This window comes from Chanodichthys erythropterus, chromosome 4, assembly GCF_024489055.1.
Source record: "Chanodichthys erythropterus isolate Z2021 chromosome 4, ASM2448905v1, whole genome shotgun sequence".
In the NCBI taxonomy this organism is placed as follows: domain Eukaryota; kingdom Metazoa; phylum Chordata; class Actinopteri; order Cypriniformes; family Xenocyprididae; genus Chanodichthys; species Chanodichthys erythropterus.
In genome coordinates, this window is record NC_090224.1 from 34406546 (window position 1) to 34478634 (window position 72089).

Sequence of the window (72089 nt, forward strand, 5' to 3'; positions counted from 1 at the left end):
AACTATAACTATAAAAATGGGATTTCATGTCAAAAAGCTTCCCTAAAGTTGATAAATTTGATAATCACAGAACAACAGACGACATTATAAAAGCTACAACAGAATAAAATGAAAATGTAAAACACATTTTGATCCTGAAATCTCTTTAAACTAAAGAATTAGGGTTGTGAATTTGTGGTTAGACAGTGAATCAACCTGATTAATTTACATTTAAGCATTTTGGCAGATGCATTTATCCAAAATTTATCCAGAAGGAATTTTTTTGTTTAATGGTTACACTTTGCATTCGGGTCCAATTCTCACTATTAACTAACTATTAACTACGACTTTTGCCTCAATAAATTCCTAATTACTGCTTATTAATAGTTAGTAAGGTAGTTAAGTTGTTAAGTTTAGGTATTGGGTAGGATTGTGGGATGTAGAATATGGTCATTAAGAATAAGGCATTAATATTTGCTTTGTCATATGACTAGTAATATGCATGCTAATAAAAAACTACTTAATAGTGAGAATTGGACCCCAATCTAAAGTGTTGGCTCTTATAGACCAAAACAAATGATTCATGATTCAAAAATAATATTTTAAGATAGATGCATAATAATTTGCAATCAGTTTGAGAAAACAAATGAATCATAACACCCTTAGAAAACCCCAAAATAAACAAAAAAAGCAATGCCAGAGACCAACTGAATTTAAAAAAGAGCATCCTTCAAAGCCAAATATGGCAATTGCAAAGACATAGAACAGAGAGAGAGAGACATGTGGCGGCCTGTCTTTCTTGATGTGTGGAGTTGAGCTGTTTTCAGAGGGCCTTTGGGAAGAGGAGGGTGTCTTGTGGCGGTGGGCCAGTGAGCCTGAGGAGCGAGAGCCAGAGGAAGCTATGCCTGCAGAGCTCATAAATTACAGCCCTGCCTTCCTGGCTTTACATTAATGGATCAACAGCTCTGTGCTTCTTACTGAGACTCTTCTCACTTGTTCTCGTGCTGTGCGTGTCTTCAAGGACGAGGGTAGGACGGATTGATGCCGGGCGGACGACAGTTCACTTGTTTTCCTATGGGGAATTGTATTCATATTCTGAAATGTTAAGGGGTAAGTTCTCCCAAAAATGAAAATTCTCTCATTAATTACTCACCCTTGTGTCGTTCCACATTTGTAAGACTTTCATTCATCTTCGGAACACAAATTAAGATATTTTTAATGAAATCTGAGAGATTTCTCTCTCTCCATATGGATCCAATGCAACTACCACTTTAAATGTCCAGAAAGGTTGTAAAGACATCATTAAAGTACTCCATGTGGCTCCATTGGTTTAACCTCAATTTTATGAAGCAAAGCGAGTGCTTGCGAATTTTATTTTATTTTTTTTTATTTTTTTAGATTTATTTTTTGGGGTTTTTGCCTTGTTATTGAGATAGGAAAGTTAGTTGACAGGAAGGGAATTGGGAGAGAGAGAGGGAAAGTCCACGAGCCAGAACTCAAACTCGGATCTCCCGAAGCGCATCCGCGCTATGTGTCCACATGCTGCCCACTAGGCTATCGGCGCTAACTGCGAATGAGTTTCTGGTTGATCGACAACTTCAGGTGTTTCATCGTCGGACTCGGGCTGGAATTGATAAGGTAAAATCAATGCCATCTTGTTTGTCCATACATTGTACAGAATCTCTTGAGAAATGATAAGCCTCTGGAGCTGTTATTCAGTTATGGCAATAGGCTGGACCATTTGACCAATCAGAGCAGAGTAGGCTCATGGAAAGGAAGGGTTTAGAGAGACTGAATCTTCAGACTGCTTCAAATGAATCATTTTAAGAATCTTTGAGAAATTAGGTGATATTAAATGTATATTATGAGAAAACAAAAGTGTTTTTTTTTTTTTTTTTTTACTTTTCATGCATGTATACCTGTTGTAGAAGACTCCCAAAACAATATTAGGATCCTTAGAAATGGCATAATAGGGGCACTTTACAATCATTCAATCAATATAATAAACCAGCGTTTACTGCACTCCCCCACTGTCGAATCTGAATTTACATTCCAGTAACAAAAGTCATATTTTACTTGGTTCTGCAGTCCAAATTGAATATAATGCGATAAAAATGGCATAAATGAGGCAAGAAAGTCTTCCTATTGAGTTTTCTTCACAGACTAAACACGTTGACATCTAACGTGTCTGTTTCACAGACAAACTAAACAAATCTATTTAAAGGTGCAATATGTAGGATTTCTGTCCGCTAGAGGCCTATTCAAAACAAAGGCGTAGCTTGATGACGCCAAGTTTGAGTGTGGAATCTTGGGACTTGTGGTCTTCTCATCACAGCCGGTGGACACAATCGGGATACGACTCAGGAAAAAAATCTTGTTCATGGATGTGATTATTAATGTTACTGTAGTATGAAGCAGAGCAGGACCGAGTGTTGTGGGAGCTGAACGAGGCCTCACGAGCAGCGGGACTTTTATTATGACACCGGCACCGCTTCCGCTTTTCCGGTCATGAGTATGAGGTAACACACCTATGTTTATCATATTAGATACATCTGAGTGTGTTGAAAATGATGTTATAACGTTACTCTGTGCGTTTGCTCGGTGGCTGCTTAAATTTTAACCAAGGCTGGCCCGGAGCCTTGGTTAAAATTGCAATTTTCTCACGATTTACAAATAGTTGGAAACATTTGGGATGCTATAAGTACTCAAGTGAACAAAATATATAACACTGGCCTAGTGGTCTTTGGATATTTTACTTACATATTGCACCTTTAACCGGTTCTTTTTAGGTAATTAAAAAACATACAGCAAAACCCTGTAATTCGATTCACGAACAAATGACTCTTATGAACTGGTTCTTTCAGCCAGTAGTGTGAATTTGGGGATGTGAATAGGCTGTTTAGCAAGGAAATTGACTGGTTTTGTGCGAAGGAGAGAAAGTTCTGGAACATCATCATTATTTTTTGGAGGTGCGTTTGGTGAAGCTAGTAGCTCAGAAATGACACACTTCAGCATTAATGGCCAATATATGCAGTACCTGCTGCAGATCAACATTAATTCTTGATGAAGCGTAACTCTCGTCTGTGAGAAGTTTTAGCCAGTGTACCATGAGTATTTGAATCTCTCTGTGTCAGGCGCTGAGCGGTGTCAAGTCTCACTGAAGGCCCTGATTATGCAGTTAGGCTATATGCTAATAGTGCTCTGGTGGGCCTCTCTGAAGACCTCTGACTTTAAATGCATGAACGTGGACAGGTCACGCTAAGGTCATTGTGCTTTCTTTCTGCTTAACTAATTAAAGGGGAAAAGTTGGTGGATTCAGGCACTTTCTTTGTGAATATGCAAATTATAGGACAATTATAGACAATTGTTTAAGTTTAAATCCTCTGAAATAATAAAAAAGCAATTTGTCTGCACCTACTTAGCCTCTAAATGAAATTGCTGGCTCTGTTAAATGCGATTAAATGGAGCTTCCTCACAAAACTATTACTAATTTAACAAAACAACTGACAAAAATAAATAAAGCTTTCTTAAAAAGTGCAACACTCAGCTGGCTGCAATCATAACAATTTATTACGGCAGTTAAATGGCAAATTTGTTGTTGTGTTTTATGAATCCTGGAGGCACCAATAGTTTTATTCAGAGATACGGCTTCATCTGAAAAAGATTTTATTCGAATTCTGTTGCAACGCTACAAGGCCACGTGTCACCAGTCTCCTGCCAGTCTTTTTGAGCTAATTAGCTGCAATTATTTCAATTAGATATCAAAGGCAAGCACAGACAAATAATCATTACTTTGTAATCAGTTTGTGCCGTAACAGTCCTGGAAACTGCTTCACACTGTCAGGCATCATGAAAGTTTTAGTACATTTTCTCTCTCTCTTTCTGTCTTTCTCTCTATCCCTCCACCCTGGCCCTTTTTTCCCTTGGCCGGCATCCAGTGTCAAAGCAATCCTGAGAGTTGCTGTTCTCCAAAGCGTTCTAAGTAATCCCTTTAACAAACTGTATTCACGTATGTGAATGTTTTTGGCTCTGAGCAGATTTTTCAAGAGATAAGAACTCGGATAAAATCCGCCCCTGGCAAAGACTCAGGACATATGGGATTTCAAGTATGAGGGAAATATGGATAATAGAATTTCCTCTCATCTCTGTAGTTGCGCTAGCTGCGGATGCAGCGCTATAACTGCTCTGACTTTACGGTTGCTGTGGCTTCAGAGATTAAAAACTCCTCTACTGGATCAGTTAGCCTTTTTAATTCTCAAATAGGGCTGGAGCAAATACAGATTTTCTAAAATAGCGATATGTTTTTGAAAGACCACAATATCGATTCTTAAAGTCATTTGATCAATACAATATGCCAGTGTTTACTGCACACCACCACTGTTGAATCTACACGGTCGCTACTGAATCTGATTCTGCCCCACCGTAAAAGAGTTTGTAGTCCCAATTCAATGCAATGACATAAAAATAGTGTGTACCATGATATACATACAAGAAAAATATTTTTTTTTTCCATTGTGTTTTTAGCATCCGAAATGAATCTTGTTCTTGGTAGTTAATCATAAACTTACAGTGTAACCAGTGAAGTATGATTGACAAACAAATGACTTTTATGAACCATTTATTTTTAATGAATCCAAAACATAAAGCACAACCACTGCAGTCTGACTCAGAAACAAATGACTCTCTTTAGTAAATCAAAAACATTCAGCACAAGCAGTGTAGTCTATTTCAGGAACAAATGACTCTTGGGTCATTCTGTGTCAACTCAACCAGAGGTCCCAGGCTCAGATTTTTTATTTTGTTGATATATTTTTCTCTAGAAAGATGATGAAAAAGTGATGAAAGCCATAATATTGAATGTCACAGATGCATATTTACTGAGTAATCCACTATTTTGTAGCGGGGGATCAAAATGACCATTGTCACCTGAGATTTGGAGCCAAATTACAGGGCTGTAAAAATGACTTTAGAAAGATGGCAGAATCGTTATTTTATTTTTACACAGAGATTGGCAGGTCTATTAGCAAAATCTGTTGACTTTAGCAATCATTGTTTCATTATATGCCTATGTTAACAGTTCAAAAAATGTCAAAAAGCACTTCTGTTTTTTTGCCTCAAGTTTGTATGCCTGTAACTCAAGAAGTAGAAAGATATCTTAATATCCTTCTAGATTTTCATTCTTAATAAACCTTCTTTTTGGAATCATTTTAAGACCCTATATAGTACAGTCCCATAGATAGTGGGACCCCAATGTTACTCCATATCCAAATTGTTGAATTTTTGAAGAACAGCTTTTTAACAGCTGATAGTTATTGTGTTTGAAGAACTATTAACACTGAAATTAGAAATGTATCTTGTTTCCCTCACTCAAAACAATTGAATACAAAACACCTCTCTGAGTGCCAAGTGTTGAAGATATCTTAATGTCATTTTAGATTATTGTTCTTATGAAACTTTTCTTTTGGAATCTTCATTTTTAAACATTATTTATTCTTCAGTCATTCCTCTTTAAATGCAATAAGTGTCAGCTGTGTGCAACGTGAACAACATTTGGTTTTCGATCACTGAAAATGGGTAAAATTCAACAATTTGAACATGGAGCTGTTTTGAGATCCCCATATCTATAGTATATATGGCCTTAAAAATGAAGATTTCAAAAGGAAAGTTTATTAAGAATGAATATCTAGAAAGATATCCTGAATACTTTTAGAATTACAGGCATGCAAACTTTGGAAAAGGAGTATTAATGGCACTCAGGTATATTCTATGCAATTGAGCTGGTACAAAAACACAAGATACATTTCTAGTTTCAACATTATTTGTTCTTCAGATATTCCTCTTTAAAAGAAAAAAAGTATCAGCTGTATGCAAAGTAACCTACATTTGGTTTTTCACCACTGAATATGTGTACAATTTACTCATGGAGCAGCATTAATATCTCCATATCTCTGGGACTGAACCATTGATGGCCTTTAAAATGAAGATACCAAAAGGAAAGTTTGTTAAGAACCAGAATCTAAAAGTATATTAAGATATATTTAATACTTCTTCAGTTACAGGCATGCTAACACAAGAAGTGCTTCTTGCCATTTCTGAACTGTCACCGTTGGCATTTAATTAAACAAAAATTGCTAAAGTCAACAGAACTTACTAAAAGACCTACCAATTTCTGTGTAAAAATAAAATAATGAGGCTGCCATCTTTCTAAAGTAATGTGTACACCCCTGTAAATTGGCTCCAAATCTCAAGTGAAAATTGCAATTTTGACCCCCTTCTACTCAGTAAATATACATCTGTGACATTTAATATCTTGGCTTTCATCACTATTCATGTTTGTTTTTGTACAGAAAAAAAATATTAAGAAAATCAAAAAATCTGAGCCAGGGAAAGTTTCAGAAATTTGGTTGATTTGACACGGAATTATCCTCTTATTATCTGGTTCTTTTTAATGATTCAAAAACATTCAGCGTGATCCATTTCATGAACAAATTACTCATAAAGTATGAACCAGTTCTCTAGTGAATCAACAACATTCAGTACAACCAGCGTAGTCCGTTTCATAAACCAATGGCTCTTATGAGTTGGTCCTTTTAATTGATCATTCAAAAAGACTCACGAAAGCTCATTGCACAGATGAATAAAATTGCTTTTGAATCAGAATAGGAACCCCTACTTGACATTAATGCTTTCTGTCCATATTTTTATCGATGTTCACACTCTATTAACACAAAGACTTTGTTTTTATTCATGTCTGTCACTAATTGAAGGCTTTTAGGCCCATCTAACCTCAGTGTTGTGTCTGTGGCTTTTTTATGTGTATGTGAGAAAAGCATGTGTGCACACTGTATCTCATTGTGTGTGAAATGGGGACAGGTGAAGGTGAGACGAGACATCGGATGAGGTGTGAGAACGGGCAAAGACCCGGACCAGCCTAAGTGTGTGTGTGTGTGTGTGTGTGAGAGAGAGAGAGAGGCCCCTGGCATGGTCCCTGTCAGCAGGAGTCTGATGTCTGTCTACTCATGTGTGGAGCACTCATCATGGGCAATTAAGGCTGAGCAGGGGGCCTGGCCTTCCCACTCATGTCCTTGAAGAAAGAAAGTAAAAGGGGGCAGGAAGAGTGATGGGGTGGAGCGACGCAGAAGAAGGGGCGGGAATTCTATCAGTAGTTTTTTGTAGAAGAGTAAGTTGAGCGATAAGCTTCCAACTTTACGGTAGGGTGACAAAAGCCTGTCCAGGATCTGTAATGTCTTTGTTTTTCTCCCCTCTGGTGCTTAAATAGATTCTCTCCACAGGGTGATAATCACCATTCATTATTCACACTTCAGATGGCCATTAAAAGTCAATCTCGAAAACCCTGGAAAATGGCCCCAACTATGGGACCACTTGGTGTCGTCTTTGATATTGTGTTGTAATTTTGCACAAATTGATATTCCTCTTCAGTGCTACTCGTATAAGATAAGAGGGTTTCGTAAAGACACAATCCCTGTGGCTTGTAATTGATGATTTATTAATTTCATGTTCTGTCAGAGCTGGAATGAAGAATCTCTTAATATTTAATTTGTCATGCATGTGCACATGCCAGGAACATGGAGAAGATGGATTTGTGCAGTAGGAAGATGATTATGACCCTTCTCATGCGGATGTTTTAATAATAGTTAAGTTTACTGCAGATTTTTTAAATGATGATTAGTTTGTGTTTTCCTAGTGTCAGTGTTCTTGTTGGGTGATAACAAGACCTACTTTTTGGGTTCACTTTAATGCACTGCTCTAAAAACATATCTAGAATAGAGGGTGTTTTCGTTATTTTCTATTTACATGCGAGAAGACTTGAGATGGTGCATACTTCCCCTGAAAAAAAAAAAAAAAAGAAAAAAAAAAAAAGAGTGAGACTGCTTAGCAGAATCAAAACACAACAAAAAAATTAGAATAACACATGAAAGCAAAAGAAGTTATGTTCAAGATCAGGCTTGGGGCCATTCTCTCATGCTTAATTGAAACACTTATTTTGTGCCTGTTTAGATTTTTTAACCAGCATTCAAACTGAGGGAACACGTGATGTCTCATGTATTTCATTATTTATACACTACCTTTCAAAAGTTTGGGGCAAGTACGATTTTTTTTTTTTTTTTTTCTCTTTTATTCATCAAGGATGCTTTAAATAGATCAAAAGTAACAGTAAAGATTTTTTAAAAATAATGTTACAAAAAATCCATTTCAAATAAATGCTGTTCTTTTGATTTTTCTGTTCATCACAGAATGCAGAAAAAAAAAAAATGTATCACAAATATTAAGCAGCACAACTATATTCACCATTCATATTAATAAGGAATGTTTCATTAGCAGCAAATCAGCATATCATAATGATTTCTGAAGGACCATGTGACGTTGAAGACTGGAGTAATGATGCTGAAAATTCAGCTTTGTCATCACTTATTTCAAAAACATTTACTATTCTTACCAACCCAAAACTTTTTAATGGTAGCATATATTTAAAAAATCGAACATATACAATTTTACGTATTATTTCCTCTTAATTCAACTTTAGTTCTCAAAATATAGCAGAAAGAAGATCATTCATTTGGTCATTCATTTCATTCATTCATTCATTCATTCAATCATTAATTTTTTCATTTGTTATTCATTCATTCGGTCATTGATTTGGTCATTCATTCATTCATTCATTCATTAATAGGGTCATTCAGTAATTTGTTCATTTGTTCCTTGCTTCCTTCCTCCTTTTGGTCATTCATTCACTCATTCATTTGACCATTCATTTACTCATTCACTCATTGGGTTATTCATTCATTCACTCATTCATTCATTGGGCCATTCATTCATTCACTCGCTCATTCATTCATTGGATCATTCATTCACTCATTCATTCATTGGGTCATTCATTCACTCATTCATTCATTGGGTCATTCATTCACTCACTCATTGGGTCTTTCATTCATTCATTCACTCATTCATTCACTCATTGGGTCATTCATTCATTCATTCATTCATTCATTCACTCATTCATTGGGTCATTCATTCATTTGTTTGTTTGTTCCTTTGTCCGTTCATTCCTCCCTTGCTTGATTCCTTCCTTCCTTTCATTCATTCGTTCATTCATTCACTCACTCACTCACTCAATGGGTCATTAATTCATTCATTCACTTATTGGGTCATTCATTCATTCACTCATTAATTGGGTCATTCATTCATACATTCATTCACTCATTGGGTCATTCATTCATTCACTCATTCATTCATTGGGTCATTCATTCACTCATTGGTCATTCATTCATTCACTCATTCATTCATTCATTCATTCATTCATTCATTCATTCATTCATTTATCCATTCATTCGTTCATTCATTCATTCACTCAGTCATTCATTGGGTCATTCATTAATTTGTTTGTTTGTTCCTTCTGCTTATTCCTTCCTTGCTTGATTTCTTCCTTTCATTAATTTGTTCATTCATTAACTCATTGGGTCATTAATTCGTTCATTCACTTATTGGGACATGCATTCATTCATTCACTCATTCATTCATTGGGTCATTCATTCATTCACTCATTAATTCATTTATCCATTCGTTCGTTCATTCATTCATTGGGTCATTCGTTAATTTGTTTGTTTGTTCCTTCGTCTGTTCATTCCTTCCTTGCTTGATTCTTTTCTTTTTCTTTCATTCGTTCATTCATTCATTCACGCATTGGGTCATTAATTCATTCATTCACTTATTGGGTCATTCATTCACTCACTCATTCATTCATTCACTCATTCATTCATTTATCCATTCATTCATTGGGTCATTCTCACCTATAGGGCATTAAAATGTGAGTCCCGACTGCTTCTTGTAACCCACTTTTTAAATATCTTCTTAAAATCCACGGAAGGCATCAGAGTTTTTTCACGTCATATCACACGTGGTGTCAAGTGCCATTTGGAGCCGGAGCCTCCTGCTGTCTGTAGGTTTCACCCAGCTGATAGCTGTGGCCCGGGGAGATTAACCTATATCTGTTAGCACTAACCCTCATGCTCCTCATCGTTGCAATTGTATTTACTCATTAGGCGTCATAGAAACAATGCTGAAGAGTTAATTAGAGAGCGAGCAGCTTGCATTCTGCCTTCTCTGACCCAGTTCTCTTTCCTTCTCTCTCCTCCGCCCTCCCTCTTTTTCTTCCTCTTCCTTGTCTGTATCCTGGTTAATGAGCGCACTTCATGGTATGAAATGGTTGCATGATTATTTTCACATGATTCTGACTGAGTCGTGATGAAAAGGCAATTTCTTCCTTTTGTGTGCTCGTTCATTCGGTAAACGTCAGGACTCGGGTTTGATTTCTCTACTTTTCATCCAGAGAAATGTGAGAATGTGTTTATAATAAGGCTTTGCTGTACCAAATGGAGGTCGTAATGCAGTGTGAATGATAATAGTGGTCAACCTAGGTCATAACATTCTTCTTGGATGGCTAAAAAACTCCCTGTGATCTGTCAAGAAGTGTTTGGCAGACCAATGAGGTGATGTCCACACCAGTCTTTTCATCCTTAATGACTCATCTACTTTGCTATACCTTCTTCCTGTCCCATGACTCCTGGCTTTGCCTTAATAATGATCTCACACCAACATGAGTGTGATCAGGGCTGATATGGCATTCTAATGAAAGGCCAGGAGAATTTCTCAAAGGTTGGAGTAATGGGGGACTTGACAGGCTCTTTATGTAACAATCATAGGTGGATAATGGGAGGTAGGGGGAATCTTATTCCTGTGATATAATGTGATATGAATATAGTATATACAGAGACTCGAACATGTAAGCTCACATGTAGTCATTTTTAAAGCTTTATCCATGTTTTCTCCAACATGTTTTCTCTCTATTTCTTGCAGGTATTTTACCCACCACTTCTGAGCTTTATTATGGAAACCAGATGTGGAGAAGCAGTGGTGAGTATCATTGAATACCCTCATGTGTTTAGTATCCGACCATTTACTTTACCACGCTGGCACTGAGAATCCATTTTAAGTATGCTTCTTGCATCCCTGAATATAAATTCAACAAAGATAATCTTTCTTTGAACTAATGCATTTTGATACTGTCCACTGATGTGACATTTTGTTTGCATTTGCTCAGATTGTGTTTGTTCTATATTACACATGCCAAATAAAACTGAATTTCATTCAGAGCTGGATGACACCTCACACCTTTGTGTGTGTTGAGATCTCAGTTAAAATATTGGATCAGTTTTAGTTGTCTTAGGGGGTATTTCTGTTTGTGACCTCAGACTGCGGCTCATAAGGTCAAGTGAGCTAAACGTTTGTTTTCTCACACAGAGAGCGCTTTGACCCCTGACTTACAGTACATGTCACTGCACTTATAGTGTAATAGTTGGCATCACTGTGTGAAAAAGGATCTTGGCATCATTGAGTGCAGAAATGACAGGGTAACTGCGCTCATTGAATTGAGTGGACTCGTTTGAGACATTTTTGGTGGTACTGGAAATTATCAAATATCAAATATACAGTGGAGTCCACAAGTCTGAGACTACCAGAGAAAATGCTTCTTTTTTGCACTCTTTTCTGTTCAAACAGTGGTTTTTAGTATACCAGTTTAACACTTAAATGCATAAATGTTTCACCAATCGTTATTACATATTCATGTCTTTAGTGACCCAGATGCACATATGGGACTCCTTTGAGATGTTTTTGGTGGTACTGCAAATCATACCTCATATATACAGTGAAGCCTTAAAAACCCTTAAATGCATGAATGTTCCACCGGTCATTATTACATATTTGGGTCTTTAGTGACCCGGATCTATATCTAACACTCATGGCTCTCTAACTACCGCAATGGTATAAAACCCTTCTAATATTTTAATAACAATTACAAAATAATAAAATAAAGCATATTTTGTTCCCTTTTGGAACTTGGAAGGGTTCAGTTTTAAGCATCATCACTGTCATCGTCAGAGCCCATTTCCCCATTTCATTTAGCACCTGGCTCAGGATCTGACAGCTTCTTCAGCAGATCCACCTTCAAGTGACGGTGAGACTAATGTTTGATTTTGTGCAGTATTTGCTCTGCAATAAATCACAGAGTCATTTCAAGTTTTGCTGATGATACTTGTTTATTCTTTTGTTTTCTGCCTGCGGTAACTATGAGTGAAACATCACTTGTGTATCAGACAACTCTAGGAATAAAGGTGAATTGCAATTATAAAGTAATCAGAGATTAAATTATTGTTGCATAAAAAAAATATACTTACACTATTACATACCTTTATACCTGTACACTTTATACAAATATTAAAATAATTAGAAAACAGACATTCTTTTAGATATTTTTTTTCTCGATATATTGTTTATAATACGTTAAGCAATGCTAAGAAGGTTGATATCTAACTTTAAAATAATGAATGATGGGGAGGGTTGTGAATGACGTCTCGGGTCAATAAAAACCTTTGGTATTTGTTTATGGGTTAAGGTTGAACTGAAAAAATGTTCACATGGTCAGCGTCGCAAATTAGGTTACATTTTTGTGAACATTTAGAATCAAGAGAGGATGAACAGCAAAGACATATTCCCACAGCCTGTTTAACTTATTACAGTATATTATTAGAGTGTATTATTATTATTATTATTATTATAATACAGTATTTATCAAGAGTGCCAGTGCTAATAAGAATGCTATTAGTGTCTTCACAAGTTTGTTCTTTGGTTGAACCAAATACTGAGGAAAAAGTCTACCAATAACTGGCAGCTGTATGAGTTTTAATAAAGTCATTTGAACTTTAAGTTGAAGGAAGGAGGAAATGCATCTTGTAGGCCGCTAGATGTAAAGGCTGTAAACTTTGATTTTGTGCATTTCTCTGATACATTACTTTTCCTGCATCATACTTTTCCTACATTTTACAGTTTTCTTCTCACCCACTCACTCCTGTGGCATATGACATGCTTGTTAGATTTATGTGTCTCCAGTGGGTGTCATGAACCCATAACACAAAGTTTGTGCTGTTTATTATAGAACCTGGAGCTACCAAATGTTAGAATTATTTAGATTTTTTACTATTATTTATTCATGTATTTATTTTTGCTCTGGATACATTATGGAACAATCACTTCAATCACATTGCATAACTTGATATGAAATAACTTATTCAGTACTGACATTTTTGTTCAGTGCTATCACTTGGCAAAGTGAGACTTGATTTAAGACACATTTTCTTTGAGGAGTTTAAGAAAAAAAATATGTGTCTCATGGTCTATTCATCATACTGTCAACGAATGTAGACATGGAAATTTAGAACTAGTTGACAGTATCATAAAAGAGGAGAAGTCATGTGAAGCAGTGAGTTAAGGTGCACTTTGTAGCTGAGACAATGCAACATGTCTGACTGTCGTAGGAAACGTCTATATATTGTAAAACCAGATTCTGTTAAACCAGATTCTTCTCCTCCCCTACATACAGAGCAACCTGTCTGCTGCCATGTAGTGCTGAGCAGCTTTACTATGATTTTTCTTGTCGCTGAAGTGATTAAACTTCATGCTGGATGGAATTAGAATTTATTCCCCATGTGTACTGATGCAATTCTGTGAATGTACAGTTGTGTATGTTCATGTGAGAGGCTTGTTTCATATGTGTCTCAGTTTGTTTGTACACAATTTCTAAATGATGTGGCACAATTTTTCTTAGATTTATTTATTTTTAAAAAGCACTAAAATACATATATTCACAAAAAAAAAAACATACAATGATTGACTATACCACTTATATGATAGAATCTTTAAAATGCATTTATATACACATAGTTTGGGCAAAGAATTTTTTTTTTTTTTTTGTAGTTTTATTCAGCAAAGATCCATAAATTAATTTAAAAAATAGCAGTAAAAACACTCAAACTTTGTGATTTTATTTTAAAACTTTAGATGGGGTATAATGTCAGGGTGGTACAACTGTCCTGATAATGAAATGAAATGAAATTAAATGAAATGAAAAAAATAAAATAAAAAAGCCTCATTAAAAGAATAGAATTCTTGAAAAGGGTGGTACAACTGTCCTGATAATAAAATAAAATAAAATATTAAAATTAAAAAAAAACCTCATTAAAAGAATGGAATGAAAAGAGTTATATTTAATATATTTACATATTTTTATTTCCTATTATTTCTTATAATATTAATTACATATAATTTATCTTATTTTAAGTATTATATATAATCAGTGTGTGCAAACTAAAATTGCCTTGTCATAAAACTGTTATATACACACACACACACACACTTGTAACATGTTGTAGACTACATTTTAAAATGTACAACCTTTTCCTACAACCTTTTCCTTTTCTTTACCATAGACACATTTATATACCATTGACCAATGTATCACTGACACTTTTCAGTGCGTGTGTGTCCAGCGTTGTACTCCTGTGCTGGGAGTTGCTGATAGGTTTGTCCTCTCTTTCATCTCTCTTCAGTAAGGCAGAGAGCCCCTTAGCTGTCAGCCAACTCTCCATTATATCATCCCTATAGTTCCGCCACCCTGCACACATACAGCCTGTAAACAAGTAAAAAGTAGACCAGGCATCACAACTGATCAGTGCATAACACATGTAACCTTCAGCATCCCAACCCGAGCTAAAAACAGACCAAGAGTGGCATAAAAAGTGAAGCGTAGGAGTGGTAGTGTGTGCCATCCCGCTTCCTGTTGTTCAATTCATCCATCCATCATAGAGAAGCCTCTGAACTCCTCCTTGACCACTGTTCAAAGCTCTCCACGCCTTCACAGACTGATTTACTATGACAAATGAGCTTTCCACCCCAGGAAGGTTAGCTCATATGTGCATGCACACGCATTTAAACAAGCTGCTAGCTGGTCAGGGGTAAAATAATCCGCTTTGCTCAGAAAAGAATGGGCGCACCGAAAAAATTCACCTCCAGATGCCGAATCGATACGTGTCCGTTGGTGCGTTGCACTGTAATAAAGCTCAGGGGAGGGGAGCGGGAAGGTTAAGACGTCGTTTGGCTTCACTCGTCCCTCTCATATCACGTCTGACGGGAATGCGCCACCAAAGATGCATGCGTTGGAATGTGCTCATTGACACGCCATACCGAAAATGGATTTTTAAGGGTTCAAGCATGTAGCTCTGAAACCCTATTATAATTGTTGAAATGTCCAAAGATCAGCATTCTCCCCTAAAAGTGATCAGACAGACCAAACCGTAAGTCGTAGAGACTTGAAATTTTGAGGGCTGGTAGTACTCACACCATCTATAACGTCACTAAGGCTCGCACTGATCGGCCTGATGGGGGCGCTACAGAGGTGAAAGGTACGAAATCGCTCATAACTCCTAAACCGTTAGGTGTGGGCTCAAGTGTCTTATATCGTTGGAATCATTGGCTCAAGACGGATTTGATTGTCTGCATTTTTTGAAAAACCTATTTTTGTGAACTAGTTCTAGGTTTTTGGGGCAATCAGCACCAAACTAGTGGAGCGAGATTCTCTGGAGTCTGATTGTCGATAATTATCAAAAAAATTATTCGGTTGCATGAAAAAGCACATGGCAACTGGCCACTTGGTGGCACTATAACATGGAAAAAACTTTGGCTATAACTAAGCAACCCTAATGGGGCGTTCACACCAGAGGCGACTAAATAAATCATGCTATTCGCGTATAGTTGGACGCTTGAACATTTTGAGTTTACTCGCTTCATTCGCGCCTGAAATTCGCTGAAATTTGTGCGTGAAATTCACTTCACAACAGACGCGAATTCGCGTCATGAGAGGGGCTTCTGCCAGGCGGCTCCAGTCTTGTTTCTGCACACTTCCTCTGAATAAACACATCAACTCATCAGCAGGAAAGTAGTTGTAAAATACGGCGAATAAGCTCAATTTGCCGGCTAACTAGCTTGTAGTCTCAATATGTATATATGTAGCTCAAATTGAGTTAAAAGCGTTTTTTACAACTTACCAGATTGTCCGACCTCCTCACTCACTTTCTTCCATGCAAGATCCTTTTTATTCTTGTTTCTATAAAAGTATGAATACGTATCGTACAGTGATGATAATTTTGTCCTCCATTGTTGTTTCGGATTTCTGCCTCCGCTTGCTACTTCGTAATCACGCCACTACTAGAGCACACTCCTGATTGGTTAACGTGCCGCAAATATTCCGCAAAGTTCAGATTTTTCAACTTGCGCGATTCGCGCGAATCATGCTTTACGTGTGTCAAACGCTCAATTTGCGCCGCAGGATGTCTATTCGCGTCTTTGCATTGACTAAATCACTCGCGCTTAACGCTTCATTCTCGTCTGGTGTGAATGCACCATAAGTCTGATTGACTTGAAAATTGGCATGATGTGTCTTTGTCCAAGGTGCCAAGACTGCCTTTGATGATATTTGCATATCTCGAAAAACGCGGCCGGCGGCGGCCAATGAAGTTTGAGCAGCTATCAGACAAGGTTAACAGAGGCCAATTGGAACAAAACTCACTGGGCCTGTTCGAATCATGGCCCTAGAGGCCTGTGAGCAATTCAAAAGAAATCAGCCACCGGGGGGCGCCTTCACATTGTTTTGTTTTTTTGTTTTTTTCACGTGATTTTTCGCACACGTCCATGACATTCATATCATATGGTAGAATTCATATCATTCATATCATTCATATCATATCATTCATATCATATGGTAGAATTCTTAACATAATTGAATCATGCCATTTGTGTAGACTAATGTAGACTAAGAGCACAAGTTGAGTCTTCTGGAACAACATTCATATTTGTCTTGAGTATGAAGGTGCCAAATAAAATCATTAACCTTGAGAACAAATCCTGTTTGTTTATTCCTGCCAAGTTTTTTAGCTCAAGAAGAGTTGACAGGTCAGCATCACATGAAGTGCACTGCAGGGAGTGATGAGTATTGCCTTGGTGTTCGAATTTTAGGATTGTGCTTATATTGATTCTTTTACTGCCTTTTCTGTTTTCTTGAATCTGGTCTGGCTGGTGTATATCTGTCACAGCCTATAGAACCTTCTCTGGTCCTTTTAATATATGATGGCCTGGTTTTATTCCTTATCTCTTATACATTTAGGGAGGGATGGCAGGAAGAAAGTGGGAGGATGGGCTGCTATATGCTTGGATGGTGGAGAGGGGGAGGGGTGCGCTGGATTAAAATCTTGGTCGAAAACATCCGCATTAAAAAACAGAGGCAATGAAATAAACATCCCACCACCGAATGAGAAGTCAAGTGGAGATAGCAGAGAGAGAAAATGCTCTGTAAAAGATGAGCAGAAATGGGGAAAATGAGAAAAGTGAGTCAGAGTGAAGTGAAATGAACTGAAAACAGGACATGGATTCTGTGGCGGGAAAAGTGGTGATGAAATTCTGGCAGCAAAATGAGTTTAGAACAGCAAAACCCTTCACCAAACCACAAAGAGAGAGATAAAGAGAAAAAGGGTAATGGTAATGTAGTACATATTATGTATTGAGACACATATCTGCATATAAAACAAACAGATGAACAACAACAAAAAAATAATAATAATATCAGCACACAGGCTTTTCCAGCTGTCTGTGATTACTGGGTTAGATTAAAAAAAAAATCATTTTAAAGGGATTGCGCTCACAAAATACAACCTTTCTGATATTCAGAGCTTGGCATAATGAGAAAAATTTTACTCACTGTGGTAATATCCATGATTTTACCCTGACTTTTAAAGATTTTATTCATTTCGTCCAACCCGCAAATTACATGTTTCCGTGATTTTTCCAGGCTTGGAAAAGAGATTTTTTTTTTTTTTTTAAATTCCCTGATGTTTTCAGGTTTTCTACACTGCAAAAATGCATAGAGTATTCTTGATGTGTATCTTTTGCCATTAAAAATATCTAAACACCCTTGAAAACAATATAAATTTGCCTGGTCTGGATGAAATCATGAGATGTTAAGAATGATTTCCAGGTAAAGTTTTTTTTTAAATTAATTTTAATTTAAATGTAATATATTGCTGTAATGCAAAGCTGAATTTTCAGCATCATTACTCCAGTCTTCAGTTGTCACATGATCCTTCAGAAATCATTAAAATATGCTGATTTGCTGCTAAAGTAACATTTCTTATTATTATCAATGTTGAAAATGGATGTGATGTTTAATATTTTTGTGTAAACCTTTACTTTTTTTCAGGAGTCTTTGATGAAAGTTCAAAAGAATAGCATTTATTTGAAAGATAATTTTTTTTTTTTTTTTTTTTAAATTATTGACTCCAATCTTTTGGGTAGTGTGTATATATATATATATATATATATATATATATATATATATATATATATATATATATATATATATATATATATATATATATATATATATATATTACATTTTTATCATTATTATTAATACAGTTATCCAAATTACTCACAGAAATCTGAAAAACATTTTCTTCTCATAGAGAACAGACAGACCTAGATGTGCTTCACCTGCAACACATGACCCAAGATCACATCTCTCTGCTGGTATGATCTACTTTTGACATTTACTTCAGAACACCAGCAAATCATGGCAAATGTTAAAACAGATTTAATAAAAGATTATAAAATAGTCCAGTCGACAATAAAATGCTCCAGCTTCCAGAGTAGAGGGAGAAAAACATAGAAAGAGAAAGACAGAGGGGAGTGAGAGCCTATTTTTAATGATAACACTACATTTTTTATTGTACTTTCAGCTTAGCTGTTGACAGTTAATAACCAACATTAGCACATGTGGGTCCGACTACAATAGAAAGTAGAAAAGAGTAGAGTAATTCAATTTAAACAAGTGCATGTCTTTATTTTCACATTTCAAATTATATATTACACACCCATAATCTGTGTTGCAGTGAGCTGCCAAATGGTGCTTGGTGCATTGTTCCACTGCAGTAAGGCGTCATCCTAAACAGTGCTGGGAATATTTCTTAAAGCTGCCTTGGAATGATCATGAGGCCATGTTTGAGTCCACATGCGGATGTTTTGAATCAGTTTGGAGCCAGATGCTGCCTGGTCCCGTTTACAATGATTGAGAGTGAAAAGGGCGTAGTGCACTTGGCAGCCCCTAACTGAGAAGAGGATGGAATTAAAATCAATACTCTGCATGATGAGGTGACTCAGAAGGTTAAAATAGAACTCGCAACTCTCCAATGGCCTCTGCATAGCTGCTTTAAGATTATTAGCTGTCATAAACAGAAGATCTAGTCGTGGGCATCGGTTTAAGTGTAGGGATGGTGTTACCAGCTTTCAGAAAATTAGAAATGTCCTGGCCAACAATTAGGCAGTTTTCTTCAAACAACCAACTGGGATGCCAACACAGAGATCTGAGGGAGAGTTTGATGGATAGGAATACAAGCGAATCAAGCCAGGGATACAGGAAATCTGACTTTATATCACTCAATTCTGACTTTATATCACACAATTCTGACTTTATATCACTCAATTCTGACTTTATATCACACAATTCTGACTTTATATCACACAATTCTGACTTTATATCACTCAATTCTGACTTTATATCACTTAATTCTGACTTTATATCACACAATTCTGACTTTATATCACACAATTCTGACTTTATATCACACAATTCTGACTTTATATCACACAATTCTGACTTTATATCACACAATTCTGACTTTATATCACTCAATTCTGACTTTATATCACACAATTCTGACTTTATATCTCACAATTCTGACTTTATATCACTCAATTCTGACTTTATATCACTCAATTCTGACTTTATATCACGCAATTCTGACTTAATATCACATAATTCTGACTTTATATCACTCAATTCTGACTTTATATCACTCAATTCTGATTTTATATCACTCAATTCTGACTTTATATCACTCAATTCTGACTTTATATCACTCAATTCTGACTTTATATCACACAATTCTGACTGTCACACAATTCTGACTTTATATCACTCAATTCTGACTTTATATCACACAATTCTGACTGTCACACAATTCTGACTTTATATCACTCAATTCTGATTTTATATCACTCAATTCTGACTTTATATCACACAATTCTGACTTTATATCTCACAATTCTGACTTTATATCACTCAATTCTGACTTTATATCACTCAATTCTGACTTTATATCACGCAATTCTGACTTTATATCACATAATTCTGACTGTCACACAATTCTGACTTTATATCACTCAATTCTGACTTTATATCACACAATTCTGACTTTATATCACTCAATTCTGACTTTATATCACGCAATTCTGACTTTATATCACACAATTCTGACTGTCACACAATTCTGACTTTATATCACACAATTCTGACTTTATATCACGCAATTCTGACTGTCACACAATTCTGACTTTATATCACACAATTCTGACTTTATATCACGCAATTCTGACTTTATATCACACAATTCTGACTGTCACACAATTCTGACTTTATATCACTCAATTCTGACTTTATATCACTCAATTCTGACTTTATATCACGCAATTCTGACTTTATATCACACAATTCTGACTGTCACACAATTCTGACTTTATATCACACAATTCTGACTGTCACACAATTCTGACTTTATATCACTCAATTCTGACTTTATATCACGCAATTCTGACTTTATATCACACAATTCTGACTGTCACACAATTCTGACTTTATATCACTCAATTCTGACTTTATATCACACAATTCTGACTTTATATCACTCAATTCTGACTTTATATCACACAATTCTGACTTTATATCACTAAATTCTGACTTTATATCACTCAATTCTGACTTTATATCACACAATTCTGACTTTATATCACTCAATTCTGACTTTGTATCACACAATTCTGACTTTGTCATGCAATTCTGACTTTATTTCACACAATTCTGACTTTATATCACGCAATTCTTACTTTGTCATTCAATTCTGACTGTCACGCAATTCTGACTTTATATCACACAATTCTGACTTTATATCACGCAATTCTAACTTTGTATCACACAATTCTGACTTTGTCATGCAATTCTGACTTTATTTCACACAATTCTGACTTTATATCACACAATTCTGACTTTATATCACGCAATTCTGACTGTCACACAATTCTGTCACACAATTCTGACTTTATATCACACAATTCTGACTTTATATCACACAATTCTGACTTTATATCACTCAATTCTGACTTTATATCACTCAATTCTGACTTTATATCACACAATTCTGACTTTATATCACACAATTCTGACTGTCACACAATTCTGACTTTATATCACACAATTCTGACTTTATATCACACAATTCTGACTTTATATCACACAATTCTGACTTTATATCACACAATTCTGACTGTCACACAATTCTGACTTTATATCACTCAATTCTGACTTTATATCACTCAATTCTGACTTTATATCACTCAATTCTGACTTTATATCACACAATTATGACTTTATATCACACAATTATGACTTTATATCACTCAATTCTGACTTTATATCACTCAATTCTGACTTTATATCACACAATTCTGACTTTATCACACAATTCTGACTTTATATCACTCAATTCTAACTTTATATCACTCAATTCTGACTTTATATCACTCAATTCTGACTTTATATCACTCAATTCTGACTTTATATCACGCAATTCTGACTTTGTCATGCAATTCTGACTTTATTTCACACAATTCTGACTTTATATCACACAATTCTGACTTTATCACGCAATTCTGACTGTCACACAATTCTGTCACACAATTCTGACTTTATATCACACAATTCTGACTTTATATCATGCAATTCTGACTTTGTCATGCAATTCAGACTTTATTTCACACAATTCTGACTTTATATGCAATTCTGACTTTCTATCATGCAATTATGACTATATCATGCAATTCTGGGTCAGCAGTCATAGTAGGCATCACTAAATCCTTTTAGGGACTAATTGTCCCTGATAATATGTGTGCAATTGTGTCGCGTGTTTTCTATTAGAATGAAAACCAGCGATCCCGAATTCGCAAACGAATCAATGTTGATCAAATCGGTCAAAAGGGTTTGCAAATTGTTCGCGATTCAGTTTGATTAATTTGCACTGAATCGTTTGCATCGTCAAAATATCATCAACATATATACGAATACTTTAAAAGGCGCAAAACAAAAAGGGGTGTGTTCAAATTATTTAGCCACCTTATAATGTCAGACTTACTTCCATCCATGCAGACCAATTTTCTTTATAAAAATATTTTGAATGAGATTAAGATTTCTGAGTCATTGCTTTAATAGTAGTTTGTTTAAAAATATATATATAATCCCTGTTTTGTCACATGCATTACTGCCATGTATTCTTATAAACTTTCAAACCAAACCCACGCTGTTGTTTTTCGTGCCCCCTGTGCACATGTTCTGCACTCTCTTACTGATGCACTGTTAAAGATCGTGTATTTTCAGTCTCAGCAAATAAGCTGATGTTCATTTCTCCGCCATCATCAGTCCCCCAACGCATCGCTTTCTGTCTTTATATTCTTTTGCACATCTTAGCTTTTTGGCATTGAAAACTCTCGCTCGCCCCTCCCACTCCTTGCGTTTTCCCCTGAAACCAAGAAACCAGGACAGCTCGGCGCTCGACGGGTTAACGCGCACTCGTGCTCGTGATTGGCTGCGGGAGCAGCGCTTTTAGAGAGAGGTAACCAGGCAACTTCAGCTGGAACAGCGGAGAGAAAGAACGGGGTAAAGGGGAAAAGAAGCGAAAAAATCCCATCAGTTTTGGTGTGCGATAGAAAGGATGTAGTCCAGGTCTGTGGCTGTATGTCCCCGGCATGGGAAAGTGGATTACTGCTCTTCTACAGACGGTAGAGACTGGATACGGAGTGATTGCGCGTGGATTTTTATCATGAGAAGTATGGGATCTGAACGCACCAGTTTAAAGGTAAGAGGGGTTGTGTTAAGGATGTGATTCGCGATGACATATGGAAAGAAAAACGGCGTCGATGTTGTAGCGATGAAACTTGTCCATGTGGAACGTGAGGACATCTTCCTGCGCTTCGGTGATGGAGTTGTGTCGGTTGACTGAATTCACGCATCTAAAGCAATTGAAGAGATATTATTAAACAGTTATCCCACATTTCATATGCGAGGAAATGAGCCGAACCAACTGCCACCAGTTGACGATGATCATGCGTCCACGCGCGTATGGAGAGGAGCGGCGTTTGCTGCATTGACATCCATGTTCTGCCCTGCGCGAGAGCGATTGATCAGCTGAGATTTACTACAGCGCTCCGTATTTAACACCTTTTCCATTCATCGCGGAGCAGAGGTCTTTTATACGCTAAATTAGTGCTATATGCGCGCATTCCTTTGAAACTGCAGTGAAAGATGTGTTCGCTATTCCCGCTCGAGTTAAAACGCACGAGTACCAGTTCAAGACACGGTAGCGTGAACTTTCTATGTATTACGAGTAAAGAAACGTGTAGATATTGTTTCTTTGGTTTAGACAGGATGATCGGTCCGCAGGGGCTCCGCGGCAGCAGAAGCCCGCATTAATCGCACTGCTCGTGTGTGTGTGTGTGTGTGTGTGTGAGTGCGCGCGGCGCGCGCTCCTGCGTGAGTGACAGGGAACCACCGTCCGGGCGCCGAGAATTCCGTTACTCGCACTCTAAGAATCTGACAACTGACTTGGGGCACCGGCGACCGCGTTAAACGCTTCTGTATGTGGCGTTTTCTGAACGGAATATGTTCCCACAGTTTGAAGCAGTAGAGACGGAGCGCGTGAGGATGATTTGCTTTGACAGAGAACATCCTCTTCTGACTGCCTGTGGACCGCTGGTTGTGGTCGCACAGAGAGGTGTAGTTTTTAAACGAAAAACGGACCCCTCGACGGTTTACTAAGTATAAAACGCTTGAAAAGACACCGAATATCGTCGTGCTACCTTGTGGTGTCGTTCCACTAAGCGGAGCTCGGTCTGAAGGATAAAAGCGCCGGTGACTGGAGTGTCCGGTGAGGGAGACTTTACGATAGTAAAACCTAACCTACATTGTGGTGAATAGCCGGTCTCCGCGGCGGGAAAAAAATCAGTTTAATAAACGTATAGGCTACTAAGTAATGTCTTGACGAACATATAAACATGTGGAATGGTGTGTGTGAGGGTTAGCTTTGGGGTTAAGGGATAGCAAACACCATTACCTCGCAACCTTTTTACCTCGTAAAAAACAACGCAAGTCAATGGAAAGTCCTCGTTATGATAGAAAACAAACATATATGTGACAGTTTCATCATTTATCAAGGACTCGTGACACAATTCCTGTGTGGAAAATATAGGGAACCTCACAAATGTACAAAGCAGAGCATCCATCAAACTGTTGTCATCCCTAACCCATTTAACCAATTCAAAAGCAGCACTCTTCAATCTGTTTTTCTGACACTAATTCTGACCCTTACAATACAGTAAGCCTCCACATTAGTATTGATGGTAGAAAAATCACAGACACAAAGGTGTATTTTGTTTCTTTTGTTTTTGTGATCCAGGTGTCAGGTGTTCATTGGCAGCCCCTCGTTTTTAGGTCAGTGGCTAATGTGTTAGCCTAATATGTCACACATCTTTTTGTGTGGTTCAGCTATCAATTTGTGTTCGTTTCCATCCAAATCATAATTAATTGTTGTGTTTTCAGGCAATTGCTTATAGTTAAGCTTTTATGGATGTATAGAGATGGATGGAGAGATGGACAGACAGACAGATAGGTAGATAGACAGACAGAGAGAGAGAAAGAGAGAGAGATAAAATGAGGATACATAAAAAAAGGAAATTTATTTATTTATTTTCTTTTTCTTCCATAATCAGGTCAGAGTCACTATGCCATCCTGTGCCAGATGGCTCACTCTCCCAACTGCTCATATTATGTCACTGTACTTCTTATAGGTTGCCATTAACATGGTAAAGGTGGTCTGTTCAGTGTTCTGGACTTTTCTGTGTGTATCGCAAGTAGGCCTTCCCTTTCTGCCTGAATGGGCCCAGCAGGCAACAGTGCATCTCCATGGAGACGGAACACAGAGTGTGGGAACCCTCAAAGCCAACATTGTTTTGCTCTCTCCTCTGTGTTCATTTATTCATTCTACAAGCTGGGTTTGTTTTGAGGTAATGTAGAACTCAGAGGTAGGGTTCGTATCAAGACATATCTCCTGGGCAACAGCGTGTTTAAGCAAACTAAACACTAATGCATGTTAGTTTGGTCTGTGTGATTTCAGTGGCAAATCAAACTAGCTTATTGTTCTAGGTAATATTCTGTGTAAACTATGTCTTATTTATGATGTGAGTGCCACTATATTTAAAGTGCTAGTTGCACTTTAGTTTGTTATAAAAGGAATCTAAGGATGTTTTTCATGGCATTGCATAAAATGGAGCAGCATATCACCCTTGGTGTCTTAATCAGAGGTGATGGGGATTCCTGAAGTAGAGCTGTTCTGTGGGGGATGTCCCTCCTCGGAAATCTGTCCGGCATAGAGAGGAGGCATCGACTGCTGTTCCTCGTCCTCTGTATCGATTTTTCTGTTCTGTGTGACATTATCTGCTCGTGCTAATTAGAGCTCAGGAATGGCCTCACCCATTGGATGGCATCTGACTGAGGACATGACACTGAGCCTGAGGGCACAGCTGCCATGGTTTTGGCTCAGACGTTTGCTGATCAGAAGCTTCTGCTCAAATTCCAGTAGTAAAAGGGATTAAAAATCAAATGTGAAGATGCCATTGCTGTATGCATTGCAAATATTTGTTCTGTATTGTCATGCTGTGCTTTGAGAAATGTCTGTAGGGCTCTGTGTAATGTAGGGTGTTGTGTGTGGCACTAACCTAACGTCTTCTAAAGTAACATCCTTCATAAGTGATGACAGACTAACCCAAAATTGATTTAAATAGTTTGTCATGTTGCTCAGCCAACATCAAAACACCCATATAAGCATAAAATACATAAACGTGGATAATGGGTAAAAAAAAAAAAAAAAAAAACTTTCCACTTTTTTATCTCACAATTTTGACATTTTTTCTCACTATTGCGAGATTACATCTTGCAATTCTGACTGTCTTTCTGTCGCAATTGCGAATTATAAAGTCAGAATTGTGAGTTAATACATCAGAATTGTGAGATATAAAGTCGCAATTTTGAGTTATAAAGTGAGAATTGCGAGATATAAACTTGCAATTCTGACTTTTTCTCGCAATTTTATATTCGCAATTCTAATTTTATGACTTGCAATTGCGTGTTTATATCTCACAATTGCAACTTTATTTTTTTTCTCAGAATTGCTTGATATAAAATCACAATTACAAGTTATTAATTCTGAATTTCATGATATAAATCGCAGTTGTGAGTTTTAAAGTCAGAACTGCGAGATAAAAAGTCACAATTTTGAGTTATAAAGTGAGAATTGCGAGATATAAACTTGCAATTCTGACTTTTTCTCGTAAATTTTATATTTCGCAATTCTAATTTTATGACTTGAAATTGCGAGTTTATATCTCACAATTGCGACTTTATTTTTTTTTTCTTAGAATTGCTTGATATAAAATTTACAAGTTATAAAGTCTGAATTTCGTGATATAAATCGCAATTGCGAGTTATAAAGTCAGAATTGTGAGTTAATAAATCAGAATTGGGAGATATAAAGTCGCAATTTTGAGTTATAAAGTGAGAATTGCGAGATATAAACTTGCAATTCTGACTTTTTCTTGCAATTTTATATTTCGCAATTCTAATTTTATGACTTGAAATTGCGAGTTTATATCTCACAATTGCAACTTTATTTTTATTTCTCAGAATTGCTTGATATAGAATCACAATTACAAGTTATAAAGTCTGAATTTCGTGATATAAATCGTAATTGCGAGTTATAAAGTCAGAATTGCCTGATATAGTCACAATTGCGAGTTATAAAGTCAGAATTGCGAGATATCAAATTTTATAAATTCTGACTTTTTTCCGCAATTTTATTTCACAATTCTGATTGTATGTCTAATTTTGCAACTTTATAAATTTTTTCTCAGAATTGCTTGATATAAAATCGCAATTGCAAGTTATAAAGTCAGAATCTCGTAATATAAAGTCACAATTCTGACTTTTTCGCGAGTTTATATCACGAAATTCTGACTTTATAACTCAATTGCAAGTTTATATCATGCAATTCTGAGAAAAAAAGTCAGAATTGTGAGATGCAAACTTGCAATCGCAAAAAAAAAAAAAAAAAAAATCAGAATGTGGCAATTACTTGTTATTCAGTGAAGGAAACAAGCTGCCATATAATATAGTCCTTTTTTAAGTACACACTGAATTATTTTCATCAATACTTTTTCTTTTTAAAAGCTATTTTTCTTACTAAAATAGTGTTGACATTGTATACATCTTATATAGTTGAAATGGATTATTTTAACATTTACAGATCCATTCACTTCCATTGTAAGTGTGTCTCTGTAGCCCAGATTTTTGCTCATTTTAAGTGGAAATGTTCGTTTTGTAGTAAACATTATGCCACAAGTGTTCTCTAGCTTAACATGTATTGAACCTGGAATATTCCTTTATAATGCAGCTCACTAGGTTTTAGACTACAGCATATGTACACAGGTTGTACAAGGTGGAAGCAGTGGTTCTCTTTGTGCCACATGCTGCAATGCCATGCTGGCATCTGCCCCATAATCTCCTTAAAATGACCACAATCTGTCTGCACAGCTATTTGGAGCCAAAAACAACACTGAAACATCAGTCCACACACAAGCAAGCTCAGCATACTTCACGATGATGCTTTGTTCCACAGTCCTTTGCTGATGTATAATTCAAACACTTGTTCATCCTAGCCTTCTCTTCTTATCTATTGAACCTGCCTTCGAGTATATAACTAACAAATAGCATAACAGTTGCACATTGATTGCAGAGGACTGCAGTTTCAGGGTCTGTAGTCTTGACCACATATCTGCTTTTCATTTACCGCATAACCAGTCTTCAGTTCCTTCTCTGACTATTCAAATCAAAATCCCTCCTTGAGCTATGAATAAAGAGCCATGCTTATATATATTTTTTTCAGTCCGAATAGACAAAATTAACTCGCCCTCAATGAGCACACAGTCCCATCTCTCACTGCGGTATAGAGGAACACAACGCTCCACTGACTCCAACCTACCCGTAGAAACAAAAGGGAGTAAAAAGGCAGACAAAAAGTCAATGGTTGATAATTTAGCCCCACGAGAGCTTCGCTCCAAAGCGAGTTTGATGTGCTGCATTGCAAACAAAGACTGGGAGAAACTCAGAAATGCAGCCCATGCAACAGTCTCAGTACATTAACACTTCAATTAAATCCATTCTTTCTACATTCTCATTTACTTGCGCTCACACTTCGACGACCACTCTCCCAGGACAGATTCTTTATCTGAGGCGCTACTTGGCGTGCATTTACAATGTTTTATGCTTTGCATCACCAGAGCCCGGTGGTATTGCACCTCTTTTCTCCTCTGACATTTAAAGACAGTGGGAAGAAGCATAGAGATGAGAAGAAAAGAAAGGAAATTAATGACATTTTAAGCCCAGCTTTTCTTCTCCGCCGCCTTTTGTATACATACACAGTTGTTTAAAAGTTTGGACTCTGTAAGATTTTTAAAAAAATATTTTTAAATTAAGTCTCATCTGCTCACCAAGGCTGCATTTGTTTGATCAAAAATACAGTAATATTAAGAAATATTTTTAAGTCAAGTCAAGTCAAATTTATTTATATAGCGCTTTTACAATTGGTAATTGTTCAAAGCAGCTTTACATATTAGAAGCAGAGAAAAAGGGAAGTGGTTTTACAGTTAATAGCTATTTTAATATATTTTAAAGTGTAATTTATTTCTGTGATGGCAACGCTGAATTTTCAGCACCATTAGCATGTTTCCTACATATCTGCAAACATATTGGGGTATTTTTAATGCTTTATTAAAATAAAAAAATCTTATATATAGCTCCTTTAAAGGTGCCGTAAACTAATTTTAAGAAATGCTTTTGAAAGTGGATTGGACCAAGCACCAAAACTCACTTATAGCCAATCAGCAGTAAGGGGTGTGTCCACTCATTAGGAGGGAGGTGCCTGTGTTGCTTGTTGTGTTCATGAATTTGGTGGCGGAGCTATCAATATAGGTGTGTGATCCCTTTAGGGAAGGGTGTCTTTGTTTAAGTGATTTCAAATATCAACAGTTTTTTTTCTCAGAAATCTTTTACTGCACCTTTAAAGGGATGGTTCAGCCATTCTGTCATCATTTATCCACCCTACATGTGGTTCCACACCTGTATGACTTTCTTTCTTCTGTGGAATGCAAAGGAAGATGCTGTAAATGTTGAAAAATGAATTCACTGACTTGGGAAAAAAAAAAAAATCTTTAAAATACCTTATTTTGTATTCTGCAGAGTTTGGAACCACATGACGGTGAGTAAATGATGAAAGAATTTTCATTTGTGGTGAATTATCCCTTTAAGAGTTAGCTGGAAAATCAAAAGGAACAAAATGGCTCCCTTAGGTCCCTTGACCTAAGGGCCCGTATTGCTTTTTTCTGACAACAAATGGTATTAGATTAATTCTGCTCTTACTGTCTTTTCATGTGGTTTAATCTGTTGTCTCTCTTCCACTAGAGAGAGAGCGAAAGAAAAGATTCAGCGTGACCTGCTCAGCGGGGCCCCGGTCTGCTTGTATATTAGAGTGGGCTCCAGCTCTTTAGTATGCGCAGGCCTCCCCGTGCACCATTATCAAGCTGAAATGAAAAGCCTGTATTTCTCCATGGCGGACAGAGTGGTGAGCTGCACAGAACTGGAGCGCTGCAGATGTAATGCGCTCTAGAGAGAGAGGGTGTAGTTGAATGTAAGGACGGAGACATACAAGCACACACAGAATCAAAGACGTGAGGTTTGCTCTACTAATGTCAGCGTAGATTTGTCAGTAATATGACGGTGTGCATATGCTGCCAGCTGGTGGTATTCTCTGTCAGATGTTAGCCTGAGGGCAAGACAAGCCAGGTCTGTAGTCAAACACTAGGGAATAACGACACTTCGGCTGTCTAATGAGACACAAAAGGGCTAACTCGGTTTTGCCTAAATGAACAAATAAATTGCTGAAATCCGTCATTTAATTTAATCTACGTCATACTGTATCTGTGGAATTCACTGAGATGTCAATAAATGGTGTGTCAAGGCCAGGCGTGTACAGAATCTGAATACAGAATTCTCTGAATATTCTGTATTGTAGTATCAGAACATTAATCGTTCACAGAGTTCTTCACATTCCCATACTCTGTGCATGCAAGCCATGAAATGGCTTATTTTCTTTTGTGTGCTGATGTATTTCCTGTCAAAACTATTAGTTGGGGTCACTGCAATCTGCTGAATTAACTTACTCAACTGCACTGTTGTTTGTTTATTTATTTCTTTAATTAATATTTTCATTTTGTTACAAGTTAGAAGGTTCACCGCATCGCTTATGAATCTTAAGCGCTGCAGCAAAATAAATATTTTTTTTTAGTATGTGTGTGTGTGTGTGTGTGTGTGTGTGAATGTGACTTTGCTGTCTGTTTTGAATGTGATGTGATGATAAATGCAATCAAAAGACTATCTACCACAAAATAATGGTAAGAAAGATCATTCTATTGAGTTGCTGTGTGCACGCAAAAAAAACAAAAACATTCGATGTAACCAATGTAGTCTGATTCACAAAGAGATGACTCTTTTGAACCGGTTCTTTTTTGTGAATCAAAAACATATGACCAGTGTAGCCCAATTCTTAAGACAAATGACTCTTACACAGTAAGTCAGTTCTTTTAATGAATAAGTAAAAAGGCGATTTACCAGTTGGAATCAGTCTGAAATCAGTCTGCAATGTATAATTTAAAGCATTAGCAGAGAGAAAATTTAAAAGTGGATATTGTAACTGAAATACTATCTAACCAACTGAATCAAAAATCAATCGTAATGGAAATCAGATTGATTCTGAATTGGATTCAGACGCAGTTAAGTATGAGAACCTTAAACATGCCTTTGTTTATGTTACAGCTCAACAAAACCGGTTTGATAAATAATGGCAGGTGATGTTAGGGGGATTCTACAGAACATTTTGTTGGACTAAAATCGACACGCCCCTGCAAACAAGATGATTCACCAATATTTTTGGTCTGTTTTACCTTGTTGTTTTATGCAGTCTCAAACCTAACAGACCTGAGGTGTGTCCAAATTCGCATTCTGTCTGAGTAGGTACTACATTTGATAAGGAATGGAATTTGCAACCATTAAAAAAGTATGTTCTATTTCATATGAATGTGTACAGTATAAATGTTGTCATTGTCATGTGACTGCCATTCATAAATGCCTGTGGCCTCATGGAATAGTAAAGTGTAAACCAGATACACACTTCAAAATCTTGGTAAAAGTAGCAGGTCCTTACCACTAATTAGTGTTAAAGACTATGAAATTATAAAGACTATGAATTTGTCCACACTACTACTTCACATACTGTTTTTTTGTGTACTACGATGTAGGGAAGCAAACATGTTCAGACGCATGAAATCCCCGGATTTCACTCACAATCATAGTTCAGGGGTTTCAAAATTTTTCCTTAGGCGATACATACCTCTGATACAAAATGTCACAGAGCTACAAATCAAGCATATAGCCTCCGATATTAATAGAAACCAAACATTAATTGACGGACCTACTGCAGACCGCTGGTTGAAGACCTTTTAGCATATCCATTAATTAATTAAGCACTTGTAGTGTGCGTGTATATATATATATATATATATATATATATATATATATATATATATATATATATATATATATATATATATATATTGTGAAACAAATCCCTATGAATTGAGCGGTTTAGTCCGAAATTTCTGGAGATACTCGATTGCTTTTTATGGTGAACAGCAATGTTCCCTCTATTTTTTTTCTCGCTGAGCAAAACTTTTCTCTGTTGAACGCACATTTTGGCCACCTGAGCAAAAACATACTTTATATCAGACCTGTACAATCAATGTAAACATACACAAAATAAATGGTTTTATTATACAAATGTAACATTTAACTTTAATGTGCCGTTTCTATTTTATTTGACCCTTGATGTAACTTTATTAAATAATATGTTTGAAAACAAGCAGTTCAGTCACTAAATTAAGCACATTTTAGGTTACTTGAGATTTTTTCACATTGCTGTATAAACTATACCAGTCTTTACCAAGAAATTCTATTAAAAAATAATTTCTGTCCTCCTGCAGGATCTGGATCTGCAGTTCAGTTATTTATAATAATATGAGCAGTTACAATGATGGTTTGGGACAACCATAATGTGTTTATGTACAGTCAATTATTAGCAACAGACAGTGTTAAACCATCAAAATTACATGTTTATTACTTATGAATTTCCCAAAATTTATATACCAGGAGGTTAAGATTTTTCGTGGAAAGGAGCCCTAAACAATCCCTTTGTGAGATCATTTTTTTCGATCTCTTTCTATGAAACCTGTAAACTACATTCACCGGTTACAACTCTATAGCGGTTGTCCAGAGCACTGCAATTATTTCTCATTTAAACTACTACAATCATTTTCATGTCTGTTCTATGCGCGGCAATTATTCCTTCTGCGCGGCCGCGCACGCGCACAGCTTAGAGGGAACATTGGTGAACAGGTTTAATTTAAGCTTTTATTCACATGTTATTTAAAGGTACAATTTGTGATATTTTTTTCCGCTAGAGGTCGCTAGAAGCCTATTCAAAACAAAGGCGTAGTTTGATGACGCCAAGTTTTATAGCGGAAACTTGGGACATGTGGTCTCCATCTCAACGGACGGTGCAAAAGAATAGGGATTGGAGTCTGGAAGAACTCATGTTCGTGGATGCGATTATTAACGTTACTGTAGTATGAAGCAGAGCAGGACCGAGTGTTGCGGGAGCTGAACGAGGAGCTGGAGCGATTGATCAACACACGCCTCACGAGCAGCGGGACTTTTATTATGACACAGTCGCCGGCGCCGCTTCCGCTTTTCCGGTCATGAGTTTACGGGAGCTGTCCTTGTCGACAGAACCAGCGGCAGATGGTAAACAGTAATTATGTTCCATAAATAAGTTACACAATCCACCATAAAATGTGCAAGAAGTAAATAAGGAACTGCTTGAAGCGAGCTAGTGGTTTGCTGGACGCTAGACACTACTTCCGCATTTATCCACGGCACTGTTGTCATGTGGTTTCTACGTCAGTAAAGGCGGTAACTAAGGTAACTGACGTCATTGACAGGCGACTGCACTGCCCCGTGTCACTGTTTAGAATGGGAATTTTCTCATGATTTACAAGTAGTTGAAAACATTAGACATATTGTTAGTAATAAACTGGACAAAATATATAACACTAGCTTAGTGGTTTTTGGATATTTTACTGCAAAAATTTTACATATTGTACCTTTAATGTATTCTTTAAAAGTATATAATTTCCATAATAACTTAAGTACTCTTTTTAAAGTATACTAAAGTGTACTGCTTTTTCACGAGGGGTTGTACATGTTGTGGCAGCATGATTTTCAGGGATGTGTGGCATTCATTTTCTTGATGGACATGGGCACATCTGTGGTGTGATAGTTTGTCCAAGGTGTGTCAGCTGGATCACAGCTCGTTTGGACCAGAAAAATCACACCAGTGCCAGATCCAGATGTGCCAACGATAAGCATCCAACACCTACAATTCCAACCTGCCTCCTCCATTCTCTCCCTCCCTCTGTCAGTCCTTCTCACTCTATTCTTGAACCAGGAATGTGTGTAGATGTGTTTATTCATGAGAATCAACATAGTAAACACATCTGGACAGACAGAAGACCAGCCTTGAGCTCTGGAGACGGGGTGTTTCCATAATGATTACATGTCAAAGAGCTACGGCGTAACGTCTCAGGCGGTCTCCTGGCGTTATTGCCCTGGCTGGGAGAGATTTCGCTCTCATGTTGCCAGCAAAGCCTTCTGCCCTTGTACTGCAGGAAACTGATTCTGTTTTTTGAATAGTTGCCTGGGAAATCTACTCTCCGGCTTTGCTTGAAACGAACATACATCTCTCCAGAGCGATTGCTTTTCTCTTCTCCTCTGCTGCATGTTCTGCTAGAAGTAACTGCACTTCACCGTCTCACTCTTTCTTTCTCTCTCGCGCTCTTGCTTGTATGGGGAATTCCATCTACGGATCTGTTTTTTTCCCCTTCTCTTATCTCTGTGTGCAGGGAAGGATTCAGAGTTGCGTGTACGTATCTGTGCCGAAAAAGAGATGAAAGAAGTATTTTTCCCTTTTTTGTGTTTGATATAAAAGCAAGGGCTCTTTTGCTTGTGATAACACTCAGCCTCTCCGTCTCTGGAGCGCAGTCAGGGTCTAATGCGCAGACACTCTATTGCACCCGTGCGTGCCGTCGTAGAATGCATGTGAGCAGGGCCATATTAAACTGACATTCTGGCGACACGGCGTGTCATGCTGAAACCACTGGATAAATGGCTGAGACTCAGCATGCACCAGAGAAATATGGAGAGATATGGGGAGTAAGAGAGAGGGAGGGATGAGATGGATGGATGGAGAGATCGTAGAATGGCATAAAATGGTGAATGTCATCAGTAATGGTTAGGCAACTGTGCATGGATGCACAAACAAGTAAATTATTCATATGACAATTGGTGTTTTATGGGGTTGCAGATGGTATTTGACTTCAAGTTCAGCTTGCGGTCCCAGAGGAAAATTTGCTTCTTCTGAGGTTGTTCTTCCCCTTGAGTTCTACGGTTGGTCCCACTTTATATTAAGTGGCCTTAACTACTATGTACTAACATCAAAAAATAAGTACAATGTACTTATTTGGTTCATATTGAATTGCAAAACACTTTTGCTGCTATTGAGGTGGGATACGGGTAAGGATAGGGAAAGCTTTGGTGGTATGGGTGGGTTTAAGGGTAGGGGTAAGGTGTAAGGGATGGGACAACAGTGTAATTATAAATGGAATTACAGAAATTAATTACAGATGTAATTACATGCAGGTGTTTTTAAATATAAGTAAAATATAATAACATGTATGTACACAATAAGTACATTGTATTAAATGATTAATTTAAATGTAAGTACATAGTAGTTAAGGCCACTTAATATAAAGTGGGCCCCTATGGTTTGCTCATTTAGAGAGATAGTTCATCATAAAATGAAATTCTGTCTTCATTTGCTCACCCTCATATGGAATCTTATTTCCGCTACTAAATAGAAAAAATAAAGGTAAAAAAAAGAGTCAATTGCGACTTATCTCACAATTCTCACTTTTTTTCTCGCAATTGCAAGTTTGCATCTCACATTTCTGACTTTTTGTAATTGCGTTTTATAAAGTCAGAATTGTGACTTCTGAGAAAAAAAAGTCAGTCTTTTTTCCCTCACAAGTGCACATTATAACACGCAATTGTTATTATATCTCACAATTCTGACTTTATCATTCGCAATTGAGAGTTTATATCTTGCAATTCTGACTTTATAACTTGCAATTCTGACTTTATATCTCGCAATTCTGACTTTATAACTCACAATTCTGACTTTATAACTCAACAATATAAACAATTATGTTTATATCTCGCAATTCTAAAAAAAAAAAAAAAAGCAGAATTGTGAGATGAAAAAGTCACAATTATTTTTTTAAATTTTTTATTTCATTGGCGGAAACAAGCTTTCATACCTTCTTCAGTCTGTGTGACTTTTTTTTTTTTTCTTCTGTGGAGAATTCTGTGGTTTCAGCTCTTTTCTCTCCAAAAAGGGGGAAAATAGCACCATGAATTTACCACAAAAGTGGTTCATACGACTTGTGCACAATGTTGCAAGTCTTCCCTATGATAGCTTTGTGTGGGGCACATTCTGAAATTTAGACACTCTCTCTTAATCCTGAAGCACTTAAGGTTACACGGCGTGATGTACCCCAGTAGTGGGGTAGGTTGTAACAAAGGACCACCTTGTATTTGTCATCATCTCACAAAGTCTGTGACATAGTTGAATAAATTTAAATTGTTGCCATTTGTAGTAGACAAATGTGGGTACTTTGCCTAAAAGTTTCAGACGTGTAGCCTAAAAAAAAAAGGTAGTTTTAGGTGCTGAAGAAAAAAGTGTTACAACCATACCCGGTCTCCCCTAAATGATGACAGAATTGTCAATTTTTTTAAAGGCAAATTTGGCAGTATCAACTTTGTCTGAGATGTTTTTCCTAAAGTGCCTTAAAATAAATAAAAATAGAAACTATAGGAACATTTTTTGACATAAAGTAACATTTCCGTTATACAAAAGGGACTTCATAGAAAAAATATTTAGAATAGAAAAATATTTACACTAAGAAGAAATGTTCTTAGTGTAATGCTCACTGAAAGATGTGAGAAAAAAAAAAAAAAACTTCTTGAACCTTTATTTTCAAGAGTGTAGTCAGATAATTTGGTCTTATAATAATTTGATGAGAAATTTGAAAAGGATAGTTCACACAAAAATGAAAATGTGGTCTTTTTTATACACTTTTGCCATTCTATACCTGTATAAAAATGTGATTTGATGGCATATTTGGTATTTTGGTAGTATCATTTGTAATCCCCCCGACAGCCCCCGCCCGACACCCCCCCCCCATCCCCCCCACCCTCCCTTTTGGTCTAGAGATCACACTCTTCCCATCAACCTCTCTATTTTGCCCATTACGTGTTTAGTTTCTAAAGTGTTTCTTTTCTGACCTGCAAAGTCATTTCTTTCTTTTTTTCTTTTTTTTTTTTTTGCTCTTCAGATCTTTTCTCTAAAATGTTGATCCCCAGATCATTTGTCCCATTTTGGAGTTTCACACTTCACTGATCTTTCTCTAGTGCCATTTGAGTCCTTTAACTCTAGATTCAGGTAGCTGTCCAGCACTCAACACCACAACACTCACACTTTTCCTCTCACAGACCTCCCAAGAATGAAAAACAAAGCACTCCCTATCCACATTATGTGTGCGTGAAACCGTTAAGATAGCAAGTCTTCAATTAGCTCGACGTGTTAATGACATTAGACTCTGGCAGATAAGAGCCGGGTTAGATGGCCCTCTCGGAATTGATGGGGTCTGATTAGAAGGTGGGGGCTTAATAATCCAGTGTCTTTAAATGAGATGCCCTCACACGGAGACGACTAAGATTTAACACACACACACACACACACACAGAGGCACTTGACAGCAAGATACTTGGATGAGCCCCGGCAGATTTAGCTAAGCCCCTCCCCAGTTTAATGACAGCCGCTGAATCGGCACGCTGCTGATAGCAAAGTGGCACAAAGTGGGTTTAATGGAACAGGGCAATTCCAAAGACCATCAGGATTAAATTGGAGTGAAATGATTTGGGGGAATAGAAAGAGAGAGAGGAATAAAATTCCCTCCCCTTTATTGCATGATGAACAGAAATGGCAGCCTAGGGTGGCTTGATCAGTTAGAGACTGATCTCTCTCTCTCTCTCTCTCTCTTTGTGTGTATGTGTGACTAGATGAGAAATGGAGTGGAATGGCTTGTGGGGGAGGGAGAGACGCAGAATCATGTGAGGTTAACCATTAAAATAATCTATGTTTTCAATATGTTAACATCCATATTTTGAACACCCCAGCTGAGTGAATCTTTAAATGAATCAATCATAAAAACGCTCATTTGTTTTGGTCTTGAATGAATTAGTGTGTTGAACTAAACGGTAAAGTCAATAATTCAGTGACTCACCCATAGCAGCCCTTGTTTTGTTCCTGAGAAAATCCATGATTTTTGTTAACAAACCAAAGTCAATGATTCAATTAATCACTCAGATACAGTCACTTGTTTACTTTCAAAACGAATCTGAGTTTTAAATGAAATGGGTCAGTGAATTATTTTAGTCAATCCTAAGGACAGACACTTGTTTTGTTCATAAATTAATCTGTATATTTGAACCAATTAGTTGAGTGAATCATTCAGTGATTAACTCATTCAACTTCAACTTCTGAATCTTGACGGAAGTAGTAGGTCATCTGGGTACTTTTTGCATACTTTTTTCCCAAAAACTATGTATTCGGACATACTACTCTGTTGGCGTACTGTTTTTTTTTTTTTTGTTTTTTTTGTTTTTTTGCATTCTATGTAGTCGGAAAGTATTCGATTTTCACCAATCTTTTCAAAACCCCCACCACTATCCAAATTCCACTGTCATTACATTAAAAAAAACATTAAAATGTCAGGGTGGCATGATCAGTTAGAGACTCTGTGTGTGTGTGGCTAGATGAGAAATGGAGTGGAATGGCTTTTGGGGGAGGGAGAGACGCAGAATCATGTAAGGTTAACCGTGGAGATAACCCACATTTTTAATGTGTTGACATCTGTCTGCGGCAGTGTGTTTGAGTGGAAGAGAACGCAACTGTAATTATAGCGAGTGTGGGCAGAGTGATTTGCCCTGGCATGGATGCCCGGTATGGGTAGGGGTGGGTCATTTGGAGGACAGCTGCATCCTCCTCAGAGGGAATGTACAGCAGGGGGTCTTTACCCTTCACACGGACTCTGCCCTTCCTGTCTCGTTCCAGCCTGTTTCAACACCTCAGCAAACCATCACGCCTTGTAGGAATATTTATGTGAAGTCGGCACTGCGTTATTTAAAACTGGTCCAGTCTCAAAGCCCAAGAATTCTTTTATTCATCACAATGGTTTGGTCTGTTTTGGTGAATTCTATAATAATAGTCACAAACACGTACATGTACTATGATATAGATAGAATGGAGAAGATGGGTGGTCTGACTGACTCTTCCAGTGGTTGCATTGTTTGTGTGTGTTGGAGATGTGAGCATCACAATGATTGTTTCTTCCCATAGACTAATTCACCCTTCGCCGGAAGTTTAATTGACAGGCAATATGACCAGTCATAACACCGAATCCACCATTTTGTCTGACAAACAAACCAGACAGGAGATTTAGTAGAATAACCTCAGTGGACTTGAACTTGAAAAATGGAGTATTGTCCTTTCGCGGTTGAAACAACATACCGTCTTATTCTGATGATTCAGTTCAGTTCAATGACAAAGTTCCTCAATATACAAGAAATTGAAATTTTGTCAGTTACTTTTTTCAGAGAAACTCATAGTATATTGTTCCTGAATGAATCAGATTGGTGAATGATTCAGTGACTCACTCATGAAGACAGTCACTTGTTTCATTACTGAATGAATTAATGTCTGACTCATAAAAACTGTCATTTGTGAATGAACGAACGAACGAACGAACAAACGAACGAATGAATGAATGAATCAGACCTTTAATCAAACTGGTTAAAGGGTTACTTCGGGATTTAGCATTAAGCTTTGTATTAGTAGAATACCACTAGTATTTTCGAATTAGCGAAAATATCCCCCTTCATATCAGCCCGAGATGAGAGATTTATGCATTTTTATTCTGTAAAAAAGCCTCCAATGACGCAAAAATCGTCATTTTGCGTCATCGGAGGCTTTTTTGGCCAGAGGCTTAAAACTACAGCCAGTAATAGCAAGTAGTTCCGCATTTTTTCACCACACCCATACATATGCGCGTTTGAGGGTACTCACGGACATAGATCAGGCCAGGCTGTTCGTCCTCTGGGAAAGTGAATATAGATGGTATCGCGCTGTCCTTCAGAATGGTTCTCTTCATTGCAAAGATATTTGGTTCGTAGTCCTCGTGCTTGAAATGGAGACTACATATTCTGCGTTTTTTTAGGTTTTCTATAACGGTGTTATCTCCAAACTTTGGGTGTTTGATGGCCCGCAGCCACTGTTTACATCACTCCAAATCTTTAACTTAATCGGAAAATGATGGAAACTTACTTGTCCTTTCCTGGCTTTGGGTGTACATCCAGGTACAAAGCAATTTAGCACCATTTCGCTGTAAATGTATGAACTAACTCACGATTTATTTGTTTGAATTTTCCTGAATGCCGCCTGTAACCGATAGGCATGGTTTGGGCGTGGCCTCGCAAGGGCAGCAAAACAAGTGCATTCTGGGAGTTGTTGTCTTTCATCCACATTAGTCAAAAATACATGTTCTGCCTTTTCTCAGTCTTGAAAGCTCCAAATTCAAAAATAATTTCACATTTCTACTACATAAATGACCAATTTTAAATACACATTCATCTTTCCAGGGGTGAAGTACCCCTTTAAGTGACTTGTTTTTTATGTAAATTAACTTTTATTTATTATTTGAGTGAATCATCCAGTGATTTGTTCATATTGTTACAGATCCCTTGTTTCCCTGGACTCCATTTCCCATGATCCTCCTGTTTCGTCACCTGCACTCACTTCCCTCGTCAGCTCCTCATCATCACAGATCACCTGCACCTGGACTCTATCATCTGCACTCCCTTTATAATGCACTCACTCCCTGCACTCCTTGTCCGTTCTCTGTTTATGTTAGCGTTTGTTGGATGTACTCTGCCTTTGTGTTCATTAAAGTATCGTCTATTTGTGGAAATCCGTATCAGCCTCATCTCTACACCAGCAACCGTAACAGAAGAACGGACCCTTAACAGAAGAACGGACCCTAAACGACCGGATTTTCCACAAAAAAAAATGGAGACTTCCACCAGCTCCCTGGCTCCTGCTCCTCCAACGCCTCTCACTCTTCTGACAACCGGCGATCGCCTCATCGGGCTCCTACAGGTGGGTCGTTCGCTGGAGAGGTATGTGGAGGAGTTCGTGGAGCTTGCTTTCTTGTCTGACTGGCCTGATGCTCAGTTGATCTCCTTGTTTTTGGATGGATTGGATGACGACACTATCCGTTTTGATGAACCTGTTTTTTGTTTCTCCTTAAGCGATACTATCAATTTAATTTTGTGGTTGAATGGCTCCAAATTCTTAGTAGAAGAGGTTCAGGATCAGTGTTGTCGTCCAGTCCATCCAGAAACACGGTTGGCCGGGCCAGTCAGTCAACCTCCGGCTTCCTCCGCACACCTTTCCAGCGAACTCCCTGCCTGCCCCAGGCTGGACCCATATTCCGCTACTGGGCCCAGTAAGCGGAGGAGGAGGAAGAAAGCGGCCCCAATGTCTCCAGAGCCCGCTCCAGTGTCTCCAGAGCCCGCTCCAGTGTCTCCAGAGCCCGCTCCAGTGTCTCCAGAGCCCGCTCCAGTGTCTCCAGAGCCCGCTCCAGTGTCTCCAGAGCCCGCTCCAGTATCTCCAGAGCCCGCTCCAGTATCTCCAGAGCCCGCTCCAGTATCTCCAGAGCCAGCTCCTGTGCCTGTGGGGATTTTAATTGTATATGAGGGGATGGATAGTACCCATCTTCCAGCCTCACACAAGCCGCCCAGTCATGCGGCCTGGCTTATAGACTTTTGGGCCGAGCCAAGTTCTCCAGTCTCCGCCGCCGAGCAAAGTTCTCCAGTCTCCGCCGCCGAGCAAAGTTCTCCAGTCTCCGCCGCCGAGCAAAGTTCTCCAGTCTCCGCCGCCGAGCAAAGTTCTCCAGTCTCCGCCGCCGAGCAAAGTTCTCCAGTCTCCGCCGCCGAGCAAAGTTCTCCAGTCTCCGCCGCCGAGCAAAGTTCTCCAGTCTCCGCCGCCGAGCAAAGTTCTCCAGTCTCCGCCGCCGAGCAAAGTTCTCCAGTCTCCGCCGCCGAGCAAAGTTCTCCAGTCTCCGCCGCCGAGCAAAGTTCTCCAGTCTCCGCCGCCGAGCAAAGTTCTCCAGTCTCCGCCGCCGAGCAAAGTTCTCCAGTCTCCGCCGCCGAGCAAAGTTCTCCAGTCTCCGCCGCCGAGCAAAGTTCTCCAGTCTCCGCCGCCGAGCAAAGTTCTCCAGTCTCCGCCGCCGAGCAAAGTTCTCCAGTCTCCGCCGCCGAGCAAAGTTCTCCAGTCTCCGCCGCCGAGCAAAGTTCTCCAGTCTCCGCCGCCTACGAGCCCTCCAGCCGCCGCCGCCGCCGAGCCGCCGAGCCCTCAGCTCCAGCCGCCGCCGCCGAGCCCTCAGCTCCAGCCGCCGCCGCCGAGCCCTCAGCTCCAGCCGCCGCCGCCGAGCCAGCCGCTCCAGCCGCCGCCGCCGAGCCAGCCGCTCCAGCCGCCGCCGCCGAGCCAGCCGCTCCAGCCGCCGCCGCCGAGCCAGCCGCTCCAGCCGCCGAGCCAGCCGCTCCAGCCGCCGCCGCCGCCGAACCAACTGCTCCTATGAACTGTGTGTCTGAACCCTCCAGCCCAAAGACCGTTTTCCCTCCCTGCCTCCCTCTCCCACCTCCATCCAGTTATGTTTACACGGAACCTCCACCTCAAGCCCCCTCGCCCAGATCTCCACCTCGGACCTCTGGGCGATTACCTACACCCCGGCTCCAACTTCCCTCTGCTCCACCGTTACCCATCTGTCCACCAGCTTCACCAGTATCCATCCTGCCTCCACTCACACCTTGTTCACTCGTCGGCCTGCCCTCCCCTCTGGACTACACTCCTCCGGCTCCGCTCCGTCACTCCGTCCCTCAGTTCCAGTTGGCCTCCTCACTCCCCCCGGTGTTCGTTTTGTTGGCTGTCCTCCTGCTTCCACTGCGGCCTTCTGGAGCCCCGGCTGCGCTTCGGTCGGCGGAGCCTTCGGTTCCGCCATCACCCGCCAGTCCTTCAGCGACGCCTGGGCTCAACGCCTCGAAGGCTTCGGCTCCTGACCCGCCATGGCTGCCCGCTGCACCTGACCCGCCATGGCTGCCCGCTGCACCTGACCCGCCATGGCTGCCCGCTGCACCTGACCCGCCATGGCTGCCCGCTGCACCTGACCCGCCATGGCTGCCCGCTGCACCTGACCCGCCATGGCTGCCTTCGGCTCCTGACCCACCATGGCTGCCTTTGGCTCCTGACCCGCCATGGCTTTTGAGCCCGCCCTGGAGACCTCCACTCCAGTCTACTCATCCCCCTGCTCCGGTTTGAGGTCTCCAGGGCGCCCGCCCCCCTCCCGGTTGTTACATCTACGGCGCGAGGACGCGCCTACCGGGAGGGGGAGGTACTGTTACAGATCCCTTGTTTCCCTGGACTCCATTTCCCATGATCCTCCTGTTTCGTCACCTGCACTCACTTCCCTCGTCAGCTCCTCATCATCACAGATCACCTGCCCCTGGACTCTATCATCTGCACTCCCTTTATAATGCACTCACTCCCTGCACTCCTTGTCCGTTCTCTGTTTATGTTAGCGTTTGTTGGATGTACTCTGCCTTTGTGTTCATTAAAGTATCGTCTATTTGTGGAAATCCGTATCAGCCTCATCTCTACACCAGCAACCGTAACACATATAGAGAGGTGCTTGTTTTATAACTGAATTAATCAGTGTCTTTGGACAAATCATTTAAGTCACTCTGAAAGACTTGTTGCCAACCTACTGTCATAACTATCATCGCTGTCGGGCGGAAACTACCATATTTCATAATTTTTATTATTTTTCTTTTCATAAATCATTACTATTTGTCACACTTTATGTCTGCCTGTGAGTTTTATAAATATTTAGCCAATGAAAATATTTGAAAAAGAGCTTGTGACTAAACCTCGTAACTCGATTGTATCCTCAAACTGACGGTAAAACCTCACTCCAGAAAAACTCCACCCCGTCTCTGTGGTGAATGAAGTTCTGCACGCAGTTTGGAACTTCTCTGCTTGTTTGCAATGCAATGGTAAATAAAGAATCAGAATTTTCTTTAAGCAACAAACACTCTATGTATAAAGGCTAATATTTTATGTATTTGAGGAGTGGAGAAGAGTTTCTTAGTCTAGCATCTAGTCAAGTCAGACAATACCAGCCTTAAATAGCCTGTGAGTAGCACTTTGTCTTTAATAATAGGAGATTTTAGCCAAATGACACACATAGCTACATTGAACATTATAACCTGTAAGTTGATGAGAACATAATGTGATGCTCTTAATTCCTCAGATAGAGCCTGTGTATCCCAAATTTTCTAACATTCATTGGTCAAAAATCCTGTAACTCAATTAGTGTTGATTTTGGCAAAATGCTAATAATATAATAATACATACCATATATAAAACCACAATATCAACCTTGACAACACTGTGTTTAATTATTTTAAAACATATTTATGATTTGCTAACATCTGCATACAAGTTGCTGAATAATGAATAGGCACTATAACAGATTTTGCTGCTTAGTTTTCATAAGGGGTTTGGATGGACCAGCTCTGCATTGTGAACATTAGATTATTTCCACATTATACATCAGTTTTGACATAGACATTTTTTTTATATATATATATATATATATATATATATATATATATATATATATCAAAAGAGCAAGAAGTATCATGATGTGTCATCGTTCAGTGTTTCCACAGCACCAATCACAGCACATGTTTCAGATGTATTCTGTTTCAGAGATTCATCTGTGTGCTACTGAGACAATCCAGGGAGAGAAATGAAGTGAAAAAAATGCATTGACTGCCACATTAGATTCAGCTGAATTGCTAGTCAAGCCCACCATGAATGAGGCATTGAATTATTTGACCCTATTGCCCCAGATCCTCATATAAGCTTTATAATTTGCCCATGATGGAAACAGTTCAGGGTCCATTGCTCCAATATTGCTGAGAGTTTAAGTGCTTACTGGTTAAGTCTGCTCTGCTGTTTACCCACTGCTATTTTCAGTGCTGTTTTCTCTTTATCATCACTCTGTATCTTTTCATACAGTGATGTACAGGCAACATGTTCTTAATGTGAGAGACAGATATTCCTGAACTTGCTATTAGCCAAGAACCATTGCAATGACTGCAAACAGACACAGAATCTGCAAATTTTTCATGTTTTCCAATTTGAATTTAAAATTAGTCAAAAATGTTTTATTTTACCATGTGTTTTCAAAGGAATAGGACACAATGAGTCAAAGAGCCTCAAATCTTGCAGTGTTGCTTCTCATTTAAATTATATTTCAGTATTTATTTCTGGAAAATAAATAAAATAGGATTCCTTCCAACCACTCTTGCGGAGTACAAAGAAAGAGAGAGAGAGCAGAACCGCTGGCACGTAGGCCACCAGGGGCAATAATAGAAGCCACAAAGTGATTTGAGCCTGAAGCAGGTGGCTGGTCTGGGGGTCACCGCTGAGTTTCACAGAAATCAATAGACTCTCCAGGCTGAGTACGGATGGGGAAGGAGGGGGAGGAGGTGATTGTATGTGATCGGGTTTGAGGCCCGCAGGTAGGAATGCTCTTTAAATGAATCTGATTTGCCTGACATCATGGAGATGGTGATATATGCCACACCTGAGAAAGAAAGAGGTCTGCCCTGCCATTATACAATCCCCTTTTCTCTCGCTTTCTCTCTGGCTCTAAGGGAAATGTCATTTAATGCGGCGATATATTAAAATAACGGTGTGTGGAATACTAATAGTTTTGTCCCTGCTGCAGCCGCAGGAAGAATACCACCGCTGTATGTATGTTGTTTTTGAAGCGTGTGCTAATCTGTTACAGAAGCACCTGTAATGGATGCCCATCTTGCAGCCCAGCAATGTTTTTTCCCTGCATTTTTACACCTGTATTTTTTCAGGAGCTATCCTGCTAGGTTGTCCAATTTTATTTTTGGCCTTTTTGTTACTGTTATTAATAATAAGAATAGAGAGGACAGGAACAGGTTTGGGAAATGACAAAAGCAGGACTAACACTAAGCCACAACTTCAACCTACTGCTTTCTTTTCCCACTCTATCCATCTCATTCTCCATTGATTGATTGATTGATTTATTGGAAGTATATCTACTAAAATGGTAGACTTTTAGGTTACGTTTAGGATTAGTAGAATAAGTACTTCAATAAGGACTGGAAGTTGCAAAATTGCTTAGAGCCAGTAAAATGTTGGATGGGGGAGCATCAAAATAAAGTGTTTATATATAAAAAACATAAAGTGTATATATATAAAACACTTATATATAGATATATACCAGTCTACTAATGACAGGTAATTGATGGTGAGCGTGATTTCACCAAGTAGAACATGTTCCTGGATCAACATCCGGCATTGATCCTAGAACAACATTCCAATCAACCAATCAGATTTGAGGGATAGGTTTACAGTTATTTTAGGCTTTAAACATGGTGCTTCTAAATTAGTGTTATTCATCCACAGTTTCCCTCTGATTTTAGGGATAAGTTATGGGCAGGATTAGGGGTAGGGATGTTTTTGGACAAGAATGTTATTCCTGGATCAACAGAAGATGTTGATCCAGAAACATGTCTTACTTGGTAAAATCACGGTGACCGGTAGTTGACATGTAGTTGCAAAGTTGCTTATAGTTAGTAGAATGTCTAAAGTGGACTATCGAAATAAAGTGTAACCAAAGTGTGCTGTCTTTTGTGAAACATAGTTCAGGATTTTACCATTTTCACTGTGCTTTTCTTTTAAACAGTTTATTATTCTTCTTTCTTTCCTATCTGGGCAGTTTAATTTGACCATCTGCAGACCTGCACTCTGAAACACCACCAATTTTCATCTTATAAATTACAGTCACTGTGAGAGAATGCAGTACAAATGCAGTACATTCACTTTATGTTCCATATGAAGGGGTTGTTTTTCTGGAGGTGTTTTGAAAGCATCTGTTAGGGATGAGAAGAGGCCCAGGAGTTGTGATTTAGATTGCCTCAAGCTCCCTGGTGCGACTTTGCTAAACTGTCCTGACTAAAACGGCAGTCAAAGCTTTTAAAATGAATGAGGATTAACGACTCGCAGCTCTGCCAGAATCAAGATTCAGAAGTGTCTCAGACTCACTGAAATGAAGGAACAACCTTTGTCAACATGGTTTAAAAGCAACATGGCAAACTGATTATTCGATTTTAAAGATTTTTTTCTCCTTCATTTTTATGAAACCTATTTACAGTTGCACAGTGGGGCTGTCAAAAAGTCGTAAAAGTCTATGTACTGATTTTAAAAATACAGATTGTAAGTCATTATAAGTTGAAAATCATATTAATCATGTCATCACTGTGTCAGTGAGTTGAATTTAAAAGTCCCGTTCTTCGTGATCCCATGTTTCAAACTTTAGTTAGTGTGTAATGTTGTTGTTAGAGTATAAATAAAATCTGTAAAATTTTAAAGCTCAAAGTTCAATGCCAAGCGAGATATTTTATTTAACAGAAGTCGCCTACATCGAACGGCCAGTTTGGACTACATCGCTCTACTTCCTTCTTTAATGACGTCACTAAAACAGTTTTTTGACTAACCTCCGCCCACAGGAATACACAAGAGTTGCGTTTGTAGAGTGTGTTTGTCGCCATGTCGTCGAAACGCTGTTATTTTCATCCCACAGTCCAATAACCTTTGTTTGGCCTTCCCAGGGATGCTGTACTTAGAGATCAATGGTTACAATTTATGTTTAACTCGGTTCCCGAAAATTATAATTGTGGTATCCTTACTGCAATAGTTAATGTTGGACTGCAGTGCACATAATTGCCACAAGAGGGGACTATGTTTATGTATATGGCTGTTTTCCGTATGAGGTACTCTTCTGAGTGAGTGCTAACGTTGTACATTTTCTGTCGCTGCTTGTGGAGATTAAAGAGTTCAGTCTCTCGGGAATTATTGTCTTTTGTGTTCATTCGGCACAACACCACAATAATCCACATGTAAAACTATGTGCAGCACACGTTATGGTAAGAGGCGTGACCTTTCCGGGCAAGGTGCGCTTTCTATGGCTCTGGGTGCGCTAAACTGCTGTCGAATCACAACACAGGAACCGCTGGCACAATCAGAACTCGTTACGTATTTCTGAAGGAGGGACTTCATAGAACAAGGAAGTCATCAGCCCGTTTTTATGACAGTGGAAACAGCGGTATACAGATAAGTAAATTATGTGAAAAATACTGTGTTTTTTTACACACGAAACATGAACACATGTTATATTGCACACTATAAACACAATCAAAGCTTCAAAAAAACATGAAAAACGCTTTTGTAGACAGACATCAGTCGCAGAGCACCACAAACAATCAACAGCCACCTTTTACAGTTCCTCCAAAACAATGAGCTTATGCTGCATTCATGCCATAACTACTGTAATTAAAAGATGGCAACCTGTGAAGTTTTAACCAGAGCTGTTCAATCAGACTCGGAATTATGCATTTCCATGTTAACAGTATCAACAGCGAAATGAATCTGCAGCAGTCAGGTACAAGCTCTTTCTGTTGTTTACATTCATTATTATTGTAATGTAATGTGCTTTGAAACATGAGGTAGTTTAACTCTTGTGACGCTTTGCCTAGAGCAGCTGTGTGTGTGTGTGTGTTCATGTGTTTTGGAGGAGGCTTGGCTTTGAACGGTGATTTGTAGGGAGGGTAGGATCGTATGCTTTCAATGATAGCAGGCTAACGTTAGCATTTCTCAGATCACCTACTGCACCTTTAAAGTCTTAAAATATAGTGCAAAAGTCATGTGGATTGCTTATTATGGACTTTATTGTCATTTTGGAGCTTGACAGCCTCAGCCCTCATTCATTTTCTTTGTTTGGAAAAGAATAGCTTGGAATATTCTCCAAAAATACACCTTTTGTCTTCCACAAAGGAAAGTAAGTCATATGAGTTTCACTATCAGCAGGCACAATTCTATCTTGGTTAACTCCAACCTATGGCTATGGCTACATAGAGCGAAAAAGAGCGATATCAGTGGAAAGATAGGGCTCAGAAAGAAATGACTGTGAAGAGAGAGCCGCTGTTCACACTGAGAGAACAGAGCGATGTATGGAGGGTAGAGGAGAAATGATGGAGAAACTGTGAGGCTCCTGTGGAGAGAGAGATGAAAAGAAGAGCAGAGCTTGCCAGTTCCATAAAGAGGTAAAGCTAAAGAGAGAGATTGGATTCATTCTGACTGCCAAATGAGCTCTTGAAGGGCTGGAGTGACAGGACACATCCTCAGAGAATCAGAGAGAGAAAACCTCATCTTCACATTTCTCTCTCTTTTCATTTGCATGCCATCCATTAGTATGTTAAATACAGAGGAAAAGAGGAGACCACTACTATGTCTTGCCCTTGCAGGGGTCTCGTTTGAGTGTTAAAAAGGCTATTTGATTCTCTAGTGAAGTGTCTTCCAAGATCGGCTGAGTACTAACAAGTTAGTTTCAAACCCTGCAATGTGTCTTTCTGTGAGCTCTTGTGATGGCAATTCGTCGAACTACATACATCGCTATATGAGTGTGTAGCGCTGCATGCTAAAGCTGGGGATAATCGATTGGAAAGCCTGATTAGAGGCATTTACAGTAGTATAGGCTAAGCTTGTTGGCTAATCAGCTTGATGTACAGTATGCTAAGCTGGTACACTGGGTAGCTTGCAAAACATAAGCTAATTAAAAAAACACAAAATATTAAAGTGTTTAAAGGCCCGCTGAAGTGCCTTGAAATGTGCCACATTATTCAATGTGTTGATGTAATTTTCACTGAAACAGGAAGAAAGGCAGACACATCAAACAGCTCCTCTCTCTTTTTTTTTTTTTTTTTTAATATCGGTGTGCCATTCGCCATGTAGAAAACAGTAAATGTGTGAACAGGTGACTGATTTCAGCTGCAGCTTCTATTTATAATGTAGGCTGTAAGTTTTGAATGTTTATATCTTCTAAATGCGAATTTTGTCATTGTTTTGGAATTCATACTAAAACCCCCAAAACTTCAATTCTGATATCATGGGGACGGAAAAATTTGTATGCCTTCATTTACATGACAATGGCATTTTGGGTGCCTTAAAACGCAAACTTTTGAACAAGTTTTTGAAAATGGTTTCTGTGTAAACAACAAAAACATGAATCTGTGAAAACGATGACGTCATGCACATGCATATTACACGTTCAGTCTATAGTATTTCATCACCATCTAATGGCCTGCCAGCAGAATATAGCGTATTTAGTCATTTTCACAGATTCGTATGAATTGGGATCGTTTTGACAATGGTGTCGTCTGTACATGGAAAACTCAAAGGAAAAACTTCTCCATTTTAGGCATATAGTTGCCGTGTAATATGTAACAGGCCTTTATATTATCGTTCAAAAGCATGGAAAACATAGCAGTTTGACTTCTGAGTTCTCTTGATCTTTCAATTCGTCAGAGATTACAGAAAAAAAAAAAAAAAAAAGTTTGAAGCATGTTTGAAATATTGACCAGCACAACTGTTTTCAACATTGATAATAATGAGAAATGATTTTTTTTTTTTTTTTTTTAATTTCACAATATATAAAAAATATTTTTTTTTTCCCCTGAGCCTTCTATGTAAACTTCCGCCAAAATAAAAAAATAAAAAAGGTAATTGCAACATTTTATCTCACAATTCTAACTTTTTTATCTCGATTACGAGAGACGTTTTATATCTCAGAATTGCGAGATAAGCTCACAATTGTGAGTTATAAGCAGTGATGGGAATAACGGCGTTATAAATAAATGTTATAAATAATGGCGTTACCTTTTTCAGTAACAAGTAATCAAACAAATTACTTTTCTTAAATACTGGAGTGAATAAACCATAATAATGAGCATTTAATATAGGCTATATAGCACTCAAGCGAACGCATAAAGCATGACATAAAGAACCGCCAAAAGAAATGATTATGAATGTGACAAAAAACAGCAAGGAGACATTTTAATTGTTTATTAATAAACGTTTTCTGAATCAGTGTCAGCTGCAGAGATGAAGTTGACATTGCTGACTCTCATCATCTCTGCATACTGGACACGCCTACAGAGAGAATGTATTTCATTCGGATTACATAATCAGAGTAGCCTATTTCTTTTCATTTTTAATTATTTTGTTTTCGTTAAAGTGGATATTTCAAGCTTTCTATAGATATTTTTCTCATGTTTGTGAGGCAAGCAGCCTATACACTGAGTTTCGGTTCATTTAGTCCGTAAGACGCGCTCCAGTTCACGCGCAAGTGATCGCGCCGGCGCCTCTGTCATGATTATATTTTCTGCTATATTTGCTTCTCATTTATTAAATCCAGGCAATTGGTTGAAGAAACATTGATTAAAATTAAGATGCAATTTTTACAAAACGAAATTCACTTTAAAGAAAGGCTTTCTACAAAACAAAATTTAATGAAGTGGTCAAAATCATGTGTGACCCACTCCATGTCTCCCCATATATTGCGTGTCTCATGATGCATCTTACTCATGCTGTTCACTTTTCATAATCAAATAAATTAATTTAAAACATAACACAGGACTATTTAAACATAAATATTAAACTACGTTTTCTTTAATGGCTACCGACACGTAGTACAGTTTAGAGAAATTTCATGTCGTGAGCAAGAGCGGATCAAGAATAATTTATTTTTAGACTTATATTTAATATTAGGGGATTCCAAATTGTTTGACATATTTTTTTTTTTTTTAAGTAACGCAATAGTTACTTTCCCTGGTAATTAGTTACTTTTATAATTATGTAACTCCGTTACTATTTGTGAGAAGTAACTAGTAACTGTAACTAATTACTTTTTTAAAGTAGTGTGCCCAACACTGGTTATAAAGTCAGAGATATGAACTCACTATTCTGAGAAAAATGTTAGAACTACGAGTTTATATCACACATTTCTGACTTTATAAGATGCAATTATGTGTTTAAATCTAGCAATTCTGAGAAAACAGAAAAAAGTCACAATTACCTTTTTTTATTTTTTATTTAGCGGCAGAAATGCTTCCATAGACTTCTTTTTAAAGATCTTTCACAAACATTAAAAAAAAAAAAAAATCTTGCCAACCCCAAACTTTTGAACGGTAGTGTATCTAAATATCCTTAAACAAGATATATTTACTTGAGAAGCAAAGCCTTCATAAGATATTACTACTTTTCAATGAAAACATCTTTAATCAGCCTTATTTTTCTTATCCCACTAGTCTAGTAAACAGTTTTTTTCTTGTTCTAAGCATAAACCTCAGTAAATGTGCTGAGATAGAATACTTAATGGACTAAGAAAAATATCCTAAATTCAGAATGTATTCTCAGATAACCAGTCCAAGCCATATAATCGCACACAATATTGCTTCTAAAGTAAATGTGTCTTGTTTTTAAGGGTGTTTAGATTTTTTTTTTTACACCAAAACAAGACAAAAATACAAATTAAGATAAGAAAAGGATGCTATGCAGTGCACAAATCGCTGTCAGTGTGAACGGCCCTCTAGATACACACACATTTGTAAACAGCAATGTTCTGCATTAGACCTACACAGAGAGCTGCTGCCAGACACACACCAACAAAAATCTTTTTGTGCCTGGGCCAGCATAGGCAATGCGGAGACACAGAGATGCCATCAGACAGGAAGTGATATTATTTATCGTGTGTGTGTGTGTGTGTGTGTGTGAGTGGAATAGAGATGACAGGACAGACGATTGGAGGTGTATTTGCCTGGCTCCAGGTGTTACAGTGCGTTTAATTACTCTCATGGCAGATTAACGAGACAAACCGCTTCCCGCTCTCACACACACACAAACTCACACTCATACGGGACTAATTACCTTTCAGCACTGAGAATCTACTGCAAAGCTAGCGTAACGCACACACACATACACACTCATATGTGTTGCATTGCTCCCACTTGCGATTTATCTTAGCATGGATTCAAATACACTCATATTCACACTACAGGCCAACTTATCGCCTCATAAGAACAGACAAACAGTCGTAATGAATAAACAGAGGGGGACATTAAATTAACCAGCTCCCGCACTAGCTCTCACATTCATCAAAACAATAGAGCGACTTCATTAGCGACTAAAGCAGATCACCCGGTCTGCACTTTCTACCATCCGAGATGATTCCCTTTTTTTTTTACGCAAATGTGGGCGCACACGCGCATGCTGATAGAGATAGAGATAGTCCTCATCCCCAGAGCGTCTGTCTGCGGGCGCCGCTACAGGTAACGGTGGCAACGACAGCAGCTTGACTTAAAACACAAATGATTTCATCCATATGGCAGAGCAGGGACTTGGGAATGAGGAGGAAATCTCAGGTTCTGTGTGTGTGTGTGTATGTGCTTGAAAAGACTACTGTAAAGTAAAGTGTTTCAGGAGGTGCAGAGAAAGGCCTCATTAAGTCAAGTATCCTGGCACCTCGGTGGCTTTCTCACGCTGGTCTGATGCTGGTCTTCCTCTCAAGTTCCTCTGGGGCTGATGGCTGTTCACCGCTTGGCACAATGGACTGTAGGAACAGAGAGAAATAAACATGTCCTCCAAAAGCCTTCAGACCTGCCCACTACTCTCCTGCCCTAGAGACAGGAACCATTCTGAATAGTCCTTATTGCAATAATAATAATAAAAATAAATCAGTATTTTTGTCTTTTTCTCTGGTAAAAATGTTACAATTCTTGACACAAGATACAGTTATTTGAGAAGCAAAATTGCATGATGTAATAGGACTTAAGAGACAATACTGTGAATGGTTTAAAGGTGCCCTAGAATTTAAAATTGAATTTATCTTGGCATAGCTAAATAACAACAGTTCAGTACATTTAAAAGACATACGTTGAGTTTCAAACTCCATTGTTTCCTCCTTCTTATATAAATCTCATTTGTTTAAAAGACCTCCGAAGAACAGGCGAATCTCAACATAACACCGACTGTTACGTAACAGTCAGGATCATTAATATGTACGCCCCCAATATTTGCATATGCCAGCCCATGTTCAAGGCATTACACAAGGGCAGCCAGTATTAACGTCTGGGTCTGTGCACAGCTGAATCATCAGACTAGGTAAGCAAGCAAGAACAACAGCGAAAAATGACAGATGGAGCAATAATAACTGACATGATCCATGATGACATGATATTTTTAGTGATATTCTTCTAAATGTTTTGTTAGCATGTTGCTAATGTACTGTTAAATCGTTAAAGTTACCAGCGTTTCTTACTGTATTCACGGAGACAAGACTGTCGTTATTTTCATTTTTTAAACACTTGCAGTCTGTATAATTCATAAACACATCTTCATTCTTTATAAATCTCTCCAACAGTGTGTAACGTTAGCTTTAGCCACGGAGCACTATCAAACTCATCCAGAATCAAATGTAAACATCCAAATAAATACCATACTTATGCGATTAGACATGCTGCATGACGAACACTTTGTAAAGAACAATTTTGAGGGTTATATTAGCTGTGTGAACTTTGTTTATGCTGTTAAAGGCAAGTGCAAGCTCCGTGGGCGGGGAGCGAGCACATTTAAAGGGGCCGCAGCCTAAATCGGCTCATATTTAATGATGCCCCAAAATAGGCAGTTAAAAGAATTTATAAAAAAAAAAAAAAATCGATGGGGTATTTTGAGTTAAAACCAATAGACACATTCAGGGGACACCTTAGACTTATATTACTTCTTTTAAAAAGACATTCTACGGCACCTTTAATTAATTTTAGTTTACAAATTTTAAAGTATTGTTTAAGTATTATTTTATATTTTGTAAAGAAAATAAGACAAAAAAAATGCTAAAACCACTAAAACAAGATAAAATTATTTTTTTGATCAAATAAATGCAGCCTTGGTGAGCCTTCTTTCAAGAGACTTATTCAAAATCGTACAAAAAAATCGTACCGACCCCAAACTTTTGAACGGTGGGGACGTTGGAATTGAGACACACAAACCCACATCTCGCTTTCTCTTTCACTGGCAGGTTGGCCGTGTTGTCTTGTTAGTGAGAGGAATGAATAGGCTTTTTCAGGGACAGAACTCACACAAAGCTCTCTGCCCGTTTTAAGAACAGGAAGTTTGAACAAAGAGAGACTGAAAAGACAAGAGGGTCTGAACAAATGCTTTCTTTTGAAAAGTTTTCTCAATGAGTAAACCACTAAGGGAATCTCACGTTTACTTTTTTGCTTTTGCACCTAAACCCAGAATTATAAACCTAATTCAGCTGATTTACGATGGTTAGATATAGGGGTTACACTTTATTTTACAGTATGTGCCCTTATGTGTACTTACATTGTAATATAAGGTAACTACATAGGTTAAGGTTAGGTTCAGGGTTAGTACCTATTACTCAGTTATTGTATTTACTATAATAATTACATAGTATGTGTATGGAAAACAGGACTGTAAAATAAAGTGCTACCGATATTAAGTTATCTACCTACATTTTGAAGTGATTTTGACGTTTATTTTTATAACAGTGATCAGTCTTACAATATTGTGAGTATTGACCATAGATTAGAATAGCGATTAAGCTTGGAAAGAATATCAGCATATTAGAATGATTTCTGAAGGATCATGTGACACTGAAGACTGGAGTAACGATGCTGAAAATTCAGCTTTGCATCACAGAAATAAATTACTTTGTCAAATATATTTAAATAGTACACAGTTATTTTAAATTGTAATAATATTTCACAATATTACAGTTTTTTTACTGTATTTTTAATTAAATAAATGTAGCCTTGGTGAGCAGACGAAACTTCTTTTAAAAACATTAAAAATCTTAGTGGTTCCAAACTTTTGGACTGTACTGTATTAAATTACACACTTTTAATACAGTACAGTAATTTTACACACATTATTTTCCCTTTATTTAGTTGCATTAGCACTAAAATGCTTCCTGTGTAAAATACTTCCAGTAAGTAAAACTTCCAGTTTGACTAAAATCCTTTGAACGCACATCATGTCATACTGTAATTACGATTTCCAAACTCTAAAGTAGGAACTTCCCAGGAGGACCTGAACGCAGCATTGAGTTCATTAATTCTGTGAGTAAAATGCAATTATTGCCACAAAATATTATGTGTTATACATTTTTAATTTACTCCCTATACTGATTATAATATATATTGTGTGTGTGTGTGTGTGTGTGTGTGTGTGTGTGTGTGTGTGTGTGTGTGTGTGTGTGTGTGTGTGTGTGTGTGTGTGTGTGTGTGTGTGTGTGTGTGTGTGTGTGTGTATATTTCAATTTTTTAAGAAAATAAGAGTGGTATGGAAAGCCAAATGGGTCAAAATTCCCCCAACTATGGTGTTCCAAAATAAATGTATACTATTTCAATATTCCATCAAAGGATGGGCCCCAGATCTTTCAGTGGCTTGGATATTCACTCTAGGAAATTACTTCACCTTTAAGAATAAGAGCTTATGTCTGAATGAAAGCCAAAATGACAGTCAAGCTTTAACCTGAGGGCAACATAAATGTATCTCTGCAATCTCTCTCACTAGAAAGAAACCCCTCTGGAGGAGGAGGATGAGGAGGCCGGGACTGGAATACATTTAACTCTTTAATTAGTGTTAATGCACATGAAGCACCTTATCAGCACATGCCTCCGAGGGCTTCATCTCACTCTCTCTGTAAAGTTTTACAATCATATCAGAACAAAACTTAATACGGCCGAAAACTTTGATCTGCTATTGGAGCGTTTCATTAGGCCCTGAGGTCTTTCCTTTTTAGGGTTTTTACTCTCTAGAAATATTCACACACACACACACACACACAATTGAGGGTAACGCGTGTCTGGAGACATTGATGCAATCTTTGGTGTTTTTTTTTTTTTTTTTTTTTTTAAAGGAACAATTCCCATTCCTTGTAGTTCTTCTATAGGGTTGTATATTAGGGCAATGACTGAGCTAAGAATTATATTTTACCTTTTTTTTCCTGGCCATAATGAAAGGTATTTTTCTGCATGATGACTGGAATAGGTAGGATATTCACTCACGCCCTTTCAATCATTTATCCATTCACGCAAATATGTTTTGCCTATTTGCTTTTTGCTTTTGCCATTTTTATCTCTGGGAGTACAGATAGAAACACAATTGGCTTTATCCCACAACACCTAAGCTCCAATTTACCTGCCAAGGATGCTTGCTGCTGGATGCTTGCTCTGTGTCTCCGTATGAAGGGTTTCATGAGTCCGTATGAAGGTTTTTTTGTTTGTACGAGTTACAGTGTGTATGTATATATATATATATGGGAGAACTATCCCTTAAAATGCCCACAAACACTTTTTGGGGACACTGTATATATATATATATATATATATATATATATATATATATATATATATATATATATATATATATATATATATATATATATATATATATATATATATATATATATACAGTATATATATATATATATATATATATATATATATTAGGGGTGTAACGGTTCACAAAATTCACGGTTCGGTTCGATACGATACACTGGTGTCACGGTTCGGTTCAGTACGGTTCCGTACGTTTTATCACAACTATGCAGTGTTTTCAGCCACATAACGTTCTTTAACGTTCATTCTTTTAAGATTTCAGACATTTATATACGCATAAGCACCATTAAAACAATATATTTAGAGTTTATAAAATGCACACTGATGTCAGACATCAGTGGAAGGAGCAATAACAATCCATTCATATACAATTTGCCGATATTTATTCATATCAGACACACATAATAGGCCTAAGTAACTACAAAGTTTACTCTATTATTCTTCCAGTTCACCAGCCACATACTTGCATATATTTCGGGAGAAAATGATGAATTCACCTGCTGTAAATCCGACTGACAGACTCTGTGAACTGCAGCGCAAACTAAGATGGCGGCGCCTATCTCGCGTTATAGATCAAGATAAAGATCATTTATTAAAGCTTTTAAACGACAAAACACACTCACTTACACATATTTGAGAATCGGAATATCAGATAGTTGATAACATGGTAAGCAAGTTTGTGAATATTTTAAATAAACAAGGAAAAACAAAATAATAGCGATCCATCTGTCATACAGTGTTATTGTTGATGCGCTCAGCGCTAGTGACAAGCAAGACGCGTCGCTATGGAAACATTAAAGGCAAACGTTCTAAAACTCACTCTGGGAGGAGATTAGAATATTTTAAACTCACACTCTAAAGAGATAAAACAAAAACAGCTCCTTATAAAGAAATGAAAATGTTATATAGCTTACAGGGAATCCAAAGTGCACCCAATCACCAGACCTGTTGGTTTTTTGGACGATCTTCTATTTCTGGTCTGTTAAACACATTAGCCATTTTGCAAAGAGCCTTCAGCGCGTACTGAGTGAGCGAGCGCCTGCATGAGTAGCCACATGTAAATCAAACGCTCCAGACGCCCCGGACGCGTTCGGTTTGAACGCAGCATAACATAAACTTATAAGTTGGTGTTTTTTTTTTTTCTTCGGGGGTGTCAGGGGCGTTGCCTGTTACGTCGTTTGGGTTATTGGGCTACCTTGTTTAACGCATAACATTATATTTCACAAACTTTTTTATTTTCCAAATGTAATTAATTAGTCCAACGAACCGTTCGGTACATAATGCGTACCGCGTACCGAACCGAAAGCCTCGTACCGAACGGTTCGATACGAATACGCGTATCATTACACTCCTAATATATATATATATATATATATATATATATATATATATATATATATATATATATATATATATAATTTCCCTATATATTTTTTTTTCCCTAAAGCCACCCTAGGTATGTATGACTTTCTTCTTTCAGACAAACACAATCGGAGTTATATTAAAAAAAATATCCTGACTCTTCCAAGCTTTAAAACGGTAGTGAATGGCTCTCACAATTTTGAAGCTCAAAAGAGTCAATCCATCCATCATAAAAGTAATCTATATGATCCCAGGGGGGTTAATAAAGGCCTTCTGAAGTGAAGTGTGTTTGTAAAAAAAAAAAAAAAAAAACTTTAAATCCATATTTAAAACTTTATAAATTATAATAACCAGCTTCTGGCAAACATCCGTATGCAAGTCGACCTACTGCGGAAGCATAACCTCTGATGCAACAAATGACGTATTGCTGAATGGATTAAGGTTTTTGATAAAAACGTTCCAGGATTTTTCTCCTTATAGTGGACTTCAATGGAGCTCAATCGGTTGAAGGTCAAAATTACAGTTTCAGTGCAGCTTCAAAATATTCTACATGATCCCAGACAAGGAATAAGGGTCTTATCTAGAGAAACCATGGCTCATTTTCTTAAAAAAAAAAAAAAAAAGTTTTAACAATAAATGCTCATCTTGAACTAGCTCTCTTCTTCTTCTTTATTAGAATTCCGGCTGTGTAGACACTGCTAAGTGTATTACTGCCCTCCACAGGTTAAAGTTTAAACTAATTGTTATATACAATATTGTATATGACAATTTAGCTTCGGAGCGTTATGAATCAGTGTGTCGAATCCGCAGTTTGGAGCGCCAAAGTCACATGATTTCAGCCGTTGGCAGTTTGACACGCGATCTGAATCATGATTTAATGTCTTTTCGACTGAAGAAAGAAAGACATGAACATCTTGGATGACATGGGGGTGAGTAAATTATCAGAAAATTTTAATTTGAAAGTGAACTAATCCTTTAAGTGATCGTCATATCATGTGAAAATGATTTTGATCAATTTAATATTTGTTTGGGAAATTGGACATTGTTAGTGGACAAATTGCAATCGTGAGAGTGTAAAAAGTGTATTTAGAGTTCACTGGGCCATTGCTAAAGAAACACTCATATTTGATAAGGTTATCAGTGATGAAGTACATATATTTAGCTTTGTATCTGCATACTACTTGGTGATCTCCACTGAGATCCTGCATATAATTACAATATTTAAACAAGCCTGCCTAGTTCAGTGAGCCGTTACCTTATGGGAAATTATAAAACAACTCAATATGTGGTTGAACGTGAAAGCAATCAAGACTCAGAGAGAGGGCAGAAACCCAAAATCACTGTAACAGTGCTAAATTTCACCTGGAGAGGCTGTTCCATCAAACCTCACAGAGGAACCCACTGGGCTTTCAAAATAGCACAGACAGGCTCCTAATCAAACACGCTCTCGCTCTCACATCCCTGTTTGGACCTCTGACAACACTGTGTGCGACCTGTTATGTCTTATCCGATATTAACAGGATCCGTGGGTGTGAGCGCCGCATTCCTCTCTGCAGGAAACCACAGCTTTGCTTTCTCTTCGGGCCTTGTTTGCTGGGTTGCATGAGAGAGGAAATCATGCTGGTCTTTTTGTACCACAGCAGTGATCGACTTATGACCCACGCATTAAATAAGATATTGTTGGCTTTAATTAAACCGGCACGGAGAGAGATATTAGGCGAATGAACGTTCCCTGCTGCTGCCTGGCGATCGGCCACGCTTTCATTTGTGGATTCTCACAAGTGCATGGGTGGCGCGGGAACATGCGGGGAACGTGGGCGCTGTGCACATCGGTGACAAGAAAAACATCTAGATTTAGTCGAAGCTGTGGAACAGGAGTTAGTGCTCTAGTTTATAATGTGGAGACCGAGGTTTGAACAAAACTTTGGTCATGTCCAGTGTTACTTTAGAATTATTTATATACTATTATAGTGTTTCTTAATATTTTGAACCAACTTTTACTGTTATATTTTATAGTTTTATTTTTTATTACCTTTTATAATTTTTATTAGTTTTATTTTACTAGTTTCTATTTAGCTTTCATTTACAATTATTTCAGATAATTTTATAATATATATTTATATATTTTATAATAAAACGTTTTTTTCATCAAAATATACATATATATTTTTTTTTTTCAACCAATTGTTTGTCATATTTTTCAGTTTTCATTTTAATTTTATTTTTGTTTGTTTTGTGCTTTAATCCTTTTTTAAATTAGTTTTATTTCATAAGTTTATTTTAGCTTTTATTTACATTTATTTCGGGTTTAGTTTTAGTAATTTTCAAAGCACCTCATTTTTTTTTTTTTTTTTTTAATTTTTTTGTTTGTTTGTTTGTTTGTTTTAGTCATAGTTGCTATCTTTTGACAAAAGTATTAAATAAAGCCAATATTTTTTCATATATTTATTAATTTTATTAAGTTTTACTTTGACTAAAATGGAATCTAATTTTAGTTGATGAAGGTAATATTTTAGATGATGAGAAAAATTAAATTATTTAAATATTTTATGTTTAATTCAATATTTTAATATAAAATTATATTAAAATATTGAATTAAACATAAAATATTTATTATTTTTTTTAAATTTTCAATTTTATTAAGGAAAGAGCATACTGGTAAAAGTAATGCACTATATCTACTCCATAAAATTTTGGCAACAGATTACAAGGAATATTATTAATTGAATTCAACAAATAGAATTGAGTCAGAATTAATCAAATGAATTCCTTAGATGTCAACCATTTAAAATGAGTAAAATTAAAGTAAAATTTAAACAAAAACATCTGAATAACAGACAGATGTCAACATTGAAGACACCTGATGATAACAAGCAGAATTACTGAAGCAAAGAGAAGCAGAAGATTTTATTGAAAATATTTGGTCACTGTTATGGTGATCAGTGTTTTGTTTAGTTGGCCAGTGCGACTCTTTGCTTTTTATGTCATTTTGTGGGTTTTTGTAATGGTGTTTGCTAATTTTACACATTTTAAATGGTTGACTTTTAAGGAATTCATTTGATTAATTCTAACTCAATTTTTATATGTTGAATTTAATTAATATATTTTCTTGTAATCTGTTGCAATACTTTCATTGAGTAGATAGAGCGTATTACTTTTTACATTATAGTATGAAAGTTAGTTCAAGTTCACTTTTTGCATTTGCGTCATTTTGTGCAGATACAAGATATTATATTACACAGTATATATAGTTATAAATGCCCTTGTATATATAAATGCTTTTGCGCGAGTTTACCTTGCTAAATCACTTCAGCCTGAGTGGGTCAGTCTTCTTTTGTAATTGTTAACCACCATCATTCCCATTCTCCCCTTTTTCCTAAAACAATAGGAATAACATTTAAATGTCTCTTTTATACTTAAGCAGTTATCCTAGTCTTTTGGAAAGCTCATTCCTCAGGTCTGAAGGTTTGGATCCACTGCACCAAATCTTACATCTTGTCAGAGAATGGTGGTGTTGAATTCATGTGATGCAAATCTCAAACCTCCGGAGTGCGGCGAACAAACCTGGGCCTGAGGGCACGTCGTGTGGGGGTGTGTGCGTGCCTGTGTGTCACCTGCAGTGAAACGCCGTCTGTGTGCATTTACTTGCAATGAAACTACAGCAGCGGCGTGTGTACGTGTGTGTTTGTGCCGACGAAACCAGGCTGCTGTTTGTTTATTCCAGTCACATCTCCTCCCTGCACCGTGCCGCTGCCAGCAGTAGATTCTCCCCTTTTCATGCCTGCTGCCTCTCATTGCCTGTGCACTGGCTGCTATGTGCGGCACCATCATTAGCACACAAAGCAGGATTGATAACCTAGACTGCAGTGCCACTGGGCAAGAGAGAGAGTGCTAGCAATGTTCACTCCCTAACACTATCATTACAGACCACAGAGGAATATTTTACCACATCTAATACAAGTTTATGTAGACTGTGTTTACAGTCATGCTTAAAGGGACAGTACACACACACACACACACACACTCACACACACACACACACACACACACACACTAACAGGCGCACCTATCTTAGTGAGGTCTCTCCATAGGCGTAATGGTTTTTATACTGTACAAACCGTACTTCCTATCCCCCTACCCTACCCCTATCCCTAAACCTAACCATCACAGGAAACATTCTGCATTTTTACATTTTCAAAAAAACATCTTTGAGTATGTTTATTAATCCATTTCCCTCATGGGGACCGCTGGCTGGACCCCACAACGTAGGTGATCTCAGGTTTTTATTACATTGTGGGGCTATTTGGTCCCTACGATGTAATATAAACAAGAACACACACATACACACAAAATCTGTCAGGATTTGCTTACCTTTATGTTGTTACAAATCTTTACCGTCATCTAATGTTAATTTAAAGGGGACCTATTACGCAAAATGGACTTTTATAAGGTGTTTGAACACTGATGTGTCTCCGCAGTGTGTGACAACAACCAGCCTATAATGGTAAAAATCCACTCACTCGTTTTTTATAACTCCCCTAAATTAAAAGCAGACTCTCCAAACTAGCTGATTCAGACCCCCCCCCCCCCAGTGTTAATTTCGTCAGACGAGACGCGACGAAATATGTTCGTCAACGACCATTTTTTTCATGACTAAGACGAGACGATGACAAGACCTAAACACTGACTAAGACTAAATTAGCATGCATTATTGTTGACGAAAAAAGACGAGACAAAAATGTTTTGTATAAAATAAAAACTAAGATAAAATCTCTATTCATTTTCGTCTACAATCGTCTCTGCTTTTTCATCAGCTGTTACGCCTTTAAAATATTCAGAACGAGTTCGAGGCTTCGCGCTGTTGCTCAAGTTAAGCCTTGTTGAAGCGTTTACACTGCATGCGTGTGCGGCTCCTTACGGCTCCGGCAAGGTGTTGTTCCGTCCTCTGCGCGATGTCAACTCAAACAAAGAAATTTCAAGTTTTTCAACTTCGAATCTCTTGTCGTCAGTTTCTAGTGATGTAAAATATGAGCGGGAGTTTACGAAGGGTGATTATTTTGACTTTGTTTTGTATTTGAGCTTTGCGTCTTGGAGGCGAGGCGCCTATCTTTAGCGAAGCGGTGCGTCGAGCCGCTTCTGGGATGCTTCTCAAACGCACCGCAGCGCGGCTGGTGTAAACACAAGCATTGACTAGAGTGGCCGTGTATCAGCTCCGGTAGCCGCGTCGCAGCCGTAACAAGCCGCACACGCGTGCAGTGTAAACGAGGCTTTACAGGTTTTATACGCCTGTGGCTGCAACACGAAACTGCTGAACACACAACACCCAAAGCGAACACGAATGACGAGCGACGACGACATGCTAGCTTTTGAATTGTGTTGGTTAAAATAAAATACTCTTCAGAACAGGTTAATCATTTGTGAATGTCTCCTAAATCAGAAATTGAAAACCAGACACGTTTAATATTTGCATTCAACAAAAATCTTTCATCAAGTGTATTTTGTCAGGTAATTATGACATTTAACCAATGTTTGAGATATGTGAAACACTTTTGAAATGTTTATCAGTAATAATCTCAGTAATAATGTGTTATTTTTTAAAAAAAGACTACAATTTTTTGACTAAAACTAGACTAAAATTAAAAGACTTTTAGTCGACTAAGACTTGACTAAGATACCTTGAGTTTTCTTTTGACTAAAACTAGACTAAAATGACGAGACATTTAGTCGACTAAAACTTGACTAACAAAAAAAGATATGTGAATGACTAAATATGACTAAAACTAACAAGGACATTTGGCACAAGACTAAGACTAAGACTAAATTAAAAATAGGTGACGAAATTAACCCCACTTCTTCTTGAGTCTCTCCATCATTGTCCGACTCCAGTTTGAACATATAAGGCTGAACACCGCTACTGACAGTTTTCAGTGCCTGAGATTGTCCTGTTTTGTTGTTGCTGGGATGCCTGAGCATCTTGCTCTTGAAGCTCCGCCCTCTTCTTAAGAGGGGGCCGGGAGCATAAGCATATTTGCATTTAAAGGGACACACACAATAACAGCATTTTTTTTTTTTTTTTGCAATTTTAACATGCTATAAAAAATGATCTGTGGGGTATTTTGAGCTGAAACTTCACATAAACACTCTGGGGACACCAGAGACTTATATTACATCTTGTAAAAATGGGCATAATAGGTCCCATTTTAAGTTAATCTCTTAAAACCACAAATATTTTAATAGCACTGTGAAATGTAATCTTTATCAAATAACCACATGGATATCCCTTTTTCATACTGTGCATCATAATGTTGTGATGCCTAACTGTATCAATTGAAACAATTGATTTTATATTATTTTATTTATTTATTTAGACATAATAGTATAGAATTAAAATATATTGTCATAATGTGAAAACAATTAATGAAAGTATCATCTTGAATTGGTTCATCCCTAACAAATGTAAATAATATATGCAAATAAAATAATTTCTTTTCAATCTATCTGTGTATGGAAAAGAGCAAAATTTAAAGCATTGATACATAGATAATCATACAAGCACAACCTGGTTTTGATATATCCCACAACCCTGGTTGTGTGCTCAGCTGTTGCCCTGAAATAATAAAAATGGCCCCTGATAGAGCAGATGAAATAAGTAAAATCTTTCAGACTTATTTTTTCCCCAACTTATGCATCCATATCTACTATAAAATATACGAAAACGGAATACATCATGCAAGTTTTGAATGACATGAGGGAACATAAATGATGACAGAATTGTATATTTTTTAACTTTTCATTGCTCACCCCCCCCTCCAATGATGCATCTGTGTTATAGCTGGAAACAATATATGATCCACAATAACAACAAGGTCTAAATGTGACAGCTGGTCAGATATTATAAAGACTTCTGTGCATATGTGAGCTTTTAAAACGTTCTTCATAGTGAGACACAGCAAAGACAATAAAAGCGTTTTCTAAATCAGAATCTTCTTCTGAGCTGACAAGGACCTTCACACGGTGTGACACTCAGTTGGTTTATTTTATAAATTCTTTCTTTGGTTTGTTTTGGGCGTGATTCCCCGCAGACAGCGATAATCTGTTTTGGACTGACTGTGAAAAAGAGATGCGGAGAGAGGATCTGACAGGAATCATGTCAGATGCTGTTATTAGGCTCTGCATTCTCTTTTAGCACAAAGCCAAAATGTGTCTTCATGCAAGAACGCATTATTTCTACTTCATGTCAATGCACATTTTCATTTTCCTTGATCAGTTAAAAAAGTTAAGGCCTTAAAGGAAGGCTTTGTACATCATGATCAAGTGTATGGGACACCCCCATCTATTATATGTATGGTTTGTACAATAGATTAGTTGAATTAATTAGGCAAATTACGCAACCAGAATGATGCAGTTAACCAAACCTTTTAGCACACAAATGTAGTCAAAGAGACTCAAAACCATAAATAAAAAAATTAAGTTACAAAATAACAAGCGGATAGCAAAAACAAAATTTAAAGCTAAAAAGTTGGAAAAAATATTAAATCCACTGCATGTTTTGCTTTCTATCCCTCTAATAAATGACAGCATTGCTCGCCAATACAGGAGGGATGAGGAAATCTCAGAGCTGTGCTGTCATACTGTGAATATGCTGTTTCAAATTCTGCGTTCCTGATGAGTTTTACCATCCTCTGGTCCCACAATTTCCAATTCTCCATGTGATTTGAACAGTTCCCAAATGTAGAGTGTACAAATCTGTTTCTTGTTCAGTGTTTCCTTGTTGACTTGACTGTGCCGTCTCTCCGTTCTTCTCTCATTGTTTGGTCTGAGGTGTGCTGTTGTTAGGGTTAATGGAAACCCTGTCACAAACACTTTTGACACTTCTCCATATGTCAGGTCTCTGAACAGATTACCTCCATATAGGGTTGCCATGATACCAAAATTGTTCAAAACACTCTTACATCAAAACACTCTTACATCATCCTTACATTCGTCTCTTAGCCCCACTTTTTGCTCTTTCAGTCACATAGATTATGCGTTTACATTCCATCTACGACACACAACAAACAGCATCCTCCATTCACCGATTTTTATCATTTGTAAATGACAAATGCTTAAAGACGCCGCTGTTGGCCTCTTCAGAGTTCCCATTCCCGGTGCGAATGGAACCAGGAACATGGGCCGGGGGGGAAATTAGTTCTCAGGGAACTATCCTAGTGACTAGTTTCTATAACTGAGTTCCAAGAAATATTCGGTGCGAAAGCCCCTAATGGTATTTATTTATTTATTTTACCATGTCAATGGTTCTTAACCTTTTTGACTCTTGAAGGCCTTGCGTTGTCCAGCAAAATATTCAGAATCCCCTCATATGAGCTATAATATTCCTTCTGATATTTTCTGCTATAATTATGACTGCTTGTGTTCAAACTTTTCTATGAACAAAAAAACTAGGAGTCAAATTAATTAAATCAATTAAATTATTTTTGTATGTTCTTTTAAATAAAACTAATAATAATAAAAAAAAATACATTTAATTTAAATAATTTTAAAGAGGTCATGAACTGCATTTTTTTTTATAATATTCTTTGATGCCTACTTATAATGTTTAGAAGTATTAGGCAATTTTCTGTAACACTTTAGTATAGGGAACAAATATAAACTATTAACTATGACTTTTCCCTTCAATAAACTCCTAATTTACTGCTTATTAACATTTAGTAAGATAGTTAAGTTAAGGTATTGGGTAGAATTTAAGAATGTAGAATAAGGTCATGCAGAATAAGGCATTAATGTGTGTTTAATAAGAACTAATAAATAGCCAATATTCTATTAATATGCATGCTAATTAACAAATAGTTAAAAGACCCTAAAATAAAGTGTTACCCAATTTTCTATCCTGTTTTTGACCCTCTCTTTCAAACACTCTGTTTTGATGGGTGTGCCACAATCAATCAATCAATCACTTTATGGTACTTAACCTGTTAACTGTCACGGGCCCACCGGTGGGCCCACAGCCATTACATATTTAAAACAGTAATATTCTATACTAAACCTAAACTAATCTTGACAAACTATATATCATTTGAAAGCTTTGAATCTCTAGTTTACATATTTGGTGACTGGTTTTCAAAATAAATTACAGAGGAGCAGTAATTTATCAATTTGCAACAAGCATATTTTCATACTCATAAGGCATGTTCAGACCTTTATTTTGAAATAGCGATGAACATGAAAAATCATTAAAGATTGGTTGAAACATGTTTGTTTTTATGCCAAGATTTCAAAAGATAACATCCATTCAATTTTTTTGAGAAAAAAAGGTCTGAAAATGTTTTTAATAGGAAAAAAAATACATTTATGATTGTGGCGGTGATCTATAACCCACATACATGTTATTTTTATGTTTATTAGAGGCTGAATTCATATCAATTTTCTGCCAAACTTCCCATACTACTTCTATATAGGATGTCTACTTCATAAATTGTATGAAAATAATGGAAATATATGGTTCAGATCACTCAAACCATATATGGAAATGGAGGTGCCTTTATATGGTCAGTAATGGAGCTTGGTTGTCATCTAGTGAAAAAGTGTGGTACTGCGCCCAAACAAAATCTTACTGAAAGCTCATTTTTTGAGATATCAACCTGAAATTTGGAACACAACTTGTTCAGATTTTTGGCTTTGATTTCCTTGCAGCTTTAGAGTAAAACTTGTTTTGTAAAATATATATTTTATGTAAAATATATAATATTATATTTTTACATTTTACATTTTCATAAACTTAAACTTCTATAACTTTTTTTCTGTTTCACTTACATAACTTATTTCACGTCTACAATAATCTGCCAAATTTCATCTTTAAAACAAGACCAGCCTTATGTCTATACTCCAAAGTATTCTTGAATTACAACCATTTAAGTTTGGATAGTGCATTTTCTTGTCTAAAAAAAAAAAGTGACAGTTAACAGGTTAAGTTACCACAGTTATAGTTGACTGGATAACTTGCTGTGTTCGGTTTAAAAAGAATTATGAATGAATGTACCATTGTTTGTTGTTATTATAGGCTATTCATCATTCATAATTTTCGATAAAGTGAAAAACATATACATTGTCATTTGCAGTGTCATGTAATAAAATTAAATGTCTTGTAATGTCTTACTGATTACAAAACTGTGGAAGCTTGTTTCTGCCACTAAATAAAAAAAAAATAAAAATGTAATTACTTTGATAAAAGTACTGCTCATCCACTTTCTTAATGTTATGATCACAAGGATGGCAATGCAAAGACTGTTCTTCCACAACTTGACACTGCAAAATGTTGTTTTGTTGCTGGAGCAATCCTATGTTTGCATCTGTCTCGTATTTACTGCTTCATGACATGCACAGATCGGTGGGTGGGGCTAAAGAGGCAATGATGTAGAAGTAGGCATTGGTCTTCTTCTGCAGAGACACTCTTTTGTCACACTATGACGTAATAACATGACAAAATCTGAAAATAATTGTTTTCTTGAGCTTGGTTTCAATATAAACAGTTTTTGGACTAATGAGGAAGTTTTGATTTCTGTCATTCTGATTATGTCAACAAAATCAAGGAAAATTTGATTTCTCAATTCATGACCCCTTAAATAATCTCGAGGCCCCCTTAGAGGTTTGCTGATGCCCCCTAACGGGCCCCGGTTCCCTGGTTAAGAACCACAAATCTGTACCAAGGAGGTCTAAAATGCCTGGTAAGCTATTTATTAGCATTCCCATTCATCTCAATGCCAATTGCTTATATGTGATTTTAATTCCATCTTTTCTCATAGACAGTTACGGCCAGGTTTATATCAGCTGACATGTAAGTGTCATGTGACTAATTAATCTAATAATTATGTCATGACAACGCTGATTGGCTGATAGTCCCACAAGAATGTGCCTAATCCTGAACTCTTCATTAGTGTCAGAATACATGTGAACACATGTTATACACATTACTGTATAGTTCCATAACTGTCTAGTACAATAAATAATACAAATACAGAAGCTCTTCATAGTGGACGAGCACTGAACAATTATGGGTCAAACTAAAACCATAAACTCTTTCTACTGCATAATCTCAGAGAAACCTGTTCACCAGAGATACCTGTACCTCCAGATGGCTTTGTTGTCTCAGATTATCTGGTAAATATTTCACGGTTGGGTTAGGCTGATGCTCAGATCGGCTTTTCATTTATATGCTGTTCCAGTGGTAGCTACTAAGCATTTAGTTACTAAGCGTTAATAAGAGTAACATTACGTGGTCTGAGTGTCTCTTTGTGTTAGGAGAGTATTCCTACACACAAACACACATCGTCAGCCTCACAGCTGTAGAAGTGATTTGGAGGGGAAAGCAAGGGTGAGCAGCTCGGTGGGAAATGCTCTTCAGTATAGCTGCACTTTGAGTTAATGGAGCTCACTGTCACACACACGTTCTTAATGGGCTCTCTGTTTGTACGAGTAGGATAAGGTTCCACCGCAATACCTGGTAATCATAATATTTGACCTTGGTTTTTCAGAACTCCTGATAATTCTTTTGAAGAGATGAAAAGATTGTTATAAGGGCTTTGAAGAGTGTAGGGTTGTGGGGAGGGGATTCATTGCAGGTTCCTGAAGGTTGCAGATGTGTATTTCTGCTGTGGAGTGTGGGATACCTGTCTTTACTCCACCCACAGCTGCTGTGCCCTTGAGCAAGATGATTTCTGAATGTGTTGCTCCAGGGGTGCTGTAAATGCAGCCTTCTCTCCTCAATCACGCAGTCTTGCTTCGCAGGGTTGCAAAAGTGTAAAGACTGCTGAATGTCCTTAAATGTAAACCATAGCTCCTTTTCTGAAAAACACAGACAGTATTTTAAATCATTCTTGATATTACGGACTCAAGTTCTCAAGTCAATGCTAAAAAAATGCTAATTTGCTAACATGTTAACAATAATATGTATAGCACTTGCTGAATTAGTAAAGCAATATAAAGCATTTAACATACTTGTTCTCAAACTAAGCCGCATGCACCACTTGTCACTATGATGGTAACTCTCCAAAAACCTACATTAGCAAAAAACTCTCTTAAATTAGCATAACAAAACATTAATCAATACTAAATCTCCCACTTAACATTAATCTTGCACAAAACACTTATTTTTAGCATTTACTCACCCTATCAAGTGCCATGGGCAAAGCATGCTGGGAAATAGAAATCCCAGCCCAGTTTCAGTAAAACTTAAGTTCATCTAAATTGAAAGAAATACGTTCATAAAATTCAAAACAATTAAATAGTTGAGTTTACGTAAAATATGTCAGTTCTGTGAACTTGACAGAAAAAGAAAGTGCTAAATACTCACGAAAAGTTAATTTGACTGAAATAATATCTATATATTTATATAAATATATTTATATTATATATATTTTTTGACATTATTTAAAAATTATATATAATCTTTTATTTATTTATCTTTCTATTTTATTTTTTATTTGTATTTTTACATGATTATCTTTTTTATAATACATATTTGAATTGATTTGATTTTTTAATTATTATAAAATAATTTAATTATTTTTGGGGGGTTTATTTGAACGTGTTTTTTTTTTCTTTTTTAATTATTAAATGATTTAAAAAATGAATTTGTTTTAATTTTTTAATCATTATCAAATACATTTTACCGTTTTTACCAGTTACATTTTAACATTGTATAAATAGCAGAAATTTGGTTCATGCTACCTCTTGTTTTTAACCATGGTTAGTTTGTAAGGATAGGTAAAACAAAAACTGATCCCAGTTTATTTTGCGTTGTATAGAAAAAAAAAAAAAAAAAAACGACTGGATGAATGTTAAGTGCTTAATATATTCTGGAGCATCACCTCATTTGATTGAAATACATTGGTTTAAATTAAAAATCTAAAACACGGAGGTATTCGCACACAGCTCATCTCAATCTCATTAAGAGATGTTATATTTAGTAATTGTGGCTTCTTTTCTTTTTTGTAATTGTTTTCTCTCCAGCATTATGTTTCTTTCATCAGGAAGCATAATGGAGCTGACCTTGTTTCACAATGTTTCTCTAATTCATTTTGTCATACATGATTATTTTATCACACAGCTTTCACATGCTGCTCAGTTTTATGTATTCAGTTTGCTTCAAATGAACATTCTCTCTATGAGAGTATCGCCTCAAGGTGTGGTAGAGAACCACTGGAAGTGTTTGGGAGCCTAAATTCAACTCACTCTGCTTGATGGTCTGTTTGAAGTGTAGTACTGTCAGAAATGGATGTGTTTTGCATGGAATACAGCATCTAAGTGGATAATAGTAATTGTTTTGAAGTTAAATTATGATTTGATAAACATATGAGTTTTTTGTATAGCCTCCCCAGTCTCGCCTTTTCACATAGTTCTTCTCCTTTTGTCCTTCTATCCCTCTAATGCAAGTGAAATCTCTTTGTGAGGGTGAGCGTGAAATTTGGCAATGAATGTGAAAGTGGCAGTCAGAACCGGGTGATTGATCCCAGTCAAAAGCGGGGTCTTTAATGATTAGCAGCTTGCTCTGAGGCAAAGGTTAAACGCTCCACAACTAGGAGTGATAAAGTGTTCTTTAAGCTAACCAATTATCTGCTCTTGGCGCCCCATAAAATATTTAACCATCTGTTATCGACTTTAGATTAGAGGGCAATGGCAGCTTCCTTAGAAGGACACATTTGTCACAGATGTACTTATTACTTATTTAAAGCTTATTTTTTTAATCAGAGAGACTGAAGTTTGCTACAGTCTTCTGATGTTGTGCTTTTTTCATTACCAGTCGTATTTGTTTTTC